Source organism: Macaca fascicularis, chromosome 14 (genome assembly GCF_037993035.2).
Source record: "Macaca fascicularis isolate 582-1 chromosome 14, T2T-MFA8v1.1".
Classification (NCBI taxonomy): Eukaryota; Metazoa; Chordata; class Mammalia; order Primates; family Cercopithecidae; genus Macaca; species Macaca fascicularis.
In genome coordinates this window covers 986,416-1,055,673 of record NC_088388.1, presented here as the reverse complement: position 1 = coordinate 1,055,673, position 69,258 = coordinate 986,416, and the positions used below count along the sequence as shown (strand labels likewise).

The window sequence follows — 69,258 nt, the reverse complement described above, 5'->3', positions numbered from 1 at the left end:
CACGCATTCCTATTCACTCATTCTTCTGCTCATTCCCATCCATCTACATTCACATCCCCTCATCCTTATTCACTCATCCCCATCCATTCATTCCCATTCACTCATTCCCATCCACTCATTCCTGTTCACTCACTCATCCACTCATTCCCATCCATTCATTCCCATCCATCTACATTCATATATTTCTCTTCATTCATTCATTCATACATATTCAACTTTATTATTGATATTCATGCTCACTGATTCATTCACTCATATTTATTCATTCCACAACATGTATGGGGCCCTCATGGGGCTGGAACTGGTCTTGCCCTCAGGGTGCTCACTGAGAGCCGGGGAGATGTTCACAAACAACCCCACAGCAGTATTCAGGGGTGGAGTTGTGTTCAGCATCAGAGGCAGTGGAGGGCCCTGGTCCAGGTGAGCCCTGCCTGGGAGTAAATCCCCTGCCCCCACCAAGCCTCAGAAGGCTTGAGCCCATGTTCCAGGGTTGCTTCTGAGCAGGGGGCAGGACTCACACCCCTCTGTCCTCAGGCAGATGCATCCTCTGGCCCTGGGGCAGGTCAGTCATCTCTCCCTGGGGCAGGTGGGTCCTCTATTCCTGGTGCAGATGTTGGGAAGCTGAGTAAGTCTTGGGCAGAACCAGACATGAGCAGCCTGAATTCAGACCCCAGATGACCAATGGGCGGGCTGCACAGTCACGGGCTATCTCCTGAGCCACCCCTGTCCCCTTTCTGCACCCCAAGGAGCCACCTCTGTGCTGTTGAAGCCAGAACTCTTGGAGTACCTGTCCCATCCTGACATCCCTCCCTCTGGCCAGACAAGGGACCCCAGGTTGCAGGACGTGGCTGGGCTCTGAGGAGGAGGCTAAAGCTGACAGCACCTGCACTAGGTGGACGGAACAGGTCTGAGAAGGCCCGAAGAACAGAGAGGCGTATTATGGCATGAATATATTCCTCAAAGTTCATCCATTGGAACTATGATTGCCATTTTAATAGTATGAAGAGGTGGAGCCTTAAAGAGGTGAACCGCATGTCATGCTGGGGTTCTGGCAACACCAGGCCAGAGGCCACATCTGTGGGTGAGGGCACAGGCAAGGCGGGACTTGGGTCTGCCAGGGCAGCCAACGCGGTTCACCTCACGCACACAGAGCCGTGGCTGGCTCTGGCGTGGGCCCATGCTGCAGTGGACACAGCCGTGTGAAGCTCCCACCCCGTGAGGCAGCACACCTACTGGTATGAGACCTTCTGTGTTTCTTATGTGACGTTCACCTGCTTTTTCCAAGCCAGGTCTTTGCACACCCATGTCCACAAGAGCCAAGAAGCAGAAGCAGCCCAGGGTCCATCTGTGGACAAATGTGGTCCACCCATCCATGGAATATGATCCAGCCTTAAAATGGAAGGGACTCTGACACAGGCTACAGCGTGGGTGAACCTCGAGGACACTGTGCTCAGTGAAATATGCCAGTCATGAAAGGACCGTATGTGAGATCCTCTTACACAAGGTCCCTGGAGTCATCAGAACCATAGATGCAGCAAGTAGAAGGGAGGTGCCAGGAGCTGGGAGAGGAGGCTGGGGAGTGAGGGTTCAATGGGGACGGAGTTTCCGTTTTGCAAGATGAGGACGTTCTGGAGATGAGGGTGTTGATGGCTGCAGAAGTGTGAATGTGCCTAACGCCACTGAACCACACACTCAGAAATTGTCCAAATGGGGGCCGGGCATGGTGGCTCACACCTGTAATCCCAGCACTTTGGGAGGCCGAGGCGGGCGGATCATGAGGTCAGGAGATCGAGACCATCCTGGTTAACACAGTGAAACCCCGTCTCTACTAAAAAGGCAAAAAATTAGCCAGGCATGGTGGCGGCGCCTGTAGTCCCAGCTACTAAGGAGGCTGAGGCAGGAGAATGGTGTGAACCCGGGAGGCGGAGCTTGCAGTGAGCTGAGATTGTGCCACTGCACTCCAGCCTGGGGGACAGAGGGGACTCCCTCTCAAAAATAAAAAAGAAAGAAAGAAATTGTCCAAATGGGAACATTTCTCTGCTGCTCTCTTTTTTAATCTCTTTTTTTAACACATTTTTATGGTGGTAAAACTGACATCATATGGAATTTGCCATCTTAACCATTAAGCATGAAGTTCAGTGGCATCGAGTGTGTTCTCATCTCTGTGCCCATCACCACCATCCATCCACAGAGCTCTGTCCCCGCGTGTCCTAAAGGGGGGGCTGAGGCTGGATTTTACTGCAGGTGACGCTGGACACAGCAAGGGCAGGACCAAAGCCTCTGTGGACTGAATGTTATGGAGGGATTGAGCAAAAGGACAGTCTAAAAAATTGTCCCATTTGCCTTCAGCCAGCATTGCATCCCATGTGATGTAGTAATGGAGGGAGGAAGGGATCTGTAAGAGAGAGACAGAGAGGAGGCAGAGAGACAGTGAGAGACAGAGAGAGGAGGCAGAGGGAGAGAGAGAGACAGAGAGAGGAGGCAGAGGGAGGGCGAGAGACAGAGAAAGGAGGCAGAGGGAGAGAGAGAGACAGAGAGAGGAGGAAGAGGGAGAGAGAGAGACAGAGAGAGGAGGCAGAGGGAGGGCAAGAGACAGAGAGAGGAGGCAGAGGGAGGGCGAGAGACAGAGAGAGGAGGCAGAGGGAGAGAGAGAGACAGAGAGAGGAGGCAGAGGGAGGGTGAGAGACAGAGAGAGAAGGTAGAGGGAGAGAGAAACAGAGAGAGGAGGAAGAGGGAGGGCGAGAGACAGAGAGAGGAGGCAGAGGGAGGGCGAGAGACAGAGAGAGGAGGCAGAGGGAGGAAGAGGGAGAGAGAGAGGAGGCAGAGGGAGAGAGAGAGACACAGAGAGAAGGTAGAGGGAGAGAGAAACAGAGAGAGGAGGAAGAGGGAGAGAGAGAGGAGGCAGAGGGAGGCACAGAAACAGAGAGAGGAGGCAGAGGAAAGAAGAGAGAAAAAGGAGGGAGGAAGGAAAAAGGAGGGAGGAAGGAAGGGCAGGAGGGAAGAAAGAAGGAGGGAGAGAGAGAGGGAAGAGGAAGGAAAAAGGGAAGAGGGAGGAAGGAGGGAAGCGGGAGGAAGGAGGGAAGAGGGAGGGTGGAAGGGAGAGAAAAAGCAAAAAGAGATAGAAGGGAAAAGAGAAAGAAAGCAATAGAAGGAAAGAGGGAGGGAGAGAAAGGATGAGGAGAGAGAGAAAGAGAGAGAGGAAGGAAAGAAGGAGGACAGATCCACGGCTGACACAGGGCTCACAGCCCAGGCCACCATCCACCACAGAAGGGGTGGCCTCATGGCGGCCAGAGCGAGAGGGCTGGGCACATGTTGCTGGGCCACAACGGACACCCGTCCAGCTGCCTGTGGGTGTGGACCCTTCATTCCTTCTGTCATTCAGCAAATGTTCATTGAGTCTGACTCTATGCCAGGCCCCCCACACCCTCCAAGAGTGCTCCCTGCATGGCATGGGCAGACCCTGCTGGCCTGCCTGGAGCCTGCTAACCAACCCAGGGGCTGTCCAGGGGTGGCCAGGCAGGCACTGCTTGGCGGAGAGGCCCTGGTGGGTGAGAAGGCCCCAGCCATGCAGCTGTAGTTGGCATGCAGCCTGTGGATCTGTGGACAGCTGCTTCCCGTGCCTGACCCGGGCATTTTGTGCCTGCCCTTGGGGGCTAATCCAGGATCTCTCCCAGCTCCAGGTGCAGGCACTTCCAGGTTCCCTGGGGAGGTCAGGACCACAGCCTGGCAGGGTTCTCGGGCCTGGGAGCCACTTGGCACAGGTGACAGCAATGAGCACATTTATTCACAGAAAATGAAAAGATATTTTCCCGTCTCCCTGGGAAAACAGACACGGCTCATCTGGACTGCAGCATGGGCACATGCCCCAGGGAGGAGAAACCTGGCCCTCAGGGGACAGAGGGAAACATTGACTCAACCAAGGCCACGTCTCAGGCCCCCCTCGGGTTGACCAGACGTCTCTGCAGCCGAGGCTGCTGTCTGAGCCATGAGGGAGGTAGAGGAGGCTGGGGCAGCTGGGGTGGCTCTGACTGACTCTTAAAGATGGCGCCCGGGCCGCCCTGTGGCCTCGGCTCTTGTCCTGCCTGCAAGTCACCCCTGAGCAGCCGCCACCAGCCTGGGTGGGTGGGGGCTCCCCGGGCAGCCAGGGATGCTCCTGACCCACAACCTTCCATGCTGGGCTGCACTGAGTGGGACTCATAGGTCACTTCTGGGCCGACACAGGAGTGGGGCGCCACAACCACTCAGTGATGATGGCAAGGCCCAGGAGGACAGGGTGGGGATGGGGCTGTCCTCAAGCCGGGCCTAAGATCCTCCAGTCCTGACGGCCCCAGGGGAGGTTGCGACATGAACGTCTTCTCCTTGTCCCTCCAACCCCGGGGTGCACCAGGACCCAGCCTGGGAGTGGGGGATGCGGGTGCAAGGCACAGACGTAACCTGCTCTCCAGGACTCAAACAGGCAGTGACAACACAGGCAGGGGCGGGGACTCCGTGACAGGGACTGGGGACTGCCATCCTCTGTGCGCTGGCCCCTCCTGACAGCATGGCTCATCCTCCCGGGGCCTCATCCTCTTTGGCCTCAGTAGTTTGGAGATTCCACTGAGCCACTGACTCAGGATTTTTCAGGCAGCCCTGAGGCACCGCCCGTCTGCACAGTGAGGTGAGGCCAAGCAGGCCAGTAGTACTGCCGATCGTTGGGGCAGGAGGGGGGCGTGCAGTGGGCAGCGAGCACTGGGTCCCATGCCAAGCCTGTGCCAGGGGCAGGAAAGTGGGCACTGGCTCATGGGCAGCCCCCAGGCCCCCAGGGCTCCCCGCCAGGTATCCGGGCACCATGAATGGGCACCCACAGTTTACTGCATACCGCAATCAGCACTCCTGGCAGGTGGCCGGCCACACACCACCCTCCCACTGCCCCAGGGCTGCCCATCCCTGCAGGCCACCCACCTCCAAGTCTCCCGGGCCCCTCCCATGTCCAGAGCCCACAGTGAGGGGACAGTACAGCCCTCACTGGCCTCCACACCCTCAAGGACACGCTCTGTCCCCAGACGACTGGGCAGGAGCAGGAGCGAGGGTGAGCAGCGAGAGGCCAGCAGGGCCCAGGGCTACAGTGAGGTTAAGGGTTTGCAGGTGTGCCTAGTGGAAGGCTCTGGTCAGCCTGGTCTGTGAGGAATCCAGACACTGCCTGGGCCCCTCCAAGAATGCCGGGAGCCACAGAAGGGTCAAGAAAGGGTCAGGGTCAAATTGTAGTGTCAGCGCCTCCAGTGGGGTCCAGGTCTGAACAGCCCCTGCCTCCAGTCAGACCAGCGGAAGCCAGGAGAGGCCTCCCAGGAGAACGTGGCCCCTGCCGTCTGCACCCTCCCCACTTTTCCAAGAGCAGCAACCACCACAGTGACGGGGGAGCTCTGAGGGGCCGGGGCAGGGATGGGAGTGGCAGAGCGTGGGACCCTGGACCTGGGGTCCTGCAGGGATGGGAGGGGCAGAGCGTGGGTCCCCTGGACCTGGGGTCCTGCAGGGATGAGAGGGGCAGAGCGTGGGTCCCCTGGACCTGGGTCCTGCAGGGATGGGAGGGGCAGAGCGTGGGTCCCCTGGACCTGGGGTCCTGCAAGACGTGGGCTATGCAGGGTCAGGCAAGGGTCACACATTCTCAGCACACGCAGGGCACAGGGTCTGTCTCGGGGCTGGGAGTGGCCGCGAGATTGCAGGAGCCTGTTGCCCTGGAAATGTGGTTTCTGCTGAGAAGAGCCTTATTGAAAAATGCAGCAAGGCCAGGTGCAAGTGGCTTGTGCCTGTAATCCCAGCGATTTGGGAGGCTGAGGCGGGAGGATCACTTGAGCCCAGCAGGCGGAGGCTTCAGGGGGCTGTGATCCAGCACTGTACCCCAGCCTGGGCAAGCCCTCTATCTCCCAGGGCTCCCTGATTCTCTGCCCCCGGCCATGCCCAGGCTGCAGCCCCAGGCTGTTGGAAAGAGGCCCTGGGTCCCATCTGGACACTGAAGCGTCCCTGTGGCGAGGGTTTGCGGTCGGCCCCTCGGAGACCCCAGCCCCTTTTCACACACTGACAAAATCTGGCCTAGATGCTGTAGATCACAATTTCCTCGAGTTGGGGTCCTCAGCCTCTCCCTTCCTGTAACCCACACAGCTGCCACACAGCAAATTCAATCACAGCCAAGCCAGGCTCTGGACGGGCACCTACCATTCCCACAGCCCCTGAAGAGCAGAACCCATGGGGCCCCTGCAAACTGGAAAGGAGGCCCCTCCAAAGATGACTGAATCCAAAACAGGGACTCGGAGCTTAAATAGGCCCTGAGCACAGCGCAGCCTCAGCCCCAGCTGCCCCACCGCACAGCCTCAGCCCGGGCTGCCCCACCACAGCCTCATGCTCTGTGATGGACCCAGGAGGTGCCCCGAGCTCACCTCCTCTTGAGGTCCTGAAGGACGTGACCCTCTCCACGGCCCAAGTTCTGTCCCCGACAGCCCTGCCCTCTATGAGCCACTATCCAGGTTGGCACAGACCCCACTCTGGGCCCAAGAAGAGCTGCCGCAGCCCCCAGACCCAGGCAAGGCCAGGCCCCCACCCTGTGGGACACCACCCCCTTCAACCTCGAAAGGACACTGGGAGCGCAGAAATGTCAGTGCCTGGTTTGGAGGGAAAGTGCTGGAATTCCGGAGGGGAGAGGAGAGCAAGGGACCAGGGACAAGGGCAAGGAGGGGAGGGGGGTCCTGGCCTCCCCCAAAAACGGGCGTGGCCACACCAATGCTACGTGTTTGCACACAGGGCTGGCCCGGCCACCTTATTTATTTATGAGATTTATGGGGTTTTAATTCAGCCCTATCTAATGACGCACACAGTGGCTGGTCAGCACCCAGCGTGGGGTACGGGGAGGGGTCCCGCCCTTCAGCGCCTCAGGGCTGGCCAGGAGCCACGGTGACCCGGGACAGGAGTGGTCTTGGGTGCTCCAGGGCCCGCACCTCTGGACGGGAATAAATGGCTACAGCTCAGCATGGGGGGGGTCTTTCTCGAGTGTCCGAGGGGGACCCTACTCCCCAGCTCCCAGCCCCTCTGAAGCCCACCGGGTTCCACTGTATCCTCCACCTTCTGGGAGGGTCTCCAGACACTCTGTCCACTCGGGGGGGCCTTCCGGGGTCTCCGGCCCCCACGCCTCACCTCCCCCTGCCCTCCCAGTTTCCACCACCCTCCCCACTCCCTCCTTCTCTCAGCCTCCAGGAGATCCTTCTAGAAACACTTCTTCCTTCTCATCCCTCCCCAGCCCCACCCAGCCCCAGCAGGCCTGTCTTGCCCTCCCACAAGGCCCCCAACTCTTTTCCACCAGCCCCGGCCCCCAAAAATGTTTCCCAAAAGTGCCTGATGAGGTCCAACCCCGTGCTCAGCCTCTCCAGGCTGCCCTGGGAGCCCCTGACTCCCGCTGCCCAACCCTGCCCTGTTAGCACCACCTGCCCCAGAGGCAGAACCAGAGACCATCACAGCCACCTCCACATGGCTCCTCTCATGCTCAGTCACCCCCGAGGCCCCTCCCCATGCAGGTGGGTGGTGGGTGGGCGAGCGCCCCAGCTCTGGCCGTGCCCTCAGCCCTGTGCTGGCAGTTTAGACTGGTCTTAGGGAGCCAACCCTGGGGTCTTGGTCTTCTGATCCCATCTTGCACAAAGCACCCCGAGAGAGATGGGGGTGTCCCAGGAAGCCTCGGCAGGGTCAGCAGGGATGGACCCAGCGATGGTGCTCCACCACCTCCAACAATCACCAAAGACACCGATCCTATTTCTATTTTTCTTTTCTTTTTTTTTTTTTTTTTTTTTGAGACAGAGTCTCACTGTGTCACCTAGGCTGGGGTGCAGTAGCACCATCTCCACTCACTGTGACCTCCACCTCCCGGGTTCAAGCAATTCTCCTGCCTTAGCCTCCCAAGTAGCTGGGAGTACAGGTGCCCGCCACCACATCCAGCTAATTTTTGTAATTTTAGTAGAGATGGGGTTTCACCATTTCGGCCAGGCTGGTCTCGGACATGGGGCCTCAGGTGAACCACCCACCTCAGCCTCCTAAAGTACTGGGATTACAGGCGTGAGCCACCATGCCCAGCCCTATTTCTTAAACATTTATCCAAGCAGTGCTGGGGGGAGTCAGGGCCGGTCCTGGGGTCTGAGAGCAGGGGACACCCACTCTGACAGGTGGCCTCCCCAGGGCTCCATCCACACATAGAGCTCCCCCTCCCAGAGACGCCTCCCCATCCCAAATGAGTGCAACCACCAACCAGGGCTCTTGTGGATCGGGGTGCAGAGTGACCTCAGCCAGGGCTATCAGGGATCAGGGGTGCAGAGTGACCTCAGCCAGGGCTCTCGGGGATCGGGGTGCAGAGTGACCTCCCTGAACCCACCCCTGCACTGAAAAGAGGGTTACAAGCCTGTATTGATGAGAGCAGAGACAGGACGGCAGCTGGGACTCTGACCCCAGGCTCAGACATCCACTCCATGGACCCTGGGGTCTTGGGTGTGACCGACAAGGAGCTCTGCCCTGGTGTGGCCCACCCAGCCCACCACTGCTCGTCTCGATGGCCCAGCCCCTTTAGCCAGCCTCAGTGAGCCCATGAAGGGCCCCCTCGGGCTGGCCTCCAACACCACTGTCCCTGCAGCCAAAAGTGTGAGAACAGGGGGCTGGGCAGGCATGACCCCCACCGAGCAGCCCAGTGGCCCGGGCTGGACAGGGGTGCAAGAGTTGGACAACCACAGTTTGTGCTTTTGTCCCGACCAGATGAGATAAATAAGAAACTGGGAGAGACACAGAAGAACTGCAGGCCTATGGCCTGTGGGTGTCCAAGCAGACATGGGCAGTTAATGGAGCCATGCGTGGACACGGCTCAGCTCCCGCTGTCCAAGCAGGACACACACATCACAACACACCCCGAAAATCTGATCACTCAGAGTTAAAGGGCTCAGGAGTGGGAGCCGGCCTGGCTGGGGGCCTGGGATCCAGCAGCTGCTGAGTGGGAGGTGGGTATGCCTGGCCAAGCCTGGAGGCATCCCACATTAGGGAGGCAAAATTCCTCCCGGGACAAAACTCCCAAAAGGCTGAAGAGCTGGCACCTCTGGACTTAACCCACGTCCACCACTGGCCCTGGAGACACAGAGGCCCCCAGACCCGCCTAGAAATGAGCCACTGGGCAGTGGGGTCTGCAACCCCAGGAAGATGGGTGCCTCGGGACCCCAGGCAGGGCTGGAGGCCAGCAGGCACCATGGCAGACAGGGAAGAGGAAGAGCCGCCCTAAGCTTGTGATCAACCGAGCCAGTGTCCAACCCAGGCCTTCAAACAGGGATGTGGGATCCACCAGGGCTGCACCAGAGAGGTGCATGCACCACCGAGGGACACAGTGGTCCCTTGTTAGAGGGACAGAGGGAGAGAAAGAGTGGATTGACTTGGACTTCTCTGTCACTCTGGTTACAAAAAGACAAGGGCTGCTATTTACAAAAAGACAAGGGATGCTATTTTTAAAGTGCTGAAAAAAAAATAACATTGAGCCTAGAATTTTATACCCAGCAAAACTGTCACTCACACCCTCAGACGTGACTGTCCTTGGGTTCCCCAGGCCTCAGAGACCCATGTTGAGGACGTCTAGGGAGGGGCTCCTGTCTGGGGAGAGGTGCTGAGATGCTGCAGGACAGGTGGGGAATGTGAGAAGGACCCTCAGGAAAGCTCGAAGTTGCACTAAGGAAAGGTGGGAACGAGCATGGATCCGTGATAAGCCAGAATTAGAATTTCCAACCCAACCTCACCTCAGCAGAGAGGAAGAGCAAGGCGTGGGGCAGGCTCAGGCCACATCCCAAACAGAAGGAGGTGGTTGCTGGGGCCCTGGAGGCCCTCAGGCTGCTGTTCCAAGCACTGGCATCCAGCGTGAGGGACCAGGGGGGTCAGGCAGGAGGACAGGGTCTTCCAGGTGTCTGAGGATACCCATGGGCTCCCCCAAGCAGTAGCTGGTCTGGGTCCATCATGGCATCATGGCTGCCCTGGCATGGCCACTCAGGGGAAGGGGCAGGGGAGGGCAGCCCCTGCCAGTGGGCCAAGGAGGCAGAGCAACCCTGGAAGTGCCCATGGGCTCCAAGGCTGGGACCAGCACCCTCGGCTCTCCCAGTGAGCCTGCATCCAGCTTATCAATAAACTGCACACACTCAGCCACAGGAAGGGAGGTCAGAAAGTCCTCTCCGATGCTCTCCTATCGGGCGGGAAGGGCTCTGAGGTGCCTGCAGTTTGTCTGAGTTCAGCTGTTTTGGGTCTAGGACTTGCTGGAAGACTGATTGTGAATGCTGGTATCCTGGTGTAAGACGTGACAGATGGATGGATGGATGGATGGATGGATGGATGGATGGATGGATGGATGGATGGATGGATGGAAGGATGGACAAATGGATGGACAAATGGATGGATGGATGGATGGATGGATGGATGGATGGACAAATGGATGGACAAATGGATGGATGGATGGATGGATGGATGGATGGATGGATGGATGGACAAATGGATGGACAAATGGATGGATGGACAGATGGTTGGATGGATGGATGGATGGATGGATGGATGTTGGACGGTTGGATTGATGGATGGATGGGTGGATGGATGGAGAGGTGGGTGGATAGAAGCATGGGTGGATGGTTGGATGGATGGATGGATGAATGAATGGGTGGGTGGGTGGATGGGTGGAGGGATGAATGTATAGATGGATGGATGGATGGATGGATGGATGGATGGATGGATGGATGGATGGATCCACGGGTGTGTGGATGAATGGGATGGATGGATGGATGGATGGATGGATGGATGGATGGATGGATGGATCGATCCATGGGTGTGTGGATGAATGGGATGGATGGATGGATGGACAAATGGATGGACAAATGGATGGATGGACAGATGGTTGGATGGTTGGAAGGATGGATGGATGGATGGATGGATGGATGGATGGATGGATGGATGGATGGATGGTTGGCTGGGTGGGTGGGTGGATGGATGGATGGATGGATGGTTGGTTGGATGGTTGGTTGGGTGGGTGTGTAGGTGGGTAGATGGATGGGTGGGTGGGTGGGTGGACGGATGGACGAATGGATGAATGAGTGGGTGCATGGATAGATGGACAAATGAAATCTTCCTGGTACTGAGGTTCGCCTTCTGTGGCAGCTCCACAGGGCTTCACCTCACGAGGACTCATGATGTGCAGGTACACGGCCAAGTTCTCTATAGCCCCACCTCACTGGAGCCCTCAACCCTGGGAGAAAGGCACTCACCTCACCGTGTCCTATAGACAAGGAGACCGAGACTCAGAGAGGGTGAAAGCACTCCTTCAGCTCACCCAGCCCAAGAATGGCAGAGCTGCAGTGTGGCCCCAGAGAATCTTCCCAGCCTTAAGCTTATACTGTCCTGGCTCCCTCTCGGGGAGGGGTCCTGGAGGCCCAGCCTGAGCAGGGGTGTTGCGGGGGCACACCACAGGAAAGACCACACAAGTCCTCAGGCTCCAGCCCAGAGTCTGCTGGGGCCCTCAGTCTTCAGGCGGAGCAGGGATGACTGCCAGCTGGAGAGGCCAGCGTGGAGGGCAGAAGTGAGGGTGCAGTGCCAACTGGGCAGTGAAACAGGCTTCCCTGGGGAGGGGCCTGGCCGGCGGGGGTCCCAGGAGAGAAGAAAGCCCCTCTGTGACTCAGGGGCTGAGGGGTGGCCAGTGGGGCAGGGCCATCGAAAGTGGGCAGTGTGACTGACATGAGGCCAGTGGGTGCTGGGCAGGAGCAGTCCATGGTTGGGCAGGTGTGCCAGGATAGAGACCCCTCTCCCAGCAGTCAGCTGGGCAAAGTTGGGCTCTCAGTCACCTCCCTCAGCACAGGCCACAGGAGTCCTCCTGCCCAGCCAGTCCAAACCACGCTGGAGCGGGGCACCCACCTCGTCCTCTGGGAAGACCCTGCTAGTCAGGTAGGGCCGTCCCGGGCAGCCCTGGCTAGAACATGCTGGCTATGCCCTGTCCTGGACCCTGTGGCTGAGGCCAAAGACACCAAGCAAGTGTGAAGGGTCTCCAGTCACCATTCCTCTAACATGGATCAAGCCACAGAGCCCAGAGCCAAGCGGTCAGGGAGAAGCAAGGAGCCCCTGTCCCTTTCTGGAGGCCCCAGAAGCTGAAATCAAGGGTGGCAAGTTAAGAAATCCTGGGGCACACGGTGTCCTCGCCCCCTGCCCACCCTGCCGCGGGGCCACCAAGCCTCTCTCCGTGTCCCTGGCCAGCTGGCACCAACCTTGCCTGTGCAGGAAGTGGGGAAGGCGGCCGGGTCTCACCCCCCTTGGAGCCCACTGAGTCAAGATAAGCCGCGGTTTTGCGGCCCGCAGCACAACCAGTGACAGCCCCCAGATGAGAGGGCACCACTGGCCCAAGGTCACTGGGACGAGCCCCTCCGACACCAGGCAGCACCAGCGCCACAGTCCCTTCCAGGGCCCAGGATGAAAATGCCCAAGGGACCAACTGGCAGCACAGAAGCAGGTGGTTTGACTGCGTGGAGCCATCTGCCCATTTTTATCGGGTTTAAACAGACAAGCGGCCCCTCGGCCACGTGGCAGAAAAAGAAGAGTGAGGTGGGCACGGGTCTCAGCACCCCGAGCTGAGGGCTAGAGACCGTGGACTTGGGGCAGCTGGGGCTGGGGGGACCCTGAGCAGGTGACCCACGCCTCGTGGGGGGCAGCGTGGTGAGGGACACTGCCAGCCCCAGCTGCGGGACCCCCAAGGCCACTGGCCCACTTCAGCCAGCTTTGCCACCTGTTAACTGAAGACGGCAGCCAGCCACCCTCCCCTGCAGCCTGGATGGTAGCGAGGGGTTAAACATCCCACAGGGGCCAGCACCTCCCTAATGATGCTGCCCCTTCTTCCTCCAGCTGTTCAGCGGGGTGGCTGGGAACCCCACGGCTTCTCTGAGCTCTGCGTTCTGTCCGCCTGGGTTCTGTCCCGTGAAGTCCAGGTTGACCCATATATGAGCATGGACCAGATCACTCAGGGAGAATACACTTCTCCCAGCCCTGGAGACTGGAGTCCGAGATCCAGGGGTCTGCAGGGCTGGCCCTCCACACCTCTCTCCTGGGCCTGCAGATGCCACCTTCTCCCTGCATCCTCACAGGGCGGCCCCTGTCGACGTCCTCATTTCCTCCCACCAGGGCCCTAGTCTGATGGGATCGGGGCCTCCCCTACTGGCTCATTTTGATTTAACTCCCTCTGTGAAGACCCCATCTCCAAATGCAAATCACTCCAACATATTAATGGGGGTGGGGCACAGCTCTGCCGCAACAACCCACAAGGACAGCAGAGGCAGTGAGCCCAGACTCCCCAAAGAGAACCCCCAGCTCCTTCTGGGCTCGCTAGGGGCTGTGGTGCAGGGGTGGCCGGTGGAACTCTGCAGGGTCAGGATTTGATTCCACACCATGCATTCAGCATGGCTGGGGGCTTCTCTCCCAGGGTCTGCCAGAGGCCAGCTGCTCTGCAGCCTCACTCAGCCCTGGCCTCTGGTCCCCGCCGTGGGGGCGGGCCCTGGCTGTCTCAGGATGGAGAGGGACTGTCCGCAGGAACACGGGGACCGGCATAGCAACCTGGCCTCGCAGAGGTGGGCAGGGAGCACCCTTGCCCCGTAGGGTGAGCAGAGCCTGCCTCACCTCCCTCACCTGCCTCCCCACCCACTGTGGCAGAACCTGCCAGCTTCCCAGGGTCTCAGCTCTGGACTCCATGGAGCCCCTGCTGAACAGTTCAGCCCACACACACGGCGCCCACTCACTTTTTTTGTTTTGGTTTGGTTTGGTTTTGGTTTCTGTCTTTTTGAGATGCGGCTCACTCTGTCGCCCAGGCTGGAATGCTGTGGCGCAATCTTGGCTCACTGCAACCTCCGCCTGCCGGGTTCAAGCAATTCTCCTGTCTCAGCCTCCCGAGCAGCTGGGATGACAGGCGCCCACCACCACACCCGGCTAATTTTTGTATTTTTAGTAGAGATGGGGTTTCACCATGTTGGCCAGGCTGGTCTCCAACTCCTGATCTCACGTGATCCGCCCTCCTCTGCCTCCCAACGTGCTGGGATCACAGGCATGAGCCACCACACCGGCCACTTTTTTTCCTCAGATGAATGAATAGTGCTAAATCTTTGTTTCTTCTTTTTTTTTTTTTTTTGCGACAAAGTCTCTCTGTCATGAAAGCTGGAGTGCAGTGGCACGATCTCAGCTCACTGCAACCTCTGCCTCCTGGGTTCAAGCCATCCTTCTGCCTCAGTCTCCCGAGCAGCTGGGATTACAGGTGAGCGCCACCACGCCTAGCTAAATAATTTTTTATTTTTAGTAGAGATGGGGTTTCACCATGTAGAGATGGGGTTTCACCATTTAGTAGAGATGGGGTTTGGCCATGCTGGTCTCGAACTCCTGGCCTCAGGTGATCCGCCCAACTCGGCCTCCCAAAGTGCTGGGATTACAGGCGTGACCCTCCGTGCCCGGCCTCTCTGACTTTTTTGTTATGGATGATTTCAAACCCTGTGAAGAACGGAGTAACGGAATGGACATGACCACCGCCTCCTCACCACCAGCTGTAACTAATATCAGACCTGCCACTCTAGCTCAGGTGCTTTCCATCAAGGAATAAACATCGCGGGCAGAAGCGGGTGCCCCTCCCTGCCCCCCACCCCTCTCGAGAGGCAACCATGACCCTGAATCCAGTGCCTCGCAAAATATTTTGTAATTTTACTACTTTTGTAAGTATCCGGCAATAGGGTCCTGTTTCACATTCACAGAAACGGACAGCATCAGCGTGCAGGATGAGAGGCCCGTGATTCATCCTTTCTGCCCTGTGCTGGGTTTCCGATGCCTCCCTGTCAAGACAGGCAGTTCCAGTTTAGTGCTGGGCCCCATCCAGGGGATGAATATGCCCAGAGGAGCAGCCCGTGCCTAGTGGACCAGCATTCAAGCCATTTCCAGTCTCCATCCTCCCAAGTGGGCAGCTCCCTGGGTGCCCAGAAGCAGGACTGTGTCCTCAGCTTGGCTGCCCTGACCAACCGCTCTCCCCTGAACGTCACGAGCGTGTTCTCTCTGGAGGTGTGAGAACCTTCAGCTGGTCTCGAGGATTACCGCGCCCTTCCTGGGATCCCAGTGGCCGAGCCTCCCTGCTGGCTATTCAGTGTTGTCAGTGTTTCCTCCTGTGTGACCCCCACCTAGGCCCGTCTCCTCCTGTGTGACCCCCTCCTGTCCCCGTCTCATCCTGTGTGACCCCCGCCTGTCCCCGTCTCCTGCCGTGTGTGACCCCCTCCTGTCCCCGTCTCCCCTGTGTGACCCCCGCCTGTCCCCGTCTCCCCTGTGTGACCCCCGCCTGTCCCCGTCTCATCCTGTGTGACCCCCGCCTGTCCCCGTCTCATCCTGTGTGACCCCCGCCTGTCCCCGTCTCATCCTGTGTGACCCCCGCCTGTCCCCGTCTCCTGCCGTGTGTGACCCCCACCTGTCCCCGTCTCCCCTGTGTGACCCCCGCCTGTCCCCGTCTCCCCTGTGTGACCCCCGCCTGTCCCCGTCTCCCCTGTGTGACCCCCGCCTGTCCCCGTCTCATCCTGTGTGACCCCCGCCTGTCCCCGTCTCCCCTGTGTGACCCCCGCCTGTCCCCGTCTCCCCTGTGTGACCCCCGCCTGTCCCCGTCTCATCCTGTGTGACCCCCGCCTGTCCCCGTCTCCCCTGTGTGACCCCCGCCTGTCCCCGTCTCCCCTGTGTGACCCCCGCCTGTCCCCGTCTCATCCTGTGTGACCCCCGCCTGTCCCCGTCTCCCCTGTGTGACCCCCGCCTGTCCCCGTCTCATCCTGTGTGACCCCCGCCTGTCCCCGTCTCCCCTGTGTGACCCCCGCCTGTCCCCGTCTCCCCTGTGTGACCCCCGCCTGTCCCCGTCTCCCCTGTGTGACCCCCGCCTGTCCCCGTCTCCCCTGTGTGACCCCCGCCTGTCCCCGTCTCCCCTGTGTGACCCCCGCCTGTCCCCGTCTCCTCCTGTGTGACCCCCGCCTGTCCCCGTCTCCTCCTGTGTGACCCCCGCCTGTCCCCGTCTCCCCTGTGTGACCCCCGCCTGTCCCCGTCTCATCCTGTGTGACCCCCGCCTGTCCCCGTCTCATCCTGTGTGACCCCCGCCTGTCCCCGTCTCCTGCCGTGTGTGACCCCCGCCTGTCCCCGTCTCATCCTGTGTGACCCCCGCCTGTCCCCGTCTCATCCTGTGTGACCCCCGCCTGTCCCCGTCTCCTGCCGTGTGTGACCCCCGCCTGTCCCCGTCTCCCCTGTGTGACCCCCGCCTGTCCCCGTCTCATCCTGTGTGACCCCCGCCTGTCCCCGTCTCATCCTGTGTGACCCCCGCCTGTCCCCGTCTCCCCTGTGTGACCCCCGCCTGTCCCCGTCTCATCCTGTGTGACCCCCGCCTGTCCCCGTCTCATCCTGTGTGACCCCCGCCTGTCCCCGTCTCCTGCCGTGTGTGACCCCCGCCTGTCCCCGTCTCCCCTGTGTGACCCCCGCCTGTCCCCGTCTCATCCTGTGTGACCCCCGCCTGTCCCCGTCTCATCCTGTGTGACCCCCGCCTGTCCCCGTCTCATCCTGTGTGACCCCCGCCTGTCCCCGTCTCCTGCCATGTGTGACCCCCGCCTGTCCCCGTCTCCCCTGTGTGACCCCCGCCTGTCCCCGTCTCCCCTGTGTGACCCCCGCCTGTCCCCGTCTCCCCTGTGTGACCCCCTCCTGTCCCCGTCTCCTCCTGTGTGACCCCCGCCTGTCCCCGTCTCCTCCTGTGTGACCCCCGCCTGTCCCCGTCTCCTCCTGTGTGACCCCCGCCTGTCCCCGTCTCCCCTGTGTGACCCCCGCCTGTCCCCGTCTCCCCTGTGTGACCCCCGCCTGTCCCTGTCTCATCCTGTGTGACCCCCACCTCAACCTTGGGCTGCTTGTCGGACGGTGAAGTTTGCTAGATCTCCTGGAGTCCGGCCTCAGCGCTAGATGCACAGAGACGACCTCCTTCCACTCCCTGGCTTGTAGTTTTACTTTGTTGTTTTTTTTCAAACACAGTTTTTACAATGTAATGTGGTCAAACACCTCTCTCTTTACTTTGACAGTTTGTGACTTTAGCGACTTATTAGGAAACCCTTTCCTACCTTGAGGTCATAAATATTATGCCTGTTTGCCTTCTAAACGTTTTCAGGTTTAGCTTTTCACATCTGAGTTGTTTAATCTACTGGTATTTATTTTTGTTTAGAGCGTGAAGCAGGCACCTAATTTCCCCATGTAGAGAAGCCCTGGCCCAGCACATTCAGGGGGACAGCCCGGCCCAGCACACTCAGGGGGACGGCCCAGCCCAGCACACTCAGGGGGACGGCCCAGCCCACTCAGGGGGACAGCCCAGCCCAGCCCACTCAGGAGACAGCCCAGCAACTCAGGAGACAGCCCAGCCCAGCCCACTCAGGGGGACAGCCTGGCCCAGCCCACTCAGGAGACAGCCCAGCAACTCAGGAGACAGCCCAGCCCAGCCCACTCAGGGGTACAGCCTGGCCCAGCACACTCAGGGGACAGCTCAGCCCACTCAGGGGGACAGCCTGGCCCAGCACACTCAGGGGACAGCTCAGCCCACTCAGGGGGACAGCCTGGCCCAGCACACTCAGGGGACAGCTCAGCCCCCTCAGGGGGACAGCCCAGCCCAGCACACTCAGGAGACAGCCCAGCACAGTCAGGGGACAGCCCAGCCAGCACACTCAGGGGGACAGCCCTCCTTCCTTGTAGATGTGGAGCACCCATCTGCCTCAAAGCATCATCGTAAGCACACGGGCTGTTCCAGCCATCCGCTTGCCTATCCCTGCACCAACGCCACGCTGTCTGAGAGGCAGGCGTCCCATGTGATTCTTCTCTGAAACTCGTTTAGCTCTGCTTGGCTCTCTGGCCTTCCACGTGGACTTTTGGACCAGCCAGCCAACTCCCACGAAAAACTCAACTGGGATCGTGAACAGCTGTTTGCAGAGAATCGACCTCAATCGACCTCGTTTTTCACTTTTTAAAATTAACCTCAGTTTTCAAAACTGACACTTTTCATTCATGAACATGACATACCTCTCCATCAGTCAAGTCTTCTTTTATGCCCTTTGCAATGTTGTAATGGCCTGGACACCTTCCATCTGACGTTTTCTACATAGGAATCTTTGTAGGTTTTGAGGCCACTTAATGAGGTATTTTTCTATTATATTTCAACTTGGTTTCTACTGGTGTAAACATATGCAATTGTTCTTCCTTCATCAACCTCGTCTCCAACAATATTACAGAGCCCTCTCATTAGTTCAAACACTAAAGTCAAAAATTCTCTTGGCTTTTACATCTTCGTTTTATTGTTGTTGTTGTTGTTTGTTTGTTTGTTTTTGAGACAGAATCTTGCTCTGACACCCAGGCTGGAGTGCAGTGGTGTGATCTCGGCTCACTGTAACCTCCGCCTCCCAGGTTCAAGCCATTCTCCTGCCTCAGTCTCCTGAGTACCTAGGATTACAAGTGTCCGCCACCATACTTGGGTAATTTTTATATTTTTAGTAGAGATGAGGTTTCACTGTGTTGGCCAGGCTGGTCTTGAACTCCCAACCTCAGGTGATCTGCCAGCCTCAGCCTCCCAAAGTGCGGGGAATACAGACATGAACCACTGCACCCCGCCAGCTGGCTTTTACATCTTGATAATCATATTATATGAAATAAGGGCCAGGTACACACCTGTAAGGGCTCACACCTGTAATCCCAGCACTTTGGGAATCCCCGTAAGGGCTCACACCTGTAATCCCAACACTTTGGGAATCCCTGTAAGGGCTCACACCTGTAATCCCAGCACTTTGAGAGGCTGAGGCAGGCGGATCACTTAAGCCCAGGCATTCAAGGCCAGTCTGGGCAACATAGCAAAACCCTGTCTCTACAAAAAATAAATAAAAATGAAACTAATCAGGATGGTTTTGTCTCCCAATGCTGGTCTTCATTTCTTCTTGTTCTTGTCTCACAGCCTTGGGGAAGCCTCCAGCACCCCCATAGAAGGAAGGCACAGCCGTGGCCAACATCTCCCGTGTCCCCTGGCTTCTGTGGGAGTGATTCCCAAGTCCCAGCAAGGGGTCTGATGTGTGCTGCAGTTTCTGGGCAGACATTCCTAAACAGGTTGAGACGGCGTCCTTCTTGTCGGGGCTTGCTTTTTTTATAAGAGAAAGTTGAGACACGCTGTCGACTCCCATCAGACACCTGTCTGCACCTGAGCTCCGTCCGTTGTTAAATCCTCCACGCGCCTCTGGCACCCTCTCCTGCCTGGTGGTGGTACTGCAGCCCCAGGGACCTAGCGTCTGAGCGGAGCCAGAACCTCCCAGGGGACTCAGACATGGGCACGACCCTCGGTCTCCCGTCCCCACACTGTGACCACGGAGGCGATAGCTGCTCCCGCAGCCTAGGCCCTAGAGTGACCGGGTGTGGAGGAGGGCACCAGTCACGCAGCCACAAACGGAGCACAAACCAGACAGAACCCTGTTGCCGTGAGCCACCAAGACTCGTGGCCAGGTGCAGTGGCTCACGCCTATAATCCCAGCATTTTGGGATGCCGAGGCAGGCAGATCATCTGAGGTCAGGAGTTGACACCAGCCTAGCCAACATGGTGAAATTTCATCTCTACTAAAAATACAAAATTAGCTGGGCATGGTGGCGCATGCCTGTAATCCCAGCTACTCAGGAGGCTGAGGCAGGAGAACTGCTTGAACTGGGGAGGCGGAGGTTGCAGTGAGCCGAGATCACACCACTGCACCCCAGCCCGGGTGGCAGAGCAAGAATCTGTCTCCAAAGAAAGAAAAAGAAAAAGAGCCTCTGCAGATATGATTAAATTGTGGACCTCACGAGATCAGCCTGGATTATCGGGTGGGCCCTAAATCCAACGACCAGTGTCCTTAGAAGGGATGCAAAGGGAGAAATACCCGGGAGAAGCCCCCACGGATACGGAGGCAGGGTGTGGGCAACGCAGCCACAAGCCAAGGAATGCCCAGAGCCACCTGCAGCTGGAAGGGCAGAAAGCATGCTCCCCTAGCCTGAGCGGCCGTGTGGCACTGCCACGCCTTCGCCTCAGACTCTGACCTCTGGAACTGTGGGATAGAGCTTTCCTGTGGCTTTCAGCCCCTGGTCTGTGGTTTGCTGGCACAGCCCGGAGCACCTGACAGCCAGGCGCATGGCTTGTTTCAGCCAAGGGAACAATAGCAAGTCTCACGTTGGGGGAAAGGAGGAGCGCGCGCTGGGCCTTCCGTCTGCTCCCAGAAACAGGGAGGCCGCTGTGGGAACAGCCAGCTTCTTCCAGAGAATGAGAGAACGTGGTCCCAACCCTTCCAGCTACTCCAAGGGGGTAGCGGGCTGCCCACCTGGCTGACTGGCTCCCTATCTCCTCTGCTGTGGGCTTAGCCCACTGTGGGGAGCCCAGGGAAACAGGCCAGGCAGCCCCTGCCCCAGGTCACCCCTAGGGAGACCCAGGAGGACCCAGCTGGGGGCATGAGCTATGTGAGGAAGAGGAGGCCGCTGGGGATAAAGTCAGGGGCTGCACAGTGACTGGACATGGTGGTAAGGGAGCCCCTGCGTCTCCCTGCCCCTCCATTGGCACCAACCCTACCTCCACCTGAAGGGGCAGCTCCTTCCCAGCCCACAACACCTGCACTGGAGTTTTGGACACAAGAGAACCCAAAATGAAGATCCTGAGTGGGCAGGAGGGGCGGGGCCTCTCCTAGGAAAGGGGTGGGGTCTTATCTGGGGAAGGGGCGGGGCCTCCTCTCAGAAAGGGGTGGGGCCTGCTCTGGGGAGGGGGCGGGCCTGTCTTAGGAAAGGGGTGGGGCCTGCTCTGGGAAGGGGCAGGGCTGTCTGGGGAAGGACTAGGGTCAGGGCTCATGCTCTCCTGAGCTTGCCGGGTAGCCTCTGCTTCAAAGGGCACAGCAGGGAAGAGCAGGCAGGGGCCCAGCCGCACCCGTGTCCACGCTGCATCACCAGGAGAAACCCCTCTTCACAGCTGCAAGCCGGGAGACAGATGAGGAAGTTGGAGGGACCCTGGCCACCTCTTCCTTACCAGATCTCTGACTGCAGTGCCCCCAACCCGCCCTGCCCATTTCCTGGCCTGTGCAGAGACTGCTGGGCCCAGTGGGCACAGCCAGGCAGATACATAGGTTTTGGGGGTGGGCCGGAAACAGATCATCCTCGAAATGACCCAGGGATGGCTCTGGGGGTCATGCTAACCGCTTCATGGAAGGGCCAGTTCTGAAGCCCCCAGAATCCCCACGTGGCTATGCCAGAGGCTCTGGGGTGGCCTCAGGGGCTCCATGGCAGGCCCAGGCCAACTGACCGCCCAGGAGGTCCCTAGGCCTAGACAGTGTGGGCTCCTGGGGCCACCAGAGGGGATGAGCAGGTCCTTTTGGGGGCTCTGCTGAGCCAAGCGGGGAAGTGGAAAGGCCCCAGACCTGAGCGGGTCCCAGGACCCTGGGTGGCGCTGATGAGCTGGGATGTCCCAACTGGCTTCGGACCCCACAGGGCTGCTGCTCAACTCCGGCCCTCAACCACTGCCTTCCCTGGGGTCAGATGGGAGGCAGCAGCTAGGGGAGGGCAGTGGCCTCAGCCCCCCGCCAGGAGCCAGGCTCAGTGGTTCATGCTTATAATCCTGGTACTTTGGGAGCCTGAGGTGGGAGGATCGCTTGAACCCAGGAAGGAGTTTGAGACCAGCCTGAGCAACATAGTGAGACCCTGTCTCTACAAAACAAACAAAACTATTCAAAAATCACGTGCATGTTACTTTAGTAAAACATAGGATTGTTTTGAAAGATAAGAACAAAAAGCAAGTTCTTAAAAATTAGCCAGTCATGGTGCCACATGCCTGTACAGCTACTTGGGAGGTAGGACAGCAGGGGATGGGACCCATTGCACCCGGGGACCTGTCACGCCCTGGGGACCCGTCGCGCCCTGGGGACCTGTCACGCCCTGGGAACCGGTTGCACCCTGGCTTTGGAAGTGCAGAGCCCAGCCCAGGTGTCTGCCCTCCTGAGGATTTTTACACATGTAAAGGGTGTGGCACAGCCTTGCGGTCTGGGGACAAATGTCCTCCCCTTTGACCTCAGAGGATGCTCGAGGTTGGATCACTGTGCTCAGGGGCCTTGGCCTCCCCGCACACACCTGCCTTTGACAGGAGACACCAGACTCCTCTCTGAACTACACAAGCACCTGCTCTGGCCCTAGCAGCCTCCGTGGGCTCCACCTAGAAGGCCGGGGGCGGCCGGGCGCGGTGGCTCAAGCCTGTAATCCCAGCACTTTGGGAGGCCGAGACGGGCAGATCACGAGGTCAGGAGATCGAGACCATCCTGACTAACACGGTGAAACCCTGTCTCTACTAAAAAATACAAAAAACTAGCCAGGCGAGGTGGCAGGCGCCTGTAGTCCCAGCTACTCGGGAGGCTGAGGCAGGAGAATGGCGTAAACCTGGGAGGCGGAGCTTGCAGTGAGCTGAGATTCGGCCACTGCACTCCAGCCTGGGCGACAGAGTGAGACTCCGTCTCAAAAAAAAAAAAAAAAAAAAAGAAGGCCGGGGGCTCAGCTCTCCAACACAAGTGGGCATTGTGCCCAGGGTCCACACCCAGTGCCCCCTGTCTGGCTGGGTCCACAGAGCCAACCAGAACTTCTGCAGGTTTGAAGGCATTGGCAGCTCTGCCTGGCAGCTCCCCAAAGCCCTGACGGGGCCACCAGGTCCTAGTTGCCTTTTGTCACTTTGCAGCAGGAGCTGACAGTGACCTGAGGACTAAGACCTTCTCCATTTTCCCAGTGTAGAGACCCAGGGTGAGGTGCAATTCACATACATACGGCACATGCAGACACGTGTGCACACAAGCAAATGCTCGCACACACACACCCACACCCTCTCCTCAGGGCCACCTGACCCTCGGGGCTACACACACACACACACACACACACACACACACCCTCTCCTCAGGGCCACCTGACCCTCAGGGCTACACACACATACACACACACACCCTCCCCAGGGCCACCTGACCCTCAGGGCTACACACACACACACACACTCACACACACACACCCTCTCCTCAGGGCCACCTGACCCTCAGGGCTACACACACATACACACACACACCCCCTCCCCAGGGCCACCTGACCCTCGGGGCTACACACACACACACACCCCCTCCCCAGGGCCACCTGACCCTCGGGGCTACACACACACACACACACACACACACACCCTCACCCTCTCCTCAGGGCCACCTGACCCTCAGGGCTACACACACACACACACACACACACACTCACACACACACACACACCCTCTCCTCAGGGCCACCTGACCCTCAGGGCTACACACACATACACACACACACCCCCTCCCCAGGGCCACCTGACCCTCGGGGCTACACACACACACACACACACACACACACACACCCCCTCACCCTCTCCTCAGGGCCACCTGACCCTCAGGGCTACACACACACACACACACACACACACACACACCCTCTCCTCAGGGCCACCTGACCCTCAGGGCTACACACACACACACACACACACCCTCCCCAGGGCCACCTGACCCTCGGGGCTACACACACACACACACACACACACACACACACACACACCCTCACCCTCTCCTCAGGGCCACCTGACCCTCAGGGCTACACACACACACACACACACACCCTCTCCTCAGGGCCACCTGACCCTCAGGGCTACACACACATACACACACACACCCCCTCCCCAGGGCCACCTGACCCTCGGGGCTACACACACACACACACACCCTCCCCAGGGCCACCTGACCCTCAGGGCTACACACACACACACACACACACACACACACACACCCCAGGGCCACCTGACCCTCGGGCTACACACACACACTCACACACACACACACACACCCTCCCCAGGGCCACCTGACCCTCAGGGCTACACACACACACACACACACACCCTCCCCAGGGCCACCTGACCCTCAGGGCTACACACACACACACACACACACCCTCCCCAGGGCCACCTGACCCTCGGGCTACACACACACACTCACACACACACACACACACACACCCTCCCCAGGGCCACCTGACCCTCAGGGCTACACACACACACACACACACACCCTCCCCAGGGCCACCTGACCCTCAGGGCTACACACACACACACACACACACACACACACACACCCCAGGGCCACCTGACCCTCGGGGCTACACACACACACACACACTCTCACACACACACCCTCCCCAGGGCCACCTGACCCTCAGGGCTACACACACACACACACACACACACCAGGGCCACCTGACCCTCAGGGCTACACACACACACACACCCTCCCCAGGGCCACCTGACCCTCGGGGTTACACACACACACACCCTCCCCAGGGCCACCTGACCCTCAGGGCTACACACACACACACACACACACACACACACACCCCAGGGCCACCTGACCCTCAGGGCTACACACACACACACACACACACACACACACACACCCCAGGGCCACCTGACCCTCAGGGCTACACACACACACACACACACACACACACACACACACACCAGGGCCACCTGACCCTCAGGGCTACACACATACACACACACACACACACACACACCCCAGGGCCACCTGACCCTCGGGGCTACACAAAGTCCCCACCAACCGTGGCAAGCCTGGGAAATGGCTGTGAAGGAACCCAGGGTTCTTCTCACAGATTCAGGGCTGGGGGGATTCCTACCAGGGAATCTGACCACGTTTCCACGGCCCCATGGGGGTTTTGCCCAGGGTGAGAACCGGGAGTGGAGGGCAGGCAGCCCCCACATGCCCCCTGCATTTGGTACGAGGGATGTGCCAACCACGTGGCGTGTGTGTGGTGTCCCCATGTCCTGTGTGGCCAGGCCTCCGCCATGCACAGCGGTCAAGCCACACCCCTGCAGCACCAACCGAAACCACACAGTGCGGCGTGTCTGCCTGAGTTTATTATTGGAAAGCAAAGACTGAACAAAGACTCAGACAATAAATATCTGAAGAGAGGAAGCCAAGCTTAGGAGGCCAGGAAGCTCAGAGGGTCCGGGGGAGGCAGAGCTGTGGAGGGCAGTGAAGGGTGGCTGTGCCCACCCAGTTCACCCACTCCCCAGATGCCTGGGGGAGCGCCGGGCCCGGCGGGAGGTGTCGGTGGGCAACTCGCAGATGGTGTCCTGGCACTGGCAGCTCTCGATGTGCGTGTAGGTGTGTGCCAGCGAGCCACCATTGGGGCAGCTCAGGACCACCTCACGCTGGCTGGTTTTCTCTTCTCTGCAGCAGGAGCACCCGTGGTCCAGGGACTGGGCCCTGGCCGAGTACCTGCGGGGAGGGCGGAGTGAGGGGCGACCTCCCAGGGCCAGCGCTGGCCTCTCACCTCTATGGGGTCCCCACCATCCCCTCCAGGCACACTCCCAGCCTGGAACTCACATGGCAAATGTCCCGCAGGACCCGGAGCAATGATTCATGAGGACGGTCTTGGTGCAGCCGGCGTACGAAACCTCCGTGATGACGGGGACGGTGGAGCAGGGCACCCTGGTCTCATTGCGAGGGATGCCTGGGGAGAGGGGGCAGCGGCTTGGGGCAGGGCCTCCACATCTTTGAGGGGAGAGGGAGGCTCTCCCTCGCTGCGTCCCTTCCCCAGGCTCAGCCTCAGCCCCCAGCCCTCACTGCCCGCCCGGAGGCCATTGTCCATCCTCCAGCCACCCCAGGCAGGGCTAAGGGCACCAGCCCTTGTGCCCCAACCCTGCCCACCCCCCAGGCTATGCCCTGTACTCACAGGTCTTGCAGCATCCATTGGGCATGAGTGTGATGGAGCCCTGGAGGGAAAGGAGAATGAGCCCGGGACCCCCGGACATTCCTGGGGATGAGAGCACCTTCCTCCCATGCCACGGGCGGGAGTAGCTGCTGCAGAAAGCCCCAAGCAAAGCCTCCTGTGGCAGCTCAGACCAGGCCCGAGGCCACTGTCACAGCACTGGGGCCCCAGACCCTCAGAACACCAGGCGCCCCCACTCCCGGCTGAGCACCCACAGCCAGGCCCCAGGTGGCCCACTCACCGGGACACAAATGCTGGCATCAAAGTTGGGGCAGGTGATGTTGGAGATGGACGAGATGAGCTGGTTGTGGATCTTCACGCAGCTGAAGAATGTGCAGTTGTTCTTGGGGTCGCTCTTGAAGTCCCCAGGCTGTGGGGCAGGGAGCTTTGGTGAGGGAGGGCAGCAGGCCCAGCCCAGCCCAGCCAGGAAGACACCCTGGAGACACCTGGCTGGGGAGGCTTCCTGGCAAGGCCCTGGGCCACAGGACAAGCGACACGGGTGGGACCCCACATCAGGCACCAGTCTGGAGCCCACACAACCCTCAAAGATCTGTCTGTGTTGTAACTCTAAATCTATGAACGTGACCTGCCTTGGAAAAGGGATCTTTGAAGGTATCATTAAATGAAACATCCTAAGATGAGATCATCCTGCTGGGGGGGCCCTAAATTCTTACAAGGGAGAGGAGAGACAGACACAGGGAAGGAAACCTCATGGCCACAGCCAAGGGCACCTGGAGGAACCAGAGGCTGGGAAAGGTCCTTGCCTAGAGCCTCTGAGGGAGCACAGCCCTGAGGCCCTTTGCTCTGGGATTTCTGGGCCCCAGAACCAGGAGAATCCCTTTCTGCCCTGAAGACGCCTGCTCATTTGTCATGGCAGCCCTAGGACGCCCATCACAGCTGCGTCCAGGACTGGGAGGACTCAGCTGGAGGATCCTGGGTGGCCTGTGCCTTGCCCTGGGCTCAAGCAACCCCGGCCACGCCAGGGCCAGCAGCACACACCTTCAGGATGACGTGCTGGTTGTCAGGCTGCTTGAGGATACAGTGCGTCTGTTCACACTTCTTGCAGCATTCCCCGGGGGCCTCCACGAGTTCAAAGCCCTGCGCACACAGACACGCCACTGCAGCTGAACTCCCAGGCTGTACCCCACACCACACAAAGCCTGCAGGACTGCCGACAACCCCCACCTGGAGGAGGCCCCAAGCTGGGCAGGTGTCAGGACGGAGAGGTGGGAACAGGGAGAGGTTGGCATTGAAAGGAGGAAAGAAAGTGTCACGACACAGACATGGGCCCGGGTACTTGTCTGGGAGGAGGGAAAAGGGCAGGCTGAGGTGGGGAACCAGGGCTGGGGCGGCCGCTTACTGGGCTGCAGGAGGTGCTGCAGGGCACATGGGTGCAGGTGATGGTGTTGAGCAGGGTGCTGTTGTCCACCTTGTCCGTGCACACGCAGTCCTGGCACTTGGAGGAATAAACTGGAGAACCGGGCTTCGGGCATAGGGAGAGACGTGAGGCAGTGGCTTCTCCAGCACCCCAGCCAGCCCAAGAGCCTGCCAGGACCCCACACTGCAGCCAACCTCCTCCCCTCCTCCCCTCCTCCCCCCTCACCCAGCCCAGGGCTCACCTGGTACTCAGCATTCTCGTGAACGCACACCCCCTTGGACTCTTGGGAGAAAGAACGGAGAACGCCGTTCGTTGGAGACTGCCCCGGGATGGCCACCTGGCCAGACCCCCACTTCCAGTGCACACCCAGTGGGTGCTCAAGGCTGGAGTGGGTGCATCAACCAAGCATGCAGCCATCTGTGTCCCCAGAATCTGAGGCCCCTAGGAGAAAGCCCATCCCCCACAGCCACCCCACCCCGGGCGGCAGCCTCCCCCCTGCCCGCCCACCAGCCCCCCACCCCGGGCGGCAGCCTCCCCCTGCCCCGCCCACCAGCCCTGCTTACCACACCAGTAGAAGGGGCAGCACCTGCCAGGCACCATCTTGCTCTTCGCTTCAAATCCCAGCGGGCACTCGGGGGGCTTCTCTTTGCACAGGCTGGTGTTGCACTCTGAAGACAGGGTGGGCATGCGGCCATGAGGGTGGCTCCTCACAGGCAAAGCCCCCGGGGCCACTGCACATGGTCAGGCCCCTAGCACCACCAAGGGTCCCCTCCCCACCCAGGTCAGGCCCTGCAGCAGGGATGCCTGGACTGTGCCCAGTGGCCCCCTCCCAAGCCCTCTCAAGGGGCACATCGGAGGCCCCCAAGCCAGCTGTTTCCCCACTTGCCACAGAGGGGACAGCAGGCAGCCCGGCCTACGGGGATGTGTGCACCTCCGAGAGGTGGTGCGGGCCCCAGGGGATGGCCTTACTGCAGACGGTAATGTTGCAGCAGGTGTCGGCAGGGTTGACCTCCGTGGCGAGGTAGGTGCCGTCTTCCACACAGTGGGTAACAGGCTTCTGGCTGCACCTCTTGGTCTGGCAGACGATGCCACTTCCACCCTCCAGGCAGACACAGTTCTTGCAGTCGAACTCAAAGTGCTCCCCAAACTGCAGGGAAAGAGGGGTGAGTAGAAAGGACAGGAAGTGCCAGGCAGGCCCCGCCGCACCACAGCCCTGGAGCTGCAGCTGTGGTCAGTGGGGAGAAACAGCTGCCCTGAACAGAGTGCTGAGGGATCCTGGGGGAAAACCGCGTCCCTCCTCACGTCAACCTGAGCACACCAGGCAGGTTCTGGGATAGGACAGTTGCTGCCCATTCACTGATACCACAAGACCATGACCTGCTCACCAGCATCTGCCAGCAGGAGCTTGGCACGTGGTAGATGCTCCACTCAGGCCTCTCAGGTTTGTGCAGAATTTAGCTAAGGAATCAGCCACATGGATGCTACCACAGGTAAGAGGCACAGGCAGCACAGAAGCGGCCAAGATGTCGTGTCAGAGCTTCTAGACAGAGTATCATATGACCAATGGGTGGTAAATGGAGGGAGAGAGAATGGATGGATAAATAGGTGGATGGTGGGTGGATGGATGGATGGATGGTGGATGGGTGGATAGATGGGTGGGCAGATGGTAGATGGATGGTGGATGGATGGATGGATGGATGGATGGATGGATGGATGGATGGTGGATGGTTGGGTGGGTGGTCGGATGGTAGACGGATGGTGGATGGATGGATGGGTGGGTGGATGGGTGGATGGGTGGGTGGATGGATGGATGGATGGGTGGGTGGGTGGATGGATGGATGGGTGGGTGGGTGGGTGGGTGGGTGGATCGATGGGTGGGTGGGTGGGTGGGTGGGTGGATCGATGGGTGGGTGGATGGGTGGGTGGGCAGATGGTAGATGGATGGTGGATGGATGGATGGATGGATGGATGGATGGATGGATGGTGGATGGTTGGGTGGGTGGTTGGATGGTAGACGGATGGTGGATGGATGGGCGGGTGGGTGGATGGGTGGGTGGGTGGGTGGGTGGATGAATGGGTGGGTGGATGGATGGATGGGTGGGTGGGTGGGTGGATGGATGGATGGGTGCATGGTAGATGGATGGATGGATGGATGGATGGATGGATGGTGGATGGTTGGGTGGGTGGTTGGATGGTAGATGGATGGTGGATGGATGGGCGGGTGGGTGGATGGGTGGGTGGGTGGGTGGGTGGATGAATGGGTGGGTGGATGGATGGATGGGTGGGTGGGTGGGTGGATGGATGGATGGGTGCATGGTAGATGGATGGTGAATGGATGGGTGGATAGGTGGATGGATGGGTACATGAGTGGGTAGGTGGATGAATGGCTGGGTGGGTGGGTGGATGGATGGGTGGATGAGTGGGTAGGTGGGTGGGTGGATGGATGGATGCATGGATGGTGGGTGGGTGGATGGATGGATGGATGGATGGATGGGTGGGTGGATGGGTGGGTGGGTGGATGGATGGATGGATGGGTGGATGGGTGGGTGGATGGATGGATGGGTGAGTGAATGGATAGATGGGTGGGTGGATGGTTGGATGGATGGTTGGATGGATGGATGGTGGATGGTAGATGGATGGTGGATGGTAGATAGATGGTGGGTGGATGGATGGATGGATGGATGGTGGATGGATGGGTGGATGGATGGATGGATGGATGGCCAGGTGGGTGGAAGGATGAAAGGACAGATAGATGAATGGAGGGACAGAAGGATGGTTGGGTGGGTGGCTGACTGGCTGGGTGGGTAGATGGATGGATGGATGGGTGGGTGGATGTGTAGGTAGATGAGTGGGTGGGTGGGTGCACAGATGAGTGGGTGATGACTAGGTAGGTGGAAGGATGGATGGAGGGGTAGGTGAGTGGGTAGATGGGTACATAGGCAGATGAGTGGGTGGCTGGAAGGATAGGTGGGTGAGTGGGTGATGTCCCTGCCAACTCAGCCATCCAGAACTTAGATCACCTCATTCCTCAATCTTTGAGGCTTTACGTTTTCATGTCCATCCCTCACTCCCCAGAATTTAGAATTTGTGGGAGAATCCCCCAGCACCAAGGTGGGGCCTACCTCTCTGGGCACATTGTCAGGTCCCACGCAGCCTAGGAAGAGGGAAGAAACAAGTTGTGTTAGCAGAGTCCTTGTGCAGCAGGGAGCAGGGGTCGGGGGTGGTCAGCCTCCTGGTCCCAGCCTCTGTGGACACCCAGGAGGCGGCGGGAGGGAGGCAGCAGGGGACAGTGTGAGTGGGTGGCCTACCGCAGGTCTTCACGCAGACATCAAAGCCAGGGGCGTAGTTCATGGTGCCCTCAGGACAGAAGCAACCTTCCACCAGGACTGTGTTGTTCTGCTGGGAGGAGCTGGGGGCGGGAGGGCATCGTCAGACAGGTGGGGTGGGGCTGGGGAGCTGGCAGGCGGGACTGCTATGCCCAGATGATGCCACCCTCCGCACTGCAGAGGGCAAGCCCACGGTCCTGGTGGACCCTCAAGCAACATACCTGGATTTGCACGTGGGCTCTTCTGCAGGGCCACAGGCCTGGTACTCCCTGTGAGACGGGCACTCCACCACTGCAGGACAGGGGCAGGGGTCAGAGGGTTGCCTCATGTCAGGCGGAGGAGCCTGGACCCCCTTGAGTGACAGCTGCCTAGTGCCCCACACACAGAGGAGGGTGGCCAGCTGTCTGGGGCATCAGCCTCTGCCCTCACGGTTGTCCCGAGCCAGGTGGTGGGCACCCAGTTGCGTTTAGTGACACTGGCAGAACCCCCAGCACCTCAGTTCCTCCAGCTCAGCCTTTCCCCACCCCATGGCCCTAGCCCTGGTCTCACACCCACCATCTCTGCATCCCTGGCCACAGCCCACCTTGGTCTAGCTTCAGGCTGGGCACAGCACCCGGCAGAGCCTAGAGACCACATCTGGCCTGCAGGTCCCCAGCTCCAGGGCAGGGGCAGATGGACACTTACAGCAGGCCCCATGCGTGTGGTTCCGCCAGTCGAGGCAGACGCCCTGCTGGGCGCAGAGGGCTGCGTAGGCCTGCAGACTGGCACACTCCAGGCTTGAGCCCGGCACAAAGCAGCTGTCGAATACGCAGGCGTCGTAGTAGTGCTGTGGGGGCACCAGCGCATGGCACTGGGCAAACAGGCTGCGCAGGGAGAGGCACAGGTCACACTCAGGTGGCAGCTGCCTCTCCCCCACTCCCTACCCCAGCATCTCTGCCCGGACTGTCCTCCTGGAGTCCGGCACCCACCAGAGAGGCGTCTGTGGCCGACAGAGGGTCAAGGGACAGGCCAGCCGGGGGACGGGTCAGGGACAGACCAAGGGATGGGCGAGCAAGGTGGCTCTGCAGCCCGGCTCCCAGATAGAAGCCACGTCTACGTGGTCATCAGCTTCAGGACCCCCTCCAACAACCCTGACAGATGGACACCCCAGCCTGTACTTGGCCCCTATACTTCCAGGGACGGGGTGCTGAACCCCATGGCTGCCAGCATTAGAAGCACCCCCCTCTGTCCAAGCCCAAATCTGCCTCCCAATATCAGCCCTGAGCTCTGTCCTGGGTTGACTGGTCTACTCTGAGTCTCACACTCGGCCAGCCCTGACCTTCCCAGGAGCCGGGAGAGATTATGGAGTTCAATAAAGGCACAGGCATGCCAGACATGGCAGCTTAGCCCTGTGGAACCCAACGACCCAGGTCCTGGACACCACGGCGACCTAGCTCCTGGCCCTGGTTCCGTGGCCTCCTGCCTTCCCAGCCCCAGTGCCAGGCCCCATGCACTGCTTCCTTCCTCTTTGCAAGAGCTGGGGGTTGGGGCACAGAGGCCCTCAGCTTTTTGGTATCACGGCCGCAGGCAGGCCCAGGCAGGGTCACCTGTCCTTGATGAGCTGGCAGAGGGGAGATGGGGTGCAGCCCTTGTGTGGGGTCGTTTTGTTGCCCCCGGGCACAGTGACGGGCGGGCGCTTGGTCGTGGAGCTGCTGTGGGGGCAGTGTGGCTTGGAGGGGTCGTTCACTATCCACTGGTCGGCCGCAGCCTCACAGTTGGAGACGATCTCCCCAGTGGGCAGAATGCAGTCGTCAGAGGTGGTGTTGGTGCAGGTGCCTGTATCAGTGAGAGAGGCCATGTTGCAGACAGGGCAAGCCCTGCCCTTCTCCAGCCCAGATGCCCAGGACCGGCCAGCCGGGGTCAAGGGCAGAGACCAGGCCCCTTCCTGTTGGCTCCTTACAGGGACTGAACCCGGGTGATGGTCACAGCACCCCCAAGCAGAGAGGCAAGAGGCCCACAGCAGGCCCGTGGGTGTTTACACACAGCCTCAGCCTCAGCCTGGTCCAGCCGCCCGCCCTGGGGCAGGACAGGGGGGTAATGGGAGCCGTGGGAGCCTTGGGGGGCCTCGGGAGCCATGGGGGCCACGGAACTCACCGCACTGGCCCTTGGTGTTGTTGCCGAACCGGTGGTAGGGTAGCCTGACAGAGAAGGACAGGCCATTATAGGAGACGAGGACGCCCAGCTCGGGGATGTCCACCACGTAGTTGATGCCAGACTTGGACACCTCCAGCCCGTACTTCTTGTAGGGCACTGCCACCGCCTGCCTGTTCACCTGTACCTGCAGCCGACACACCGCGGAGCTGCCTCAGTCCTCTCCTTGGGAGAGCTCTAGGGCTGCCCCACCCCGCCTGTTCTCCGACCTACACATGCAGGGAGAGGGCACTGCCTACCCCCCTTTTCTGCCCCCTTTCTTGCTCCTACTCCGCTGCTGCTAACCAGACCCCGGTCCCATGGGTGAGCCAGTGAAGGAGCTCTCCTGGGAGCACCTGGGGACTGTGGAATCCCGCGCAGGCTCCCAGGGCCTCCTGAGCCTCAGAACCAATAATTCCTTTGCAACTAGGGGCGTCTCAGTCAAGGGTGTGCAGAGCCCTGTCCCTGACTCTGTCCTCAGGAGGCAGCTTCTGCTGTAGAGACTGTGCCCAGTGTGGCATGCGTGCCAGGGCTTGAGGGGCCCAGGATGCACCTGGAGGGCAGAGCTGATGGGTCCTGGAGCCGGGCGCCCACCCCATCCCACCTTCCAGCCTGGCTCTGGGAGAGGCTGTGCCTGGGCACCCCCGCAGCCCAGTCCTCTGGTCCCTGGGGAACCGGGGTGCATTGGGGCCCATGTCAGCGCCCACCTCCGTGCCAGCCTCCCGCGGCCACGCTGTGCCTACCTGAACCTCCATAGGCATCATGTGCACGGTCTTGATCAGCACCTCCTGGGTCTCATGGCGCACGATGAGGGTGCGGGGGCAGGACACCTTGTCGTTGGGGTCACAGTGGTAGTTATCGATGTAAACTCCGAAGTTGTCCACGGACGGGCTGATCTCCTCCACCAGCACGTAGGTGCAGTTGCCCTGGTAGCTGTAGTACAGTCCATCGAAGGTGACATAGTGCGGGTCCCCCCAGCCCGTGCAGTAGCCTGCGAGGGAGCCAGAGTGAGTCGTGCCGCCTGTGCCCCTCAGCCGGGGTCGGGTGCAAGAGCTGGACCGGGGCGCAGTCAGGAAGAGCCAGCAGGAAGCTGGGGCCTGAAAACCCTGCTCCCGTGCGTGGGCTCGGGGACGTCTGAGCTGCACTGGCCCTGGCGCACCCACAGCAGCCCATTCTGCAGGACGGACCAGGGTTCAAACCTCAACTCAGCCCCCTCTCGCCTCAGAAGCACCCTTGTCCCAGGGAGGAGCCCTAACTCCATCAGGCAAGCCCTCCACCTGCCCAGACCCTTCCCGCCAATGAGGCAAAAGCAGGGCTGAGGAGACCCTCAGAAGTCACCCAGCCTCAGTGAACATTGCAGTGGGGTCTGTGCCCAAGGAGCCTCAACCCTTCTGCCCTGCAGCCCCCACCCACGGAGAGGGCAGGAGATGCGGGGAAGGCCTGGGGACCCCGGACTCACAGTCGCACTCCCAATGCCAGCAGCAGCCGTCAGGGTCGCTGACGCGCACGGGGGTGAGGCCGTTGGAGCAGGTGGGCATGGGCGGCGGCTCACACTCCACCCTCACGATCTCCACTGTGTTGTTGTACTTGCACGTGGCCATGAAGCAGTCGCACAGCCACCAGGTCTCGTTCTCCTGGGGGCAGGAGGCAAGGGGTGGTCAGTGGGACCGGCACAGGACGGGGTGGTCTGTGCTCGGGAGGGGCGGGTGCCGAGCCAGGAGGCTGGAGGCTGAGGTGGCTTCCAAGGACCTCACTGCAGCCAGCCACCTTGCCAGGCACGGCGGGGCACGGCAGGGCACGGTGAAAAGGTGGAGGGCTTGGCAGACCCCGCACCCAAGGGGCTACAGGAGGCCTTGGCCCTCAGACGACCAGCAGGAAGTGGTGCCTGGGGCCTTGGGTGCCCGGACATGCCGCGCTCAGTGCCGTGGGGACAAAGCCACCTGCAGCCCACTGACCTGTCTGGGAGGATCAAAGTCTGGGCACGCAGGGGGCTTGGTGGTGCTGGGCGTTGGCTTGGAGGGCGTGGGCGATGGCTTGGAAGACGTGGGTGTCGACTTGGAAGACGTGGGTGTCGACTTGGAGGGCGTGGGTGTTGGGGAGGGCGTGGATGGGCAGGACCAGTTATAGAACTCCAAGGTACAGCTCAGTGAGCAGTTCACGAAATAGCAGGTGTCTCCGTGTGTGCCGTTGTACACCACCTCACCTGCGAAGGGAGACAGACCCATGACCACACCGCCCAGAGGCAGGGCTAGCCGCTGGACCGCACAGAGGTACCCCCAGAGGCCACCCGAGGGAAGCTATGCCCTGGACACAGCCACCCTCGACAGCTGCCGCCTCCTGAGACGCTCCCACAGTGATCTCAGCCCTGGCACCTGACCCACTGGTACATGCCGGGGCCAAAACCAGCCTCGGCCGCCCGAGCCCAGGATGTGAACAGCCTGAGCACCTGGTGCGTAGAAGGTGTCGTTCAGTTCACAGCATTTAATGATGGGCGAGACTGTGATCGTGATGATGCTGAGTGTGGAGACTGGGGTCGGCGTGGGGGTCCAGGCGCTGGTGGTGGTCGTCTGCACAGTGCTGGGGGTGGTGGGTGCAGATGACCCGGTCGTGGTACTGTGAGTGGGGGTGCCTGTGAGAGCAGGGGACACCAGTGAGGGCTGAGACATTGCACATCTCAGACACCGCAGGGTCCCAACTGCCACTCCCCAGCTGCGAGGGAGCCAGACAGTCGACCGGGTCGCAGAACTGGAGGACCAGGGCCTCGCGCCCACCTCCCAGGTTCTGAGTCACCAGGCAGGGTGGAGTGACAGGGCCAGCATCACCACAGCCGAGTGTCACGAGAGCCCGTAGATGACCTGGTGCTCCGGCAGCAACACAGCTTGCTGGCCAAGCTGACTGCCAGCAAGAGTTGTCCAGAAGGCACTGGCTGTGGCACACCGTCTGCCGGAAAGAGGCCCCGAGGAGGGGGTACAGCCAGAAGCAGGAGGACCTGCAGGCACCTCACTGGCAGCCTCTCTCTGCCCCCCAGCCTTGGTGGGCTCCCACGGTACCACATCACACAGCAGTGGGCCCCTGAAGAAGGCTGTCCTATGGGCGAGCAGGGTGGCCTTTGACTCCACTGCCCAGCACTAGCTGGTGTCAGTGACTCCTAAGAAGGCCGTCATATGGGCAAGCAGTGGGGTGGCCTTTGGCTTCACTGCCCATCACTGGACAGTGTCAGCAGCTCCTGCCCACACAGTAACCATGCTTGGTGGGCAGAGAGGTGCCCAGAACCTGCCTTGAGCCTTCCTGCGACAGTCCCGCCTGGCTGAAGGGGAGGAGGAAGCATCCCAGGCTGGAGGAACCGAGCGGCTCTGCTTACCTGGAGGGGCCGTGGTGGTGCTGGGCAGTGGAGACGGCGTGTGGCCTTCTGTCGTGGTGGCTGTAGGTGACGTGGGTGTGGAGGGTGGGGCCGTGCTGGTCGTCTCAATGCTAGGTGGTGCAGTGCTCAAAAGGGTGGTTGACTCCGTGGGAGGGGAAGAGGTGGACCGAGATATCGGAGGGGTTGAGGACTCAGGTGGGGGTTTGGATGTGGTTGACTCAGAAATGGGTGCTGTGCTTGTGGGGCTGGGGATCTCCGTGCTTGTAGTCGTAGGTGTTGGGGTTGACGTCATCGTAGTGGTGGTGGTGATGGGTGTCGGGGTTGGGGTCTGTGTGCTGGTGGATGTTGGGGTTGGGGTCACCGTAGTGGTGGTGGTGATGGGTATCGGGGTTGGGGTCTGAGTGCTGGTAGATGTTGGGGTTGGGGTCACTGTAGTGGTGGTGGCGATGGGTGACGGGGTTGGGGTCTGTGTGCCAGTGGGTGTTGGGGTTGATGGCACCAAAGTGGTATTGGTGATGGGTGTCGGGGTGGGGGTCTGTGTGCTCGTGAGTGTTGTGGTTGGAGTCACTGTCCTGGTGGTGGTGGTGATGGGTGTCGGGGTTGGGGTCTGTGTGCTGGTGGGTGTTGGTGTTGGGGTCACCGTGGTAGTGGTGGTGATGGATGTTGGGGTTGGGGTCTGTGTGCTGGTGGGTGTTGGGGTTGGTGTTGCTGTCGTGGTGGTGGTGGTGATGGGTGTCAGGGTTGGGGTCTGTGTGCTGGTGGGTGTTGGGGTTGGTGTCATTACTGTGGTGTTGCTGGTGATGGGTGTAGGGGTTGGGGTCTGTGTGCTGGTGGGTGTTGGGGTTGGTGTCACTGTGTTGGTAGGTGTTGGGGTCTCTGTGGTTGTAGGTGTCGGGGTTGGTGTCACTGTAGTGGTGGTGGTGGGTGTTGGGGTCTCTGTGGCAGTGGTGGTGGCTGTTGTGGTGGGGGTCACTGTAGTGGTGGTGGTGATAGGTGTTGGTGGAGTGGTTGGGGTCTGTGTGCTGGTGGGTGTTGGGGTTGGGGTCACCGTGGTAGTGGTGGTGATGGATGTCGGGGTTGGGGTCTGTGTGCTGGTACGTGTTGGGGTTGGTGTCGCTGTCGTGGTGGTGGTGGTGATGGGTGTCGGGGTTGGGGTCTGTGTGCTGGTGGGTGTTGGGGTTGGTGTCGCTGTCGTGGTGGTGGTGGTGATGGGTGTCGGGGTTGGGGTCTGTGTGCTGGTGGGTGTTGGGGTTGGTGTCATTGCTGTGGTGTTGCTGGTGATGGGTGTAGGGGTTGGGGTCTGTGTGCTGGTGGGTGTTGGGGTTGGTGTCACTGTGTTGGTAGGTGTTGGGGTTGGGGTCTCTGTGGTTGTAGGTGTCGGGGTTGGTGTCACTGTAGTGGTGGTGGTAGGTGTTGGGGTCTCTGTGGCGGTGGTGGTGGCTGTTGTGGTGGGGGTCACTGTAGTGGTGGTGGTGATAGGTGTTGGTGGAGTGGTTGGGGTCTGTGTGCTGGTGGGTGTTGGGGTTGGGGTCACCGTGGTAGTGGTGGTGATGGATGTCGGGGTTGGGGTCTGTGTGCTGGTAGGTGTTGGGGTTGGTGTCGCTGTCGTGGTGGTGGTGGTGATGGGTGTCGGGGTTGGGGTCTGTGTGCTGGTGGGTGTTGGGGTTGGTGTCGCTGTCGTGGTGGTGGTGGTGATGGGTGTCGCGGTTGGGGTCTGTGTGCTGGTGGGTGTTGGGGTTGGTGTCGCTATCATGGTGGTGGTTGTGATGGGTGTTGGGGTTGGGGTCTGTGGGCTGGTGGGTGTTGGGGTTGGTGTCACTGTGTTGGTAGGTGTTGGGGTTGGGGTCTCTGTGGTTGTAGGTGTCGGGGTGGGTGTCACTGTAGTGGTGGTGGTGGGTGTTGGGGTTGGGGTCTCTGTGGTGGTGGTGGTGGGTGTTGTGGTTGGGGTCACTATAGTGGTGGTCGTGATAGGTGTTGGTGGAGTGGTTGGGGTTTGTGTGCTGGTGGGTGTCGGGGTTGGGGTCTGTGTGCTGGTGGGTGTTGGGGTTGATGTCACCGAAGTGGTGGTGGTGATGCTTGTCGGGGTTGGGGTCACTGTCGTGGTGGTGGTGATGAGTGTCGGGGTTGGAGTCTGTGTGCTGGTGGATGTTGGGGTTGGGGTCACCTTAGTGGTGGTGGTGATGGATATCGGGGTTGGGGTCTGTGTGCCAGTGGGTGTTGGGGTTGATGGCACCAAAGTGGTAGTGGTGATGGGTGTCGAGGTGGGGGTCTGTGTGCTCGTGGATGTTGTGGTTGGAGGCACTGTCGTGGTGGTGGTGGTGATGGGTGTCGGGGTTGGGGTCTGTGTGCTGGTGAGTGTTGGTGTTGGGGTCACCGTGGTAGTGGTGGTGATGGATGTTGGGGTTGGGGTCTGTGTGCTGGTGGGTGTTGGGGTTGGTGTCACTGTCGTGGTGGTGGTGGTGATGGGTGTCGGGGTTGGGGTCTGTGTGCTGGTGGGTGTTGGGGTTGGTGTCGCTGTCGTGGTGGTGGTGGTGATGGGTGTCGGCGTTGGGGTCTGTGTGCTGGTGGGTGTTGGGGTTGGTGTCGCTGTCGTGGTGGTGGTGGTGATGGGTGTTGGGGTTGGGGTCTGTGTGCTGGTGGGTGTTGGGGTTGGTGTTGCTGTCGTGGTGGTGGTGGTGATGGGTGTTGAAGTTGGGGTCTGGGTGCTGGTGGGTGTTGGGGTTGGTGTCACTGTGTTGGTAGGTGTTGGGGTTGGGGTCTCTGTGGTTGTAGGTGTCGGGGTTGGTGTCACTGTAGTGGTGGTCGTGGGTGTTGGGGTTGGGGTCTCTGTGGTGGTGGTGGTGGTGGGTGTTGTGGTTGGGGTCACTGTAGTGGTGGTGGTGATAGGTGTTGGTGGAGTGGTTGGGGTCTGTGTGCTGGTGGGTGTTGGGGTTGGGGTCTGTGTGCTGGTGGGTGTTGGGGTTGGTGTCGCTGTCGTGGTGGTGGTGGTGATGGGTGTCGAGGTTGGGGTCTGTGTGCTGGTGGGTGTTGGGGTTGGTGTTGCTGTCGTGGTGGTGGTGGTGATGGGTGTCGAAGTTGGGGTCTGGGTGCTGGTGGGTGTTGGGGTTGGTGTCGCTGTCGTGGTGGTGGTGGTGATGGGTGTCGGGGTTGGGGTCTGTGTGCTGGTGGGTGTTGGGGTTGGTGTCGCTGTCGTGGTGGTGGTGGTGATGGGTGTCGAGGTTGGGGTCTGTGTGCTGGTGGGTGTTGGGGTTGGTGTTGCTGTCGTGGTGGTGGTGGTGGTGATGGGTGTCGAAGTTGGGGTCTGGGTGCTGGTGGTTGTTGGGGTTGGTGTCACTGTGTTGGTAGGTGTTGGGGTTGGGGTCTCTGTGGTTGTAGGTGTCGGGGTTGGTGTCACTGTAGTGGTAGTGGTGGGTGTTGGGGTTGGGGTCTCAGTGGTGGTGGTGGTGGGTGTTGTGGTTGGGGTCACTGTAGTGGTGGTGGTGATAGGTGTTGGTGGAGTGGTTGGGGTCTGTGTGCTGGTGGGTGTCGGGGTTGGGGTCTGTGTGCTGGTGGGTGTTGGGGTTGGTGTCGCTGTCGTGGTGGTGGTGGTGATGGGTGTCGAGGTTGGGGTCTGTGTGCTGGTGGGTGTTGGGGTTGGTGTCGCTGTCGTGGTGGTGGTGGTGATGGGTGTCGAAGTTGGGGTCTGGGTACTGGTGGGTGTTAGGGTTGGTGTCACTGTGTTGGTAGGTGTTGGGGTTGGGGTCTCTGTGGTTGTAGGTGTCGGGGTTGGTGTCACTGTAGTGGTAGTGCTGGGTGTTGGGGTTGGGGTCTCTGTGGTGGTGGTGGTGGGTGTTGTGGTTGGGGTCACTGTAGTGGTCGTGGTGATAGGTGTTGGTGGAGTGGTTGGGGTCTGTGTGCTGGTGGGTGTCGGGGTTGGGGTCTGTGTGCTGGTGGGTGTTGGGGTTGGTGTCGCTGTCGTGCTGGTGGTGGTGATGGGTGTCGAGGTTGGGGTTTGTGTGCTGGTGGGTGTTGGGGTTGGTGTTGCTGTCGTGGTGGTGGTGGTGATGGGTGTCGAAGTTGGGGTCTGGGTGCTGGTGGTTGTTGGGGTTGGTGTCACTGTGTTGGTAGGTGTTGGGGTTGGGGTCTCTGTGGTTGTAGGTGTTGGGGTTGGTGTCACTGTAGTGGTAGTGGTGGGTGTTGGGGTTGGGGTCTCTGTGGTGGTGGTGGTGGTGGTGGGTGTTGTGGTTGGGGTCACTGTAGTGGTGGTGGTGATAGGTGTTGGTGGAGTGGTTGGGGTCTGTGTGCTGGTGGGTGTCGGGGTTGGTGTCGCTGTCGTGCTGGTGGTGGTGATGGGTGTTGAGGTTGGGGTTTGTGTGCTGGTGGGTGTTGGGGTTGATGTTGCTGTCGTGGTGGTGGTGGTGATGGGTGTCGAAGTTGGGGTCTGGGTGCTGGTGGTTGTTGGGGTTGGTGTCACTGTGTTGGTAGGTGTTGGGGTTGGGGTCTCTGTGGTTGTAGGTGTTGGGGTTGGTGTCACTGTAGTGGTAGTGGTGGGTGTTGGGGTTGGGGTCTCTGTGGTGGTGGTGGTGGTGGGTGTTGTGGTTGGGGTCACTGTAGTGGTGGTGGTGATAGGTGTTGGTGGAGTGGTTGGGGTCTGTGTGCTGGTGGGTGTCGGGGTTGGGGTCTGTGTGCTGGTGGGTGTTGGGGTTGGTGTCGCTGTCGTGCTGGTGGTGGTGATGGGTGTCGAAGTTGGGGTCTGGGTGCTGGTGGGTGTTGGGGTTGGTGTCACTGTGTTGGTAGGTGTTGGGGTTGGGGTCTCTGTGGTTGTAGGTGTTGGGGTTGGTGTCACTGTAGTGGTAGTGGTGGGTGTTGGGGTTGGGGTCTCTGTGGTGGTGGTGGTGGGTGTTGTAGTTGGGGTCACTGTAGTGGTGGTAGTGATAGGTGTTGGTGGAGTGGTTGGGGTCTGTGTGCTGGTGGGTGTCGGGGTTGGGGTCTGTGTGCTGGTGGGTGTTGGGGTTGGTGTTGCTGTCGTGGTGGTGGTGGTGATGGGTGTCGAAGTTGGGGTCTGGGTGCTGGTGGTTGTTGGGGTTGGTGTCACTGTGTTGGTAGGTGTTGGGGTTGGGGTCTCTGTGGTTGTAGGTGTTGGGGTTGGTGTCACTGTAGTGGTAGTGGTGGGTGTTGGGGTTGGGGTCTCTGTGGTGGTGGTGGTGGTGGTGGGTGTTGTGGTTGGGGTCACTGTAGTGGTGGTGGTGATAGGTGTTGGTGGAGTGGTTGGGGTCTGTGTGCTGGTGGGTGTCGGGGTTGGGGTCTGTGTGCTGGTGGGTGTTGGGGTTGGTGTCGCTGTCGTGCTGGTGGTGGTGATGGGTGTCGAAGTTGGGGTCTGGGTGCTGGTGGGTGTTGGGGTTGGTGTCACTGTGTTGGTAGGTGTTGGGGTTGGGGTCTCTGTGGTTGTAGGTGTTGGGGTTGGTGTCACTGTAGTGGTAGTGGTGGGTGTTGGGGTTGGGGTCTCTGTGGTGGTGGTGGTGGGTGTTGTAGTTGGGGTCACTGTAGCGGTGGTGGTGATAGGTGTTGGTGGAGTGGTTGGGGTCTGTGTGCTGGTGGGTGTCGGGGTTGGGGTCTGTGTGCTGGTGGGTGTTGGGGTTGGTGTCGCTGTCGTGCTGGTGGTGGTGATGGGTGTCGAGGTTGGGGTTTGTGTGCTGGTGGGTGTTGGGGTTGGTGTTGCTGTCGTGGTGGTGGTGGTGATGGGTGTCGAAGTTGGGGTCTGGGTGCTGGTGGTTGTTGGGGTTGGTGTCACTGTGTTGGTAGGTGTTGGGGTTGGGGTCTCTGTGGTTGTAGGTGTTGGGGTTGGTGTCACTGTAGTGGTAGTGGTGGGTGTTGGGGTTGGGGTCTCTGTGGTGGTGGTGGTGGTGGGTGTTGTGGTTGGGGTCACTGTAGTGGTGGTGGTGATAGGTGTTGGTGGAGTGGTTGGGGTCTGTGTGCTGGTGGGTGTCGGGGTTGGGGTCTGTGTGCTGGTGGGTGTTGGGGTTGGTGTTGCTGTCGTGCTGGTGGTGGTGATGGGTGTCGAAGTTGGGGTCTGGGTGCTGGTGGGTGTTGGGGTTGGTGTCACTGTGTTGTTAGGTGTTGGGGTTGGGGTCTCTGTGGTTGTACGTGTTGGGGTTGGTGTCACTGTAGTGGTAGTGGTGGGTGTTGGGGTTGGGGTCTCTGTGGTGGTGGTGGTGGTGGGTGTTGTGGTTGGGGTCACTGTAGTGGTGGTGGTGATAGGTGTTGGTGGAGTGGTTGGGGTCTGTGTGCTGGTGGGTGTCGGGGTTGGGGTCTGTGTGCTGGTGGGTGTTGGGGTTGGTGTTGCTGTCGTGCTGGTGGTGGTGATGGGTGTCGAAGTTGGGGTCTGGGTGCTGGTGGGTGTTGGGGTTGGTGTCACTGTGTTGGTAGGTGTTGGGGTTGGGGTCTCTGTGGTTGTAGGTGTTGGGGTTGGTGTCACTGTAGTGGTAGTGGTGGGTGTTGGGGTTGGGGTCTCTGTGGTGGTGGTGGTGGGTGTTGTAGTTGGGGTCACTGTAGTGGTGGTAGTGATAGGTGTTGGTGGAGTGGTTGGGGTCTGTGTGCTGGTGGGTGTCGGGGTTGGGGTCTGTGTGCTGGTGGGTGTTGGGGTTGGTGTCGCTGTCGTGGTGGTGGTGGTGATGGGTGTCGAGGTTGGGGTCTGTGTGCTGGTGGGTGTTGGGGTTGGTGTTGCTGTCGTGGTGGTGGTGGTGGTGATGGGTGTCGAAGTTGGGGTCTGGGTGCTGGTGGTTGTTGGGGTTGGTGTCACTGTGTTGGTAGGTGTTGGGGTTGGGGTCTCTGTGGTTGTAGGTGTCGGGGTTGGTGTCACTGTAGTGGTAGTGGTGGGTGTTGGGGTTGGGGTCTCAGTGGTGGTGGTGGTGGGTGTTGTGGTTGGGGTCACTGTAGTGGTGGTGGTGATAGGTGTTGGTGGAGTGGTTGGGGTCTGTGTGCTGGTGGGTGTCGGGGTTGGGGTCTGTGTGCTGGTGGGTGTTGGGGTTGGTGTTGCTGTCGTGGTGGTGGTGGTGATGGGTGTCGAGGTTGGGGTCTGTGTGCTGGTGGGTGTTGGGGTTGGTGTCGCTGTCGTGGTGGTGGTGGTGATGGGTGTCGAAGTTGGGGTCTGGGTACTGGTGGGTGTTAGGGTTGGTGTCACTGTGTTGGTAGGTGTTGGGGTTGGGGTCTCTGTGGTTGTAGGTGTCGGGGTTGGTGTCACTGTAGTGGTAGTGCTGGGTGTTGGGGTTGGGGTCTCTGTGGTGGTGGTGGTGGGTGTTGTGGTTGGGGTCACTGTAGTGGTCGTGGTGATAGGTGTTGGTGGAGTGGTTGGGGTCTGTGTGCTGGTGGGTGTCGGGGTTGGGGTCTGTGTGCTGGTGGGTGTTGGGGTTGGTGTCGCTGTCGTGCTGGTGGTGGTGATGGGTGTCGAAGTTGGGGTCTGGGTGCTGGTGGGTGTTGGGGTTGGTGTCACTGTGTTGGTAGGTGTTGGGGTTGGGGTCTCTGTGGTTGTAGGTGTTGGGGTTGGTGTCACTGTAGTGGTAGTGGTGGGTGTTGGGGTTGGGGTCTCTGTGGTGGTGGTGGTGGGTGTTGTAGTTGGGGTCACTGTAGTGGTGGTAGTGATAGGTATTGGTGGAGTGGTTGGGGTCTGTGTGCTGGTGGGTGTCGGGGTTGGGGTCTGTGTGCTGGTGGGTGTTGGGGTTGGTGTTGCTGTCGTGGTGGTGGTGGTGATGGGTTTCGAAGTTGGGGTCTGGGTGCTGGTGGTTGTTGGGGTTGGTGTCGCTGTCGTGGTGGTGGTGGTGATGGATGTCGGTGTTGGGGTCTGTGTGCTGGTGGGTGTTGTGGTTGGGGTCACCGTGGTGGTGGTGGTGATCCGTGTCGGGGTTGGCGTCTCTGTGCTAGTGGGCGTTGGGGTTGATGTCACTGAAGTGGTGGTGGGGATGGTTGTCGGGGTTGGGGTCACTGTAGTGGTGGTGGTGATGGGTGTTGGGGTCAGAGTCTCTGTTGTGGTGGGTGTCAGAGTTGGAGTCTCTGTGGTGGTGATGGTTGTGGTGGGTGTTGAGGTTGGAGTCTCTGTGGTGGTTATTGTCATGGTCGTGGGTTGGGTGACACACTTACAGCACTGAACGTTGATCTCATAGTTGAGGCAGAAGGCCATAGGAATGACCCCACCTGGCTTTTGGTCTTCATTTTTGCATACTAGCCCCTCATGGACGTCACACACCACTGTTTGTCCAAGCTGTCCAATGGGAACATCAGGATGCATGGTGGCTCTGCAAGAGATGTTAGCTGCCCATCCTGATTCGCAGATGCCTTCAATCAATTCTGTATCTCCACCTGGTTTGTTAAAGTCAGGTTTTCCAGAATCCAGCCAGCCAGTCCAAATGCAGACAGGCACGCATGGGGTAGTAGGGGTTGTCGTTGAGAATGTTGAAAATGTAGAAGGAGTTATTGATGGAGAGAGAGGAGTAGTTGTTGGAGGGCTGGGAGTGGTGGTTGTGGTGGTTGTTGGAGGGCTGGGAGTTGTGGTTGGGGTGGTTGTTGGGGGGCTGGGAGTGGTGGTTGGTGGAGGGGTGGTTGTGGTGGTTGTTGGGGGGCTGGGAGTGGTGGTTGGGGTGGTTGTTGGGGGGCTGGGAGTGGTGGTTGGTGGAGGGGTGGTTGTGGTGGTTGTTGGGGGGCTGGGAGTGGTGGTTGGTGGAGGGGTGGTTGTGGTGGTTGTTGGGGGGCTGGGAGTGGTGGTTGGGGTGGTTGTTGGGGGGCTGGGAGTGGTGGTTGGTGGAGGGGTGGTTGTGGTGGTTGTTGGGGGGCTGGGAGTGGTGGTTGGTGGAGGGGTGGTTGTGGTGGTTGTTGGGGGGCTGGGAGTGGTGGTTGGGGTGGTTGTTGGGGGGCTGGGAGTGGTGGTTGGTGGAGGGGTGGTTGTGGTGGTTGTTGGAGAGCTGGGAGTGGTGGTTGTGGTGGTTGTTGGGGGGCTGGGAGTGGTGGTTGGGGTGGTTGTTGGGGGGCTGGGAGTGGTGGTTGGGGTGGTTGTTGGGGGGCTGGGAGTGGTGGTTGGGGTGGTTGTTGGGGGGCTGGGAGTGGTGGTTGGTGGAGGGGTGGTTGTGGTGGTTGTTGGGGGGCTGGGAGTGGTGGTTGGTGGAGCGGTGGTGGTACAAGCCGTGGGCAGGCAACAATTGACACGTATCATGTAGTCGTAACACAGTCCAAACGGTCCATTTCCAAACTGGTCTTCATTCTTGCAAATGAACCCAACAGAGACATCGCACTGCACCTTCTGGCCTAGCTCCTGCAAGCTGAGGTGAGGATCCTTGACCGACCTGCACTCGATGTCCTCAGGGGCCCTGCAGACCCCATCAAATGTCTCTCGGTCGCCGCCGTCGCTGCCACTGCTGGGGTGGTCCTCGTTGATCCAGTCAGACCAGAAGCAGCACACCTCTAGGAAAGCAAAACCCAGCTCTTGTCACTCGCACCTGGGGAGAGGCACCTCCAGGAGGCCACTAGGATTCAGAGAACCCTGGGGCCTCCCTGACCGTGCCCCAGATGCAATCTCTTTTTTCCCCGTCATTGCCAGAAAACCAGAGTGCAGGGTCAGAGAGCTCAGGGCTGGACACCACTTCCATCCTCATTTTGCAAGTGAAAACCTAAGCCCAAAGAGACAGGGCCACCCAGCGTATGAAGGACCCTTTCCTCAGCTATTTTCAATACTTTTTTCAAAGAATCAATAATAAGAGAGCTGCCTATTCCAATAAAGAAGTGTGCCAGAAGGGGCTTTGTCTCCACTCTTAACCGCAATATTGTCACCAACAGTCAATCAAGTCTCACTTTAGGCCCTGGCCTCAGCAAACCATGAATGAAGTCACCAAAATACACCTATCTTTGGTCCATAAGCAGAGGAGTCTTGCCCTGCCAGCCTCACATCTGGGCCCTGAAGGAAGCATCCTGCAGGTGATGTTATGAGACTTCACTCCTCCCACCCTCCTTGTCATCATGAATATCATCACCGTCACTTACCCGGAGTTGTTGATAAAACTGCAATAAAGCAGGAAGAAAAGAGGATATCATTATATAGTTCAATATCCTTTAAAATCTTGTCTTACTTTTTTAAAGTTTATTTTTTCTGTGGCTATCATACCCCTGGTGGCTTGTTCGGTGGTAGCTAGGATTTCAACCAGAACAAACGCAGGCGAACGTAAGAAAATTTCTCTAACCCTTAGGGATACTTTCCTGCTGGTTTTCAGAAATCTCCCCAGATGATCCTCCACTCTGGTCTGGGCTTGGGGATGTGGTCAGTATGCTACCATCTGAATGCACCAGGGCAGGGGAGCCAGGCACGCCCCCTCACACCTCAGTGCAGAGGAATGTCACCGTCACCTCACTCTGCAGCTGGTGTGCAGAGGTCAGAGCCTGGCTGCACCGGGCCAGGGCCTGCCCCTGAAAGAGCCCCGTGTGCTGGATGCTGGATGCAGGGGAAGGTGAGAGCCTGAGGAAGCACGGGGGGAACCGGGGGCCTTACCTGTGCTGGGGGTCGGGGTGGTGGTGGTGGTGGTGGTGGTGGTGGTGAAGGTGGTGGGGCTGGTGGGGAGGGTAACGGTGGTGAAGGTGGTCAGAGTGGACGGGAGTGGTGTAGTGGAACAGATGTTGAAGTGCTTTTCCACCGTCCCATTGGGGCCACAGAACACCCAGTAGCAGAAGGCGCCATCCTGGGTCCGGTTGATGATTCCTGGGGGTGAGGGTGAGGCCAAGAATCACCTCATTGGGAGCAAGGTAGGGGGAAGGCCAGGTGTGCCTGAGCCCCCACAAGCAGCCAACAAATGCTCCAGTGAGACTGCACCTGTCCCGGAGCCCCTCTCTTTGAATAAAGGGAATCTCGCCAGAACGCAGAAGCTGGATCGGGGGAGAGGGTGATGGAAATTCCCCACAGGAGACCGGCACCCCAGAAGAAGAAACAAGATGTGTCACGGCAGCCCCCCAGGGCTGATACACATCGGAGGTGGGTCTGAGCTCCGGGGGACCAAAGGGTAGAGCCCAGGAGGGGAGCAGCACCCCCCCACCCATCCAAGGCCCCACAGGCTTCCCCAAGATGGGCCCGGCCACCACAGGGCTGGCAGCAGAGGGCAACTCACCTTCCTCTGGCCTGCAGATGACTTGGGAGGAGTTGGTGCACATGCTGCAAAGCAAGCACATGGCTACAAGTCCCACTCCACTGATGCTGCGCCCACCCTGCTCAGACCCCCAGCTTCCCATGTGGCTAGTACCGAGCCCAAAGCCCCAAGGCACTGCCCCAAAGCCAGCTCTGGAAGAGCCCCCCATTAGGTTCTAACTGTGGGAACAGAGCAGGGATGAGGAGAGGAAGGAAAAAGCCAGACCCAGAGGATGGTATGAGAACAGAAGACCCCCCACCCCAGTGAGGGACTGGTGCCTCTGTGGCCTGGCTCCTGTGTGCATGCATGACTGTGTGACTGTGTGTGCCTGTGTGTCTGTGTCCATGCATGTGTGCGTGTGTGACCATGTAACAGAGTGTGTGCCTGGGTGTCTGTATCTTTGCATGTGTGCATGTGTGACTGTGTGCATGTGGTGCTTTGTATGACCGTGTGACCATGTGTGCCTGCGTGTCTGCGTCCATGCATGCGTGCATGCGTGACTGTGTAACCGTTAGTGTCTGCCTGGGTATCTGTGTCTAGGCACGTGTGCATGTGTGACTGTGTGTGCCTGTGTGTCACTGTCCATGCATGTGAGCATGTGTGCATGTGTGATTGTGAGTGCATGTGTGCACTGTGTGCAAGTGTGACTGTGTGTGTGCCTGGGTATCTGTAGACATGTATACATGTGTGCACTGTGTACATGTGTGACTGTGTGTGCCTGTGTCAGTGTCCATTCACGTGTGCATGTGTGCATTGTGCATGTGACTGTGTGTGCATGTGATATGCTATGTGCATTTGTGTGCATGTGCACCCATGTGGAATGGCTGTGTGTCCATGTATTGTGTTCACTGTGTGCTCACACCTGTGTGTGTACTCATGTGCCCATATGTGCAGCTCCTCCAGGTCCCCTGCCACGTGGGCTTAGATACCAAGACTTGCAGATCTCCTCGGTGGGAACCGACGCTCCAGGTGGGTAGTGGGTGTCCTCGATGTAGCAGCCACACTTGTCTGCGGTGACACACTTCTTCCCGTCCTCATCATAGATGGGTCTGTCCTTGGGGCACCGGGGATAGCAGCCTGGTGGACACAGGGCATGGGGTTGGGACCACCGCAATCCACCACACCCCACCCACCATCCCTACCCCAGCAGGCCCTTCTCCAGAGGATGCCCCTCTGGGAACGCCAGGGATTGGAAAGGCAGGGCCTGGATCTCCCTACCCCACTGGGCTCTGAATGATGCCCGCTGAGGAGCCCTGCCCAGTCTCATCGGGCCCCTGAGCAGCCCTGAGTCCCAAGACCCACGTTCCTCTCCCATGGCGGGATACTCCCTCCCAAACTTCCTACCAGTCCCTCCTTCACGCCACTGGTTCTCAGTTCAGATGCCAGCACCCAGCAGGGGCCTCCCCTGACCTGTGCCTGAAATGCTCCCCAACTCGCCCTGCTCTGTACAAACCTCAGCACCTCCCACCCCTGCCACTCCCAGTTTCCATGCTGGCCTGCTTCCCTCCTGACCCTGCAGCAAGGGGAGCCTGGCCACCCTGGGGTGTGGGTGCCCTGAGGGTCAGGCCTCCCTCCGGGTGTCCCCATGAGTCTCCAGACAACATCAGCCTTCAGCCCCACACAGCCAGGCCCATCGGCTGTCGCCTCCCCCGAGGGCCACCTGGCTCACCCTCCAGGCCAGTGGGCTGTTGCCTCTCCCGAGGGCCACCCGGTTCACCCTCCAGGCCCCTCAGCCGTCACCCCTGCTGAGGCCCGCCCCACCCTGCTCACCCTCCAGGTAGGACACGGAGATGTTGGAGTGGATGCCGTTGATGGTCCTGCAAGTCTCGAAGCTCCGGTTCCCACACGGCTCATAGTGCCACTCACACTCATGTGGAGGGTTGTAGTAGTCACAGAATACGGCTTGGGGGAGACAGGGCCAGGGTCAGATGCAGGAGGGCTCGCTCAGGCGTGGGCCGGGGTGAGGGTGAATCTGGGGTGGGGGGCTGGGGCGCAGACGTATCAAGCTTGCTCTGCCAACCCAGGTCCCATAGGGCCCCAAAGAAGGACACTGGAGAAGTCGGGGAAAGGGTGGGTGATGCACGCCCGTCACCTGGATGGGCAAGGAGTGCTGCCCCGGCCCGCAATACAGCACCTCCAATCCCCCTCCTGGCCCTGGGTCCAGTTCGGGCGGGCTCTTACGGCACAGGTCTGGCGTCCTCCAGAACACGCAGGCCCCCTCTTTGGTACACTCCTGGGCATAGGAGGCCACGGCAGAGCAGAAGCACTCGCAGTCCCCACCCGTGTCACAGGAGCACGAGTCGTGCACGCAGGCCTCGTAGAAGGGCTTGGGGTCCACCTGGGGAGAACACCCTGGTCTGTCCTGGGCCCGTGCTGCCTTCATGGGGCCAGGACTTCCCCGGTGCCCTGGACTCAGGACCCAGAGGCCAGCCCTGCTGCTGGGATAGGGCACGTCACCCAGCACCAGCCAGCCAGGGCCCCAGCAGGGCCAACCTTGGGGAGAGGGTCCAGAGACGCCTGTCCCGCCGTGGCTGTGCGGACCCATCACCCAGCCCCTCTGCATCCTCAGCTGTAACATGGCCATCCTAGAACCCGTCCTCCCCAGCTGCCTGTAGCTGGGGATGTGCGGGCATGGGGGGCACATGTCCTTTCTCCCTCCAGGTGAATATCTGAGCCTGGGGAGGCAGAGGGAGGCTGGGGGTCCAGCCCAGGGTCTCAGAGGGGAGGCTGATTATATGGTCACGTGACCAAAGGATGCACCGGCCAGAGCCAAAGCTGGAGGACAAGTGCTGTGTGGTGACGCAGCAGGGCGACTCCTGAAGGTGTGGAGGAGCGTATGGAGAAGCCCCCAGCCCCAAGAGCACCCAAGACCTCACCCTGCTGTGGCCACGCCCTGATCATTAGCATGCTCTACGGCACCCTAACCACGTCCACAGTCAGCCCATAGCCCCGCAATGCCTAGTCGGCCCCACCCACAGCTGCAACCCACCTACAGCCCTCCTCTGTCTAGTTAGCCCCGCCCAAGGCCCCGCCCATAGTCACCGCCCACCTACAGCCCTGCTCTGCCTAGTTGCCCCGCCCATGGCCCCGCCCACAGCCACCGCCCAACTACAGCCCTGCTCTGCTTAGTTAGCCCCGCCCAAGTCCCTGCCCACAGCCACCGCCCACCTGCAGCCCTGCTCTGCCTAGTTGCCCCGCCGTGGCCTGGCCAGCCCACCTTGCCATGGCAGATGCTGAACACATCGCTTTTGAGGATGCTGCACTGCTTCTCGGCCCAGGAGCGGCGGTGCGGGTTCAGGCTGCAGGGCTCGGGGTTGGTGCTCACGTCCGGGCAGGTGGGGGCCTCCTTCCAGCTGTTCCCGAAGTCCAGCCCGCTGCTCACCACCATGTGGTCCCGTCTGGTGAAGTCGTTGTTGGAGTGGTCATCAAAGTTCCCGCACAGGCCACACACGGTGCCCTGCAAGAGACAAGCACCCCGGGGGCTCCGAAAAGGGGCTGGAGGGAGGGCAGGGGCTTGTCCCGCAAACACCAGGGCAGGGGGTGGGGGGCTGGCCAGGAGAGGACAGGAGAGGGCAGGGCAGGCAGGGAGGTAGCCCACCTTGTAGGAGGGAGCCAGCTTGATGAACACGGTGGTCCTCTTGTCCCAGATGACGATGATGCCCGTGCTGGACTCCACCACCAGGTACTGGCCCACCTCCCGCGTGGTGTAGGTCACATGGTGACCCTCGTCGCGCTGAATCACCACACGGTGCTTGTCTTCCAACTTCAGCTCCGTGCTCTGCCCGGAGGAGAGGCCCAGTCACCGGCTGGTCTGAGGGTCCCGCAGGGCTCACACATTCCCGGGGCCAGCAGCACTCACCCCAATGAAGATCTTGATGGCCTTGGAGCAGGTGACGCCCGTCGTGCCACAGGGGACGTTCTCGGTGATGATGCTGAATGAGCCCAGTGAGGAGTTCTGACCGCAGTAGTCCTGGGGGCCAGGAGGGCAAGGTCAGCCAGGACAGCTGGGCCCCAGGTGTCCCAGGGCACACCCGCCCCAGTTGGCGGGGCCACAGCCACTGAGCAGACAAACCAGGCCCTGGCCCTGCCCATCCGAGGACCTGACCCAACTGCAGGCCCGTATCCTGTCCCTGGGGATCACAGTGCCTCAAAGGGCTGTGGGATTTGGATCTGGAGAGCCTCGTGGGCAGCGGCCTAGCCCTGGCCCTTACTCAGCTCCCCATACAGGTGCCCTCAGTCCCCATGGCTGGGTGGTCAACCCCACCCACCCTGTGCACCCAGAGGAGGACCCAGAGGAGGACCCACAGGAGGGAGGACCCAGAGGAGAACCCAAAGGAGGACCCAGAGGAGGACCTGGAGGAAGACCCAGAGGAGGGAGGACCCAGAGGAGAACCACAGAACTGGGCAGTGCAGAGGGGTTTTACCACCCCCACCCAGCCCTGGCTAGAAGACCGAATCCTCCTGTGGGTGCGGGTGTGGGTCTGGGGCTGAGGAAAGGCCGGCCTTCCCAAGTCTCAGGGTTTCCCAGGGAGCTGAGCACTGGGCTCGGGGCAGGCAGAGGGTCCCTGACCACAAGCAGCCCAGCCAGGCAGTGCCCGTGACCACACCTGAACAGCCACATAGGAGCAGTGTCCGTCAAAGTCGTAGTACTTCCCGTCAAAGGTGATGTAGTGGCCGCTCCCGTAAATGGAGCAGGTGCCATGGCACAAAGCCTGGGTGCATACCCAGCGTCCTCTCTGGCAGGTGCTGAGGGGGACAGGAGAGGAGCCTGAAGGGACCCAGGACCCGCTCATGGATGCCTGGAGGAGACCCTGGACACCGTGCGGACAGCTCCCTGTGTCTCCCACACAGAACACCTGCAGGCCCCAAAAGTGGCTCCAAATGTCCCTTCTCCCATGGCTTCAAGACCAGCGGCTGACATGAGAGACCACCCTGCCCGTGGGACAGGGTCTGCCACAGGATCTCGCAAGACCCAGGCCGACCCCCAAAGGAGAGGCACCTGCCCCTTGGCCCGCTCTCCAGTGGCCACCCCTGCAGAGCACGTGGGGCCTGGAAGGCAGCCAGGACAGGCCGGGCCAGCTTACCAGGTATTGCAGTCCACCTTGATCTTGGCCCCGGGGGAATATAGGTCCTTGTTATGGACGCAAGGGCATTCCTTCTCCTCCACACAGCCGCCCCGGCCGTCGTCCATCAGCCCATCGGGGCACACACAGCCGCTGATACACTCTGTGTGGTACTGGAGACAGCCAGAGAGTGGGGTTCAGGGGTGGACAGGTGAGGCTGCAGCCCTCCCTGAGCTGCCCTCCCTGCAGCCCACCTGCAGCCCATCAGGATTGGATACGCAGCCAGGAAAGGCCTGACCATGCAGTCTCTGTCACATCCCAGACCTCCCACCACTCCCCCTAGCCTGGGCTCAGGCCTCCCTCCCCTCAGGCCCGCCACAGGGCAGGGAGACTGGTAAGGGCTGCTGGCTGAGGGCCCTACACTGGCCCCTGTGCCCCAGTGGTTCACAGCCTGCCACTTCCCTCCCAGGGACAGGGACAGCATCGACAGGTCCTGCGTCCTCAGGACTCAGCACCCAGACCCTGGCAGGGGGCACAGTACAGGAGCCGGGCTCAGTCAGCCAGGAATCCCTGCCCGCCCACAGCAGCACCCCCAGCACGCACATAGCCGGCGGCCAGCGTCTGACAGCTGAGGGCTCGGGGCTTCCAGATGGCCATTGCGGTCAGGTTGCTGCAGTCCACGTGGATCTTTGGGGCTGTGCAGCCTGTGGGACGGAGGGGCTGCAGCTCCAGCTGAAACTGGGGGTCTCAGGCAGGCTGGGGAGGGCTGGTCAGGGAGGGTGGCCAGGGCAGGCGGGGAGGGGTGGCCAGGGAGAGGTGGCCGGGGAGAGGTGGCCGGGGCAGGCGGGGAGGGGTGGCCGGGGAGAGTGGCCGGGGCAGGCGGGGAGGGGTGGCCGGGGACAGTGGCCAGAGCAGGTGGGGAGGGGTGGCCGGGGCGGTGCCACTTACTCTGGCCAATCAGATGGATCTGCCTACAGTGCAGCCTCCCGTCCCGGCACACACTGTGGAAAACGCCGGGGATGAGTGGGGCCCACACAAGACGGCCACAGACAGCCCGCAGCTTCCCCGGGACAGATGTGAGCCTGGTGACTGTCAGCGCCCCCCACCCCAGGCACCCCTCAGTCTTGGGTGTCTCAGCTTCCCCAGGTAGAGTCTCCCAGGTCTCCGCTTGGGGCAGGTTCAGAAGGAGCTCCCCCGCCCCCACGCCACACCTGACACCCGAGCAGGTACCCACCATCGTTCTTCCTGCCTGACGACCACATCCCCTGCCTCCAGGTAGAGGCCGCGGTGGTAGCAAGAGCACTTGGCCAGGGGCACGCAGCGGCCCTTCTCGTCCAGGAAGGTGTGGTCAGGGCAGCCGCAGCCGTCCACAGGCGCAAAGCCCTCAAGACAGTGGCTGTTGGCCTCAGAGAGGGAGCGGCAGGTCTGCTGGCAGGTGGTCAGGTTGTACAGGAAGACCTGCGAGTTGGGGCAGGAGCCCACATCCTTGTCTGCAGAGGACCATGGGGTGGCGTGAGGGGCGGGAGGAGCCAGACGCCTAGCTCCCATCCCCAGGGCAGCCAGGGGACCAGGGAGTGCACACTCTGGGACACACTTCCACACTCGGCCACCACAGCTCCAGGCCGGCCCCAGGTTCCACCCCTGCTATGTGACCGTCCCTTGCTGTAGGAGGAGCTGGTTTCCCGCTACCACTGGCCGATGAAGCTGGAGTCGGCTGCAGGGGGCCGACTCCTCTCCCTGGATCACCCATGCTCAGGGCCCCCAGCCCTGTCCCAGGAGCTCAAAGCCTGGACCCCATCCCCAGGAGGCAGTCCACAGGGACGGTACTCACTGCAGACATGGTCCCGCCAGCCCCACAGCATGACCCCCTTGGCAGCACAGGCATGTGCGTAGGAGGACAGGGCGGCGCACAGGCAGTCCTCGTTGTTCTGGCAGTTGCACGTGTCATATTTGCACCTCTGGGCGACAGAACAAGGTGGGCGGGCAGTGAGGCAAGGAGGCAGAGCATGGCCCGGCGCTCACAGATGCAAGCTCACACACACACACAGCAACCAGTGGGCCCGGCCAGGTGCCCTGAGTCCACCTCACAGGTGGCATGGAGGCCTGGGAGTGCCCTGAGTCCACCTCGATGGCATGGGGGCCTGGGGGTGTGGGTCCCACCCACCTTGTAATACTCAGCGGGGTCCACGACCGAGTGGCACCTGCCAAAGGGGGTCTCTGTGTTCTTCAGGAGGGAGCACCAGTGCTCGGCATAGTTGGCTGGGGAGTGGGGGATCAGAACTTCAGCGGGGCCTGGGACCCCCATGAGATCCCCTGGGCCCTGCTGCCCGGCTGCCTTGGCCCCAGATATGGTTCCTTCTGTGCACCCATGCCCAGGTCCCTTCCTCCCCCTGAGTCAAATTTCCAGGCAGCTCCAGGCTGGATAGAGACCCGGGCAGGGCACCCACCACCTCCCGTCTCTCACCCCCAAGGGCCCAGCATCCCGGATGTGATGGGGCAGGTAGGGACCAGCCCAGGGCCTCTTCCGGGTCACCTGGCAGGCTGCCACCATGGCCGCCATAAACTAGCCACAGCAGGAAGCAGCTGGTGCTGGGCTGCCCCTGGAGGAGAGCCACCTAACTTCTGCCCCTCACCACCCACGTGTCCTGCTGGGAGCCCCATCTGCCCTTCCAGGCCATGGGCCGGGTCCCCCAGGCAGGCTGGGTGGGGGCGCCCGTGTTGCCGAGCCTCACCACTCTCGATGTTCAGGGAGCAGGGATCGTCCAGCCAGTCCAGCTTGTCATGGCAGCTTGACTGTGCCTTCCAGGTGTTGGCAAAGCCGGCCCCCGTGGCCTCCACCAGCCCACTGGCCGTCTTGAAGTCATCACCTTCCAGGCCGTTGAAGTTCCCACAGAGGCCTGAGGGGCCAGGACAGGGTTGGGAAGGGTCTGGGGCTAGCAGGCCCCCCCGTGGGCCTTTGTTGGGGCAATCCCGGTGGGGACACTTACCCTGCACCTGCCCCTGGGAGGCCTGGTCCAGCGTCAGGAAGAGTTGCATGACTGGGGCCAGCTGCACCTGCAGCCGGAGGCCGCTGGCCATGCTCACGATGATGTGGTAGGAAGACGGGCGGAAGACGGAGAAGCTCGCTGCAGGCAGGGGCACGGTGAGGGACACGGTAAGGGGTACAGCGAGGGGCGGGGCTCCCGGGGCCTGCCTGGCCCAGGTGAGCAGCAGGAGGATGTCACCCTCCCACCGCCCCCTCCAGCAGAGGACCCAGGAGAGAGCCTGCCGGGTGCTGCAGGGACCCTCCTCCCATGGAACCTTTCCACCCAGCCTCCTGGGTCTGAGACGGCTGGCCTGTCGGAATCACTGCAGGCCCAGCGGAGCTTGAAGGGCCTGGGCCCCTCCCTGGGGCACAACTCACCGGTCACGTGGGGCAGGTTCACCTGCAGCTCGTTGAGCAGCACGCTGCCATCAGACTTGAAGACGACCACCTGCGGGAAAGGCCGAGGTTGCTCAGGACTGAGAAGGGCCCCCGCTGGGGGACTTGGGCTCCAGAAGGCGGGGGCAGCACCACTCACATTCTTCTTCTTGTCGGCCAGCAGCACCACTGTCTTCAGGCAGGTCTGCTTGTCCGTGGAGCCACAGGGGGCCAGCTCGCCCAGGAGAGCGTAGGAATCGTTGTGGTCACCCTGTGATGGGGCAAGAGGCAGAGCAGCAGCTGAGGGCAAGGATGGGCTGCACCCTGCACCCTAGGACCCGGCAGTGGCTTAGAAAGGAAGGCCTGCTTCTTATCCTCCAGCCAGAGAGCAGAAGCATGGTCACCTACCCCAGGACAGCCCACGGGCACCCTCTGCTTCAGGGACAGCCAGCCCACCCACCCCTGGACGGCCAAGGGCCTGGATGCCAGCCCCAGCTCTGCCCCATACCCCTGACCCTGGGCAGCCTACCTTGGCCAGGACGTAGTAGCAGTCCCCATGGAAGGTGTACGTCTTCCCATCGAAGGTGGTGATGTGGGAGCCGCCTTCCAGGGCGCAGGTGCCAGGGCAGGGCAGGTCTTTGCACACCCAGCGGCCAGCATTACAGACACTGTTGGGCAGCGGGGCACAGGGTCAGGGCTCAGCTGCCCCAGCCTCTGCTGCACTTAGCCCTGGCCCCAGGACTCACCACTGCTCGCAGCCATTGGTGATCTCCTGGCCCGGTGTGTACAGGTGTCCGTGCAGCCTGCAGTGGCACTGGCTCACGGGAATGCAGCCGCTGCCCCCGATGTCGTCATACACGGTGCCTGGGACAACCAGGGAGGCGACGTCACCCTGCCAGCCAGGCCTCCCACCCGCAGCCACCACTGGTCCCCTGCGCCGACGCCTGTGGTCCCCACCTGGTCCCTGGATTGGGGTCTGGCCATGGGGGCCCAGCCTCCAGGCCACCTTCCTGCCCCTGACAGTCGAGCTCCTCCCAAAGGCCTCCAGGCTCCAGGTCAGGGCCAGGCAGGGGGAGGTCTATCCCCAGGGTGATGACCAGGAAGGTAGCCCCCTTCTCAGCCTCCCTAAGCCACCCTTTGGGAAGGGCCTCACACCGAGGCCCCTTCTCCCTGGACCTGCCCCTGGTATCGGGTGGAGGGAGAAGCACTTCTGTGCTGCCACTGCCCCCACCACCTAGCGGAGCCGTCCCCTCGGCGCAGGCGAGAACCCGAGGCCAGAGCTGCAGGCCTCTCGTCCAGCGGGCAGTGCCAGGGCAGGGCCCTCCTCCCCACGTACCTTCCGGGCAGAAACAGCCGTCCATGCGGTGCTCCTCGCACAGGCTGCTCACCTCCAGGTGTGAGCAGGTGTCCATGCAGGGCGAGCCACTCTCCAGGTACACCAGGTTCCCAGGGCAGGTCTTGGCTGGAACCACAGAGGCCACACGGTGAGGGTGAGGCTGGGGCACAGCAGCCGCTCCACGCCAAAGTGCACCGAGAAGGGCTCTCAGCCCGCAGTGAGCGTCCCCCTGGCTCCCAGTGCCCGGCGCGGACACAACTCCCAACCGGGCTTGGGGAAAGCACCAGCGTGGGGTCCCCTGCCTGCAGGGTGCTGGGGCTTACGGCAGAACGTGGCAGTCCTCCAGTTCCCGGGCCGGCCGCCGGCGTGGGAGCACTGGCGGGAGAACTCGGCCACAGTACTGCAGATGCAGGTGTCACCGCCCGGGCACCGGCAGCGGTCCTGCTGGCAGGCGCGCAGATACGGCTCCAGCGGCACCAGGTCCTGGCAGTCCACGAAGGCCTCGGCGGTCAGCAGCCTCTCACACTCGGCGCGCTGGGGACAGACGCAGGGTGGGCATGCTGCTCAGAGGCCAGCTCCGCCAGGACCCCCCCCCAAAATGAGGGGACTCACGTGCTCGGAGCAGGATGCGAGGGCCACCGTCTCCTCGGGGTCCTCACACACCACATCGGGCTCATTGATCTTCTGCATGTTCCCGAACTCCAGGGGACTGAAGAACACACCTGGGGACGCACGGTCCTTCAGCTGGGGCACCTGGGGGCCCGTAGCCCACCCTGCCCCCACCAAGCCCTCCGGGCCTCACCGTCAGAGAGGAATTCTGAATAGCTCTGTAGGCCGTTGTAGTCCCCGCAGAGGCCACAGGTGTGGTTCCGGAACTTACTGTCCAGCTCCAGCTGTTGGGGGAGGGAGCAGGTGAGCTGACCTCTCGCCCCGCCCACAGCCTCCAGGGCAGCCGCCAGGAACCCCCAAGACTCGAGGCTTGTTTGAGCCACAGAAAGGTGCGGCAGGAAGGCTGGGGTCAGCAGCCAGGGAGCGGCCTGGCAGGGCAGGTCCCTGAGAAGCTGGGTGTGTTTGGGGGGAGGGTGAGGCCTGGGGGGTCAGGGCCAGGCCGGCTTCTGCTGCTGCCCCCCAAGTCCAGCACCGACACCCCGCGCTGCCAAGGCCCTGCCCCACCCCTGCCCTCTCGGTGAGGGGTCCGAGCACTGCCCTCCCTGCCCTCCCTTGGGGTCCACCCAGAGGCCTGACCAGCCCCAGGAGCCCGGGAACCCTGAGCACCATGAGGGCGTCCTCCCGGTTCCACAGGAGGGTGAGGCCGGCGCGGGAGTAGACTTTGGTGTAGGCGTCGCTCTTCTCGATGAGCAGCCCGGGGCTGTAGTGTGGGGTGCTGACCCTGGCGGGGGCACATCAGGGTCACTCTTGGGTCCACCACCCAGGCACCCGCGCCCCAGCTTGTCCTCCCAGGACCCCGCCACCCGAAGGGGACTGAAGCTGGGCACCTGGGGTGGTGGAGGTGGCTCTGCCAGGCCCAGTTCCTGCCCTGGCGCCACCAACTTGGCCAGCCTCTGGGGTGGAGGGACACGGGCAGTGGCCAAAAAGCACCTGTCTGTCTCCGCTGGCCAGGCTTCCCCAGCAGAGCCACCTCCTGCCTGCACGCCCTCCTCTCCATTCCCTCCTCAGGGCACGGTCCTGGGCAGGGTCCCCTCTCAGAGGCCCTGAGGGCACCAGGTTGGGAGAGGAGGGAGGGCCAGGCTGCCCAGCCTCCTTCCAGGCCCCCTGCTTGGTGGAACATCACCCCATGGGGTCCCAAACCCCCACCAGACTGCCCCTGAGGCTATCAGGGGCCCTACACCACCTCCTGCCAATGCCCCTTGCTGGGCCAGATAGAGGCACTCACCCCAGCCTCTGTGCCTCAGTCCCCAAGGGCCTCTACCCACCCACCTGCCCACCCCTGAGGGCCTCTACCCGCCTGCCCGTGCCTGTGCTGGAGCCCCTTGCAGGAAACTGAATCCCCAGGCAGAAGAGGGGCAGGTCCTGCGGGTGGGGAACCCACTAGACAGGAATGCACTTACAGGGCCTCATTGTTCTGGAGACAATAGGGGAACAATAGCTGGGAGTGGGGAAGGGGCTCCCACAGCCCCCCTGCACCAACTTCTGTAACTCTAGCCTGGGGTGGGTGCACACGGCCACTCCATGCACAGGACCAGAAACAGGCAGCCTCCAGGGGTGCCAAGGCTGTCCTGAGCCTGGTGGGCTCTGAGGGGAGGGGCCGTCAGGGACACAGGCAAAGGGGTAACTGAAACCCCTTGGCTATAGGGGGAGTGGTGGGGGCTCATCAGTGTTTGTTGAATGAATTAGTGACCTGAACCCAAACCTCAAGGCTGGTCTCCTGAGCTGTGTGCCAGGGCAGGAGGGGTCTCCTAGGGCTACAAGGAAGACCCCTTTGGGGACCGTCAGCCCCCTTTGCTAGGATGTGGAAGGGGTGCCACCGACCACACTCACATGGCCCCGTTCAGCACAGCCAGGTGGCGGGTGAGGTAGATGGTGTCATCCTTGATGGTCAGCAGGATGGACTCGACCCCGGCGGGGGCCCCAGCCTGGCCCGGGCCCCGCTTTAGGTGCACGGCAAATTCCTTGTAGGAGCCTCGGCAATCAGAGGCGAAGTTGTAGTCGCAGAGGCCGGGGAAGCGGAAGATGTCCCCGTCGAAGGTCTTGTAGTGGAAGTCGCCCCAGGTGCTGCAGACGTTGTGGCCATGGTTTCGGGCTCTCGCCTCTGAGGGAACAGCAGTGAATGAGGGGTGAGTGGCCCCGGTGGGGGAAGGCTGCCCAGGCTACCCTCAAGAGGAGGGCCCTGCGGAAGCACCTGGAAGCAGCTTCCAGCCCAGCGCAGGGCCCCTGGCCAGGAAAGCTTCCTATCCGCGGACCCTCTGCTGGTCTTTGGTCACCCCACCACAGCGGTCTCAGGGCTTCTACTCCTGGCCTGGTGAGGAGTGTGGCCGGGTGCCCAGCGGGGTGTAGGAGAGGAGGTTCTGGACACCCCACTCCCCAGCAAGGGCTGTGCTGCCCCAACTCTTCAATGGTCTCTGCCACCTGAGAATGGGGCTTTCTGGTGGGGTCCTGGCCGCCCCTTCCTCCCCTATGGACAATGACGCAGTTCAGTGGGGCCTGGGCTGCTGTTTCCACCTGGTGCTGGCCCCAAGACCCACACTGTCATCGGGCAGTCAACCCCAGAGGAATGGCAGGGGAACCCCATCCTTCCAGCCCGTTGAAAGTCAGTAGGGCCGGGGACTGCAGGGGACCAACCCAGGCCAGGAGCCTCAACGGAGCCACCCATGCTGCTAGGATGCACACGGGGACCACCTCCTCCTCCCAGATGCCACACGCCTGCCCGCCTGGCCCTGCCCCCAGGACACTCTGCCAGGCCCCAGACCCCTGTGTCTGCTCTCTCACCTGTCTGGAGCTCCGAGCCCCCTGCCACAGACAGGGCCAGGCAGACAGCCGCCAGAGGGGCTAGCGGCAGCCCCATGGTGGCTGGCAGGGCAGTGTGGGTTGCACCTGGGGGCAGGGGTCTGTTCCTTATATGTCCTGGCACGGGGGCAGGAAGGCAGGGGAGGGTCAAGGGGTGGGTGTGGCATTTGCCAGATGATCAAGAAGACAGCTGCAGGGGCCCGAGCCCCAGTGGGGAAATATTGATTCAGGTTATCAGAGGTCATCTCTTTATGGCTCCCTGGGTAAACACAGCCTTCTTCAGGATGAGGCAGCCCTGTGGCCTGAGTGCCAGCACACACCCAGGGAACACGTCCAGCTACTAGCGGGACAGCCCAGGGTGGCCGGGGGAGGGGCGTCCTGCCAGAAGCATGTCCAGTCAGGCTCCGTAGCCCCCCACGGGCCCCCAGGCCCCCGCTGAACAGGTCCCCAGGCCTGATCAGGCTCATGTTACCCTGGGAGGACCAACCCGTTTCCGGGGCCCAAGCTCTGGGGCAGTTTCCAGGCCTGACTCCAGAAAGGGGCCTCCCTGAAGGCAGGGAGGATGTGGGATCCTTCGGGCTGCAGGGAGGCCACTGACTTGCATGGGACTCTTGGCCAGGCTCACGGAGCAGTGTCAGAGGCCCCAGCCCCCAACCACCCTCTAAGCCCATCCTTTTCCCAGGCTGGGAAATTCCTTCTCTGGAATTACATGTGATTAGAACTCGGGGAGCACCTGCCCAGCCAGGGGACGTGTTACAGAATGAGGCACACCGGGAGCTGGCTGGTGGCCGGAAGTGGCCGTCTGCCCCTTCTCCCGGAGACCACATGAGGACCTCGGGCCTGAGAGCTGAGGAGGTGATAGCCTGCCCAGGCTCCCCTGAGCCACCTCTCCCTCAGGGTGAGGGTCCTGCCCCTGAGGCTGGGCCTCTGATGAGCCTCGGTCTCGCCCACCAAGCCCAGCAGTTGTCTGGAAAAGCGTGGAGAACCAGAACTCATACCGACCCCAAGCCACAAGACCACTGGGCCCACCACTGCTTGCCCCAGCCCGGGAGGGCACAGGCGGGCTCCCTTGTGTCGCCAGTGGGTAAACTGAGGTCTGGGGGCCCTCCCCTCTCTCTACAATTTTCTCCTCCTGAAAATAGAGATGGGCCCTGAGTTGAGTTCCCAGCTTTGGCCCAAGGGGATGGGGACATGCCAGCAGCATGATGGCAGTGGGGAGGGGACTCACCCTGACAGTTTGGAGACTCGGGGCCCAAGGCACCAAGCCTCTTTCCCTGGTTGACCTGCTGCCCGGACCTGGGGCCTGGGATGAAACGCCTCCTGCCCTTCTGTGGTGCCTGCCAGCACCAGGCCCCAGGGTCTGCACTCCCTGCAAGGACCTGGGCACGTGGAGGAAGCTGAGTGTGTGGCCCAGGCCAGGAGGACCAGGGATTAGGAAACCGGACCCAGCTGGGCCAGGCCAGAGGGGACCATTGTTCACTTCCCGGTGTGGGCCTCCACCCACTGGCACAGAGCCCTGGGGAAACCCAAGGACAGCCCCAACTGCAGACCCCCGACCCTGACATGCTCCAGGGGGCCTTCGGGGCAGAGATTTTCCAGGCCAGGCTCCCCCTGCCCTGGGGGGATTGCAGGAATCCTAGCCGAGCACAAGCTGCCCAGCACAGCCCCTCCGGCCCTGAAGCCTGAGGTGGGTCCCCTGGATCTGACCCTGTGTCCCCTCTGGGCAGGCAGTGGTGGTGCCCAGGCTCGGGGGTCTGACCCTAACACCCGTCTTGGCCCGTGACAAGGTCCCAGGGAGGAGCCCTGTCTGAGCTCACAGGCAGCCCTGCAAGGGGCAGGGTGCAGAGAGCTGAACCCCATTCCTAATGGTGAGAGGGAGCTGTTCTGGGGAAGACGGTGAGGGCTCCATCAGGCCGGGGTGACTGTGGAGTCACCGGCACCCCCAAAGCGAGAGTGTCCCCGACCTCTTTGCCTCCAAGCCTCAGCCGGTCCCCACTGCCAGATTCTCAGCATCTACCGGGGTTGTGGAGGTGATGGGGACCGGGCAGGTCAGCAGCTCTGCAGCCACTCTCTTCCCATGTCCTGTATGGGTCCAAATGTGGCCCCCATTGCTGGTTACTGAAATGTCGGCCTCCAGCAAGTGCAGAGTGGGAGAATGGGCAGCCGTACTGCCCTGGGACCCCGTCGCCACCCTGTGGCTTTCCCATGGGGTTCGAGGGGCCCTAGTGGAGGGAGAGAGTAGGGGCTTTGACCACTCCAAGGAAAATGCTTGTCGATTCTGCTTTCTGTGACAAGGACGTGACGGCAGTGGTGGGAATGACCACCCACCAAACGGAGGGCCAGACACGGTCCAGCCAGGAGCCGACAGCCCCAGCCCCGTGTCAGCTCCCAGCCTCAGGCCCCGGCTGGGACTCAGAGCCAGAGGCCGCATGGAGTACAGCCTCCCACACAGACAGCATCCTGGTCCCCAAAGCCTCTCCCCAGTCTGCCCACGCCCGCTGTGTTTACCCTGACAAGACACTGTTGCCAAGGGCTGCACGGAATTTGCAGTAGTGACTGTAGGGAGGAGGCAGCACAGACGTCACACGGCACCTGAAGTGACAGCCCTCCTGCTGTGTGTCCACAAACCTGAGTCACCAGGAAGCCCAGTGAGGGGTAGCCATGCAGGGGTCAGAGCCACTGGAGGAAGAGGGAGAAGGGGCCACCAGAGGAAGAGGGAGAAAAGAAAGGAGGAGGAGGAAGGGGAAGAGGAAGAGGAGGCTGGGGAGGGAGGCGAGAAGAGAGAACCCTATGCTGCTGGGGGAGCCAAAGACAGCAGGTGCGTCCCCTGCACCTGTCCCGGTCGCTCAAACGGTGGCTGTGGGAGTCGGCCTGTGTGGCTGTGGCTCCAGTCTTTGGCATGGCACTGGGCTGCATGCTGCTGTGAAGAGATTTCTCAAATGTGACCCTGGCGAGGCAGGGGGCCCTGACACAATCAGTGCAGGGCCTTGAAAGACAGGGCAGACTCAGACCCCCAAGCACGGCCACTTTCTGGGCCTCCAAAGGTTCTGAGACACCTGGAGGTGTGCACGTCACCTCCCAAGGACTGCAGGGGTGAAAGGTGGGATGTAGGTGCCACTTCTGTGTGAGGGGTGGAGGGTGAGCAAGTGAGCATACAGAGGTGTTTGTTCTCAGGTGAGGGATCGAGAGAGGCCTCAACCAGGCCAGGCCTCCGATGGGCAGGCAGGCACTGGGCAGGCTCCATTGAGGAAAGAGCAGCCCAGGGCCAGGGCAATCAGGTGGATAGCTGTGCTTCAGGAGTTCAGACACCTTGGGGCACTTGCCCCTCAAGACTTGGTCCAGGTGTTACATCCTCATACTGAACACTGTCCTCACCACCCTGGCCACACTGTGTGACCCTTTCTGGCTGTCCTCCTCCGATTGCCTCAAGGGCAGCAGCCCATGTGGGTTCCCCATGGTCACCCTCACAGCAGATGCACTCAATAACTTTTTGGGCGGGTGGGTGGGTGGGTGGATGGATGGATGGATGGATGGATGGATGGATGATTGGGAGGCAGGAAGGGGGAATGAATGGGTCAGTAGGTAGATGGATGGGATGGATGGATGGATCAATAAATGAGTGGGTAAATGAGTGGATGGATGGATGAATGGGTTGTTGGCTGGGTGAATGCGTGGATGAATGGAGGGGGGAGGGAGGGAGAGACGGAGGGATGGTTAGATGGATAGATGAATGGGTGGGTGGGTGGATGAATGGATGAATGGGTCAGTGGGTGAGTGGGTGGATGGATGGATGGATGGGTGAATGGGTGGATGGATGGATGGATGGATGGATGGATAGATGAATGGATGGAGGGGTGAATGGAGGGGTGGATGGATGGGAGGGAGGGATGGATGGATGAATGAGTCAGTGGGTAGGTGGATGGTAGGTGGATGGATGAGATGGATGGATGGATGGATGGATGGATGGATGGATGGATGGATGGATAAATGAGTGGGTAAATGAGTGGATGGATGGATGAATGGGTGGTTGGCTGGGTGAATGAGTGGATGAATGGAGGGGGGAGGGAGGAAAGGAGGGATGGTTAGATGGATAGATGAATGGGTGGGTGGGTGGATGAATGGATGAATGGGTCAGTGGTGAGTGGGTGGATGGATGGATGGATGGGTGAATGGGTGGATGGATGGATGGATAGATGAATGGATGGATGGGTGAATGGAGGGGTGGATGGATGGGAGGGAGGGATGGATGAATGGGTAAGGGAGGGATGGATGGATGGGTGGGTGAATGGAAGGATGGATGGATGGGAAGGAGGGAGGGATAGATGAATGGGTCAGTGGGTAGGTAGATGGTAGGTGGATGGATGAGATGGATGGATGGATGGATGGATGGATGGATGGATGGATGGATAGATGGATAGATGAATGGATGGATGGGTGAACGGAGGGGTGGATGGATGGGGGGGATGGATGGATGGGTGGGTGAGTGGATGGATGGATGAATGGGTGAATGGAAGGATGGATGGATGGGAAGGAGGGAGGGATGGATGGATGGGTCAGTGGGTAGGTGGATGGTAGGTGGATGGATGAGATGGATGGATGGATGGATGGATGGATGGATGGATGGATGGATAAATGAGTGAGTAAATGAGTGGATGGATGGATGAATGGGTGGTTGGCTGGGTGAATGAGTGGATGAATGGAGAGGGGGAGAGGGAGGGAGGGAGAGAGAGATAGTTAGATGGATAGATGAATGGGTGGGTGAGTGGATGGATGGATGAATGGGTGAATGAAAGGATGGATGGATAGGAGGGAGGGAGGGAAGGATGGATGAATGGGTCAGTGGATGGGTGGATGGATGAATGGATGGATGGATAGATGGATGAATGGGTGGGTGGATGGATGGATGGATGGATGGATGGATTGTATGGATAAATGAGTGGATGGATGGATGGATGGATGGATGGGTGAATGGAGGGATGGATGGAAGGGAGGGATGGACGAATGGGTCAGGGAGGGATGGATGAATGGGTGGGTGGATGGATAAGATGGATGGATGGAAGGATGGATGAATGGGCAGGTAAGTGGATGGATGGATGGATGGGTGGATGGATGGACGCATGGGTGAATGGGAAGATGGATGGATGGATGGGTGGATGGATGGATGAATGGGTGAATGGAGAGATGGATGGATGGATGGATGGATGGATGGGAGGGAGGGATGGATGAATGGGTCAGTGGGTAGGTGGATGGATGGGATGAGATGGATGGATGGATGGATGAGTGAATGGATAGGTGGATGGATGGAGGCATGGATGGGAGGGAGGGATGGATGAATGGGTCGGTGGGTGGGTGGATGGATGAGATGGATGGATGGATGGATGGATGGATGGATGGATGGATGGATGGATGGATGGGTTAGTGAATAGATAGGTGGATGGATGGAGGCATGGATGAATGGAGGGATGGATGTGTGGATGGGTCGATGAATGGATGGATGAAAGGATGGATGGACAGATGGATAGATGAGTGAGTGAATGGATAGGTGGGTGGATGAATGGAGGAATGGATAAGTGGATGGGTAGTTGGGTGGGTGGATGGATGGATGAATGGATGAAGGGATGGCTGGATAAATGGACAGAGGGAGGGAAGGATGAGTGAGTGGATGGGTAGGTGTGTGGGTGAATGGATGACCGGATGGATGGATGGATGGATGGATGGATGGATGGATGGATGGATGGACAAATGGACAGATAGATGGATGAGTGGGTGGATGGGTTGATGGATGGATTAATGGGTGGGTACATGGATGGACAAATGAAATCTCCCCTGGTACTGGGGTTCACCTTCTGTGGCAGCTCCACAGTGCTCCACCTCACTGGAGGGCTCACGATGTGTAGGTACAGGCCAAGTGCTCTATAGCCCCACCTCACTGGAGCCCTCAACCCTGGGAGGAAGGCACTCACCTCACTCCATCCTATAGACAAGGAAACTGAGACTCAGAGAGGGTGAAAGCACTCCTTCAGCTCACCCAGCCCAAGAATGGCAGAGCTGCAGTGTGGTCCCAGAGAATCTTCCCAGCCCCAAACTTACACTGTCCACCGCTTGATAATGATGTGGCCACTTCTTGCAAAGGAGACTGTTGCTTTTTGGAGAAACCCCAATCATAAGTAACAGAAAAATCAGGGGTTCCTGGGTGGTGTCATAGCCCCAGGGCAGGAAACTCAGTGCCCCCTTGCTCCTTGCTGAGGTGCCCAAAGGGCAGGGCCCTTCAACATCCCTCCACCCCCGCCCCCTTCTGTGGGTGTATTTCTTGCATTTGTAATACATTTAGATTGTTTTGCCACATTCTGCATTTCATCTGTGGCATCCCTCAACCTCCTGAATATTTTTACATTTGCGTCCATTAAGAGTCACTCTTTGCGCTATTAAGTTTTCTGGATTTTGCAAATGTAGAGCGTCAAATATCCACCAGGACAGAATCACTCTTTGCGCTATTAAGTTTTCTGGGTTTTGCAAATGTAGAGTGTCAAATATCCACCAGGACAGAATCACTCTTTGTGCTATTAAGTTTTCTGGGTTTTGCAAATGTAGAGTGTCAAATATCCACCAGGACAGTAGCATGCAGAATGGTCGCACCACCCTAACACAAGCCCTGTCTCAGCTATTCCATCCTTCCCCATAAATCCCTGGCAACCACTGGTCTTTTTTTACTGTCACTATAGTTTGGGCTCTAATATATTTTTCTGATTAATTTTAAATCTCTAAGAGCCAAACAACTCTAGAATAACATGCAGCCACTATAAATTATGACTCGGATTTTACGTTGCAATGAGGAAAACACTTAGGATTTACTGGTGAGGAAAGTGCATTGACACAGACTAAAACAGCTTAACTGAGGTAGAATTGACATACAATAAACTGCACATGTTTACGTGTATGATTTGGTCAGTTTTAACATAAATAGGTTGAGCCTGTGAAACCACCACCCCAATCAGGATGGTGAATATGTCCACACCCATCGCCCACACAGGGCTCCTTACACCCCTTTGGAATTTCTCTCTCTCACCCTTCCCCACTCGGGAGGTACCCAGAGTTTCTTTTCCTTGGCATTTGTTTGCATTTTCTAAGACTTTGTAGATTTGTTTGCATTTTCTAGGATTCTGTGTAAATGGAACTACAGTATGCGCTCTTTGGCCTCTTCCACTAAGCATAATTATGATGAGATGCTTCCAGCATTGCTGTGTAACTAGCTCATTCCTTCCTGGGCTCATTCATTTCCTGCTAATGGACACTGGGCTCATTTTCCATTTGAGGCCACTACAAACAAAACTGCTTGGAACATTTGTGTAATCTTCGTGTGAACATACACTTTGTTTTCTGCCAGGTAAATACCTGGGAGTGGAGTATCTGGATCATAGACAGGTAGGTCTATGTTCAACTTTTTGAGAAATCGCTAAACTGCTTTCCAAAGTGGTTGTACTTTCCTACATTCCCACCGGCAGTGTATGAGACATCCGTTATCCCACAGCCTTGTCAACACCTGGGATTGTCGGTCTTTTTAATTTTAGCCACTCCAGTAACTGTGTGATGTTGTTTCATTATTACTTGAAATTGTATTTCCCTAATGACTAATGATGTTAAGAATTTTTTATACGCTTATCTAATATCTATATGTCTTTTTTTTCTTTTCACTTTTAAAAAAACTTTATTTTAGACCAGGCACGGTGGCTCATACCTGTAATCCCAGCACTTTGGGAGGCCGAGGCAGGCGGATCACCTGAGGTCAGGAGTTCGAGACCAACCTGGCCAACATGATGAAACCCCATCCCTACTAAAAATACAAAAATTAGCCAGGCATGATGGCGCACCTGTAATCCCAGCTACTTGGGAGGCTGAGGCAGGAGAATCGGTAGAACCTAGGAGGCAGAGGTTGCAGTGAGCCAAGATTTTGCTGCTGCACTCAAGCCTGGGCAACAGAGTGAGACTGTCTCAAAAAAGAAATTATTTTATAAACCTCTATTATATAGTTTTGCTTTTTCAACAAATACGGAGTGCTGTGTTTAAATATTAAATTCATTATAGAGAAATGTTTGGTAATGTACTTGTGACTAGTATAGCAACTCCTGTCAAAGCACTTTCTCCTCACATCCTTGTGTGACTGTTTAACTTATGATATCTAATTTCTAAAGAAAAAAAAAAAAGCAGTTTAATTCCGGGCTTATAAGCCCCGTATGTCTTCTTTAGTGAAATGCCTGCTCAAATCTTTTGCCCGTTATTTATTGGATGAACGGGTCAGGGAGGGATGGATGGGAAGGAGGGATGGATGAAAGGGTGGGTGGATGGATGCATGAGATGGATGGATGGATGGATGGATGGATGGATGGATGGATGGATGGATGGATAGATGGGTGAGTGGATGGATAGATGGATGGGTGGATGGATGGATGAATGGGTGGGTGAGTGGATGGATGGATGGATGAATGGGTTAATGGAAGGATGGATGGATAGATGGATGGATGGATGGGAGGGAGGGAGGGATGAATGGGTGGGTGGATGGATGGATGAGATGGATGGATGGATGGGTGGATGGATGGATGAATGGGTGAATGGAAGGATGGATGGACGGATGGATGAATGGGTGGGTGGATGGATGGGTGGATGGATGGATGGGTGGATGGATGGATGAATGGGTGGGTGGATGGATGGATGAGATGGATGATGGATGGATGGATGGATGGATGGATGGAT

At 59.9% G+C, this 69,258-nt stretch overlaps 1 protein-coding gene across 1 annotated transcript; it reads right to left on the bottom strand.

Annotated features, from left to right (window-relative positions):
- Positions 1–25,016: 25,016 nt before the first annotated feature.
- On the bottom strand, positions 25,017–60,568 carry MUC2 (mucin 2, oligomeric mucus/gel-forming). Its single transcript, XM_074012786.1, has 52 exons — positions 60,493–60,568; positions 59,545–59,815; positions 58,321–58,435; positions 57,848–57,938; positions 57,658–57,767; positions 57,369–57,579; positions 57,046–57,171; positions 56,456–56,573; positions 56,239–56,377; positions 55,870–55,980; positions 55,713–55,782; positions 55,297–55,434; positions 55,042–55,206; positions 54,474–54,568; positions 54,141–54,267; positions 53,544–53,799; positions 53,258–53,310; positions 52,913–53,013; positions 52,331–52,482; positions 51,854–51,992; positions 51,106–51,216; positions 50,845–51,024; positions 50,464–50,703; positions 49,428–49,584; positions 49,017–49,148; positions 48,176–48,323; positions 47,229–47,272; positions 46,619–46,825; positions 45,226–45,540; positions 40,271–40,494; positions 39,509–39,541; positions 38,906–38,938; positions 36,115–36,442; positions 35,200–35,382; positions 34,709–34,956; positions 34,213–34,387; positions 33,497–33,744; positions 32,718–32,901; positions 32,171–32,399; positions 31,269–31,447; positions 30,806–30,875; positions 30,567–30,667; positions 30,381–30,412; positions 28,228–28,405; positions 27,822–27,926; positions 27,500–27,540; positions 27,241–27,363; positions 26,880–26,978; positions 26,122–26,250; positions 25,845–25,884; positions 25,496–25,622; positions 25,017–25,387 (listed from the first exon to the last, which is right to left on the bottom strand). The coding sequence occupies exons 1-52, from the start codon at positions 60,566–60,568 to the stop codon at positions 25,168–25,170; spliced, it is 7,527 nt and encodes a 2,508-aa protein (XP_073868887.1). The 3' UTR covers positions 25,017–25,167.
- Between the last annotated feature and the right edge of the window lie 8,690 nt (positions 60,569–69,258).

Coding starts and splice junctions, on each gene's coding strand:
- MUC2 (XM_074012786.1), bottom strand. CDS start 60,568: ATGGGGCTGCCGCTAGCCCCTCTGGCGGCTGTCTGCCTGGCCCTGTCT. Junction 57,939..58,320: donor ACCGGGAGGACGCCCTCATG/GTGCTCAGGGTT, acceptor CTCCCCCAACAG/CTGGAGCTGGACAGTAAGTT. Junction 51,993..52,330: donor AAGGTGGACTGCAATACCTG/GTAAGCTGGCCC, acceptor TGTCCCCCTCAG/CACCTGCCAGAGAGGACGCT.